Below are 68,893 nucleotides of genomic sequence, written 5' to 3' on the forward strand. Positions count from 1 at the left end.
GGCTAGAGGCCAGAAGAGAGAGAAGTGGGAGAAGGAACGGGAAAAGCAGATGGTCGCTTCTCATGTGCGTCCTGATCCGGATCAAACCGGGATCTCTGCAGGCTGGGCCGATGCTCTATCCACTCAGCGAACCAGTTACTTGTTTTTGTTTTTAACTATACAGTAATTTATATTTATAGAGAAAATGTAGTGGGCACAAAAGGATTGGGCTCCATTTGGAATCCGTCCTGCTTTTTAACACATCATAATCGAAACTTTTGAGTGGCAATTCTTAGAGCAAAGGGTCTGACCTTTGGACCCCCCCCCCTTTTTTTTTGCCTCATTTCACCCCAATCTCCTCCTTGTTCTCTATTTGTGTTCTTTGGATTTCAACAACAGAACCTTAGCAAATGTGCTTCCTGTTGCCTGGACTAGATTCATGTTATAGTTTAAGCCAAGGTCACTTTTTCAGAGACTGGCCCAACTCCCCGGTCCACCCTGGAACCCTCCTTCAGACATTCACACCAGGGTTTCACTTTGTAGTTAAACTCAACTGTGCGGTTATTTTGCACCCCCCCCCCCATCGGTTCTGCACCCCCCCCCCCCCCCCCCACGGTTCTGCTCCTGCACTCTGAGAGGAGAACCAATGACTGACTCGCTTCTCGGGTGTATCCCCAGGGCCCAGAACGGTTCCTGACACGTGGTAGGTACTCAGTAGGTGTCCGTTGAATGAGTGAAGAAGTATAAAAGGTTTCCAGAGCTCGTGGAGGAATCTGAGGACACAGAAGTGAGGCGGCCGGGTCCCCGCCCCTCCTCAGGTTGGGGGGTGGTGGTGGTATGGGGGACACAGACTAATAAGGAGATGAGAAACCTGCTCCCAGAGAAGCCAAGTCCCGCGTTTTCCTCCAGCCGGTGGGCGATTGCATGAACTAACCCTTCCCCAGGGGCAGAGGCTTCGGAGGAAGGGGTGGGTTTAAAGGCGGATGCTGAAGCCGAGCGCACGGTGATCGATCAGCTGAACAATAGTCAGATCGCGGGGGAGATCCCAGGGCCTTCGCTAGGTTACAGGAGCCCACGCTGCGGGGCTCCGGCGGGCAGCCAGCTGATCCTTCTCCGCGTCCCCTGTGCCCAAAGCCGAGCGCTGTCGCTCACACCCGGGCGTGCCAACCAAAGCGCCCGGGGCGCGCCAGCTGCTCCGGAGCCCGGCGCGCGTGCTTGCCAGCCCCCAGCCTCGGTCCCCGCGCGCCCTCCCACCCAAGACAAAGTCCAGCCCCGCCCGCGTCGGCGCAGCCACCTCCTCTTCCCTCCGCCCCGCGGGTACCGCGCACGGGGCCCTGGTTCGGCCGCACACTTCCCGCAGGCGCTGCAGGGCAGCGAGGTTCCAGGTGGCCGCAGTCTGCGCTGTCCTCGCGGGAGCCGGGCCATGAAGGTCGAGTTTGCGCCGCTTAACATCCCGCTGGCGCGGCGGCTGCAGACGGCGGCGGTGCTTCAGTGGGTCCTGTCCTTCCTCCTGCTGGGTAAGAACCCCGCGCGCTCCAGGCGCGCAGATCCAGGCACAACTCCGCGGTGCACCGGACCCCGCGGCACCCCTCCCTGACAGTCCTTGTCCAAGGACGTGCTTGGACCCTCAAACCCTCCTTCCCCTGTAAGCCAGAGCGAACAGGTCAAAGAGGGCGTTTGGAGCTAACTTGGGACTCCGCGCTTCGGTTTCGCTCCCCCACGTGAGCCTCCTAGCGAACGACTGTTTGCCAACTTTATTTTTCCCCTGTGCTATTTTTTTTAAACTGAGGTGTACCTTACCTACAATAAAAGACACAGATCACAAGTGTATGGCCCAATGAATCTTGGCAAACACTGTATATGCACTCATGTAACCACGACCCAGTGGAGCTATACAGAACGTGGCACTTTAACCCTTCAACACTGGTAAGCTAGCTTCTCGAACTGTCAATTCATAAATGGAAAAACAATGCCCTAGTCTTTAACACCTGATTCTTTGCTCTCCCCGCCCTCATGACAAATAGCCTTTCCGTGTTAACCTTCCGGACGCAGAGAAGACTGCTCCAAACGTTGGGTTGGGGCGGGCGGCCTCTACCTGTAAACAATTCCAGGCAGCTGTGTGTTCTGACCGGTTCCCAAGTTAAGCCCGCGTCGAAACGCCCAGAAGCCAGTCACCGCGGAGCAGGAGGTGGGAGTGGGATGGGTTGGGGCTTAGATGAAGGCTTTTTGTCTGGATGTTTGCTCTGTTCTTGGAGAGATGGGGGATGGTATGAGAGGAGAAAGAGATCAGTGGGAATTTCAACTCTTCTGAAGGCTATCATTTGAGTGCTGGAAGATCAGATCACGGGCTGTACACTGTTCAGGCCGCAATAATAATAACAGTAACAGTAAACTCATCACACTGAAGAGGTTCACACTTCTGAAACGGCTTTACCTTGTGATCACCTAGATCAGTGGTTCCCAACCTGCACATTAGAATTGTGAAGGAGCTTCTCAAACATATGGACACACCCAGGCTCTATTCCTAGAGTATCTAATTCTTTTGTTTCAGAGTGAAGCTCATGCGTTCTGTACCGGGGTGGGCAAAGTAGGTGGACAGCTGTAATACAAATACACAAAACAGCCATTAATAAAAAATAATGCAAGAATAAACTCTGTTTCACGAATTCACACTGAAGCTATTATGCATTATGTGTGCATGTATATAATTTATACTTAAATATTAAAAGAGCCAAATAGTTGTAACAAACTCTTTGAGTGACTCTTGTGTGCAGCAAGGGTTTACTGAAAAAGGAAATTCAGAACATTAACTCATTAGGTCCTGACAGGCCAAACAAACAGGTTGATAACATTACAGTCCGTTTTGCTCTGGGCCTGAGGACCACAGAGATAATACCAGACACGCTTACTAAGATCTGGCTTCGTGTGAGCCAGATCCTGTATTACCTATGTCATCTTCACAAGGACTGTCCATACCCACCGTCGCGTGACATCTGCTGCACAGATGAGGGAACTAGGAGGTGGAAAGAAATTGTCCAAGGTCACACAGCTAGGCAGAGGTGGAGGAACTGGGTGCAAACCCAAGCGTCCTACCCCGAGTCCTTGCTTTACCCCTGTGCTGCCACTGTCGTGGCTTGAACTTGGGAATGGACTTGCCTGCTGATCAATCAGTCCATCTCTGATACCACACTTCCTTCATGGCACTTGTCTCTGCTTGCGTTTGTGTATGTCTCTGGTTACTTGAGAAAGGTCTGTATGACCATCCTTGCGGACAAGCCCAGTGAGGGAGCATCTAACAGGTGCCTCGCCTATGGAATGGATGAGACAAATGCTTGTTGAATGACTGTCTCCACTCTGTCACCCAGAAGGGAGGCTATTCAACCCACATGTCCCTGTTCTTCACCCTGGTTCTCCTCTCGGCATCCCTGTGAGGTAGGGGCTACCCTGAGAGAGTTTGGAAGTAAAACTGCTCAAGGTCACATGGTTAAAATTGAGTGGAGAGCCCCAAAGGTCAAATGTGAACACTGGTGACTTGAACATCACCTACAATTCCTAATTAGAATCAGACTGCAGTGGCTCAACAGACAATTCATTTAAATGCTTTTTTTTTGCATGCATGCATGCATGCATATATGTTACTAGGAGCATATTATTTTGTATTATATATTTTGGAAATTTTATTAGGAAAGATTTCAAAAATACAGAAAAGTAGGGAGAAGGGTGTAAACTCCCATATACCCATTACCTGGGATTATAGTTATTTTAAGAACTTGCCTTATTATCTATTATTTTGCAAAATATATTTTTATACAAATCACATTTCCTAAATTATTCCAGATACACATTTTTATTGGTGATTTATTTGAACAAGATCCAAACAATACCTTTGGGTTGCATGTAGTTTTTATGTGTCTCTTAATTCAGAGCACTTTCTCTCATTTGTTTTCCTTTCTTTTTATTTCTTGGTTTTAGAGAGATAGGAAGGGGGGGAAGGAGGGAGGGAGAGAGGGAGAGAAAGAGACAGAGAGGTAGGGGAATGGGGAGAGAAACAGTAAGCAATTGCTCCACCCCTCCATGGCATCCATTGCTGACCCCTTGGATGTGCCCTGACCGAAGATCGAACCCACAATCTTTGCGAATCGGGATGATACCCCAACCTACTGAGCTACCCGGTCAGGGCTTCATTTGTTTTCTTGTCTGTGGGATGTTAAAGAAGCCAGGCAAAATGTTTCACCTGCAGGATTTGTTTGATTGCTTCTTTGTAGTCTTAGCTTGTCCCCCAATACCCTGTATTTTTTTTCCCTTAAAATATAAGTTAGAGCCTGACCTGTGGTGGCACAGTAGATAAAGCGTCGACCTGGAAATGCTGAGGTTGCCGGTTCGAAACCCTGGGCTTGCCTGGTCAAGGCACATATGGGAGTTGATGCTTCCAGCTCCTCCCTCCTGTCTCTCTCTCTCTCTGACTCCCTCTCTCTCCTCTCTAAAATGAATAAATAATAAAAAAAAAATTAAAAAAAAATATAAGTTAGATCTAAGGCTTGATTAGACTTAGGTGAAACATTTTTTTTTTCTTTTTTTTACAGAGACAGAGAGAGACAGAGAGAGGGATAGACAGACAGGAAGGGAGAGAGATGAGAAGCATCAATTCTTCATTGCAGCACCTTAGTTGTTCATTGACTGCTTTCTCATATGTGCCTTGACCGGGGGCCTTCAGCAGACCGAGTAACCCCTTACTCGAGCCAGCGATCTTGGGTCCAAGCTGGTGAGCTTTTTTTGCTCAAGGCAGATGAGCACGCGCTCAAGCTGGCGACCTCGAGGTCTCGAACCTGGGTCCTCCGCATCCCTGTCTGACACTCTATCCACTGCGCCACCGCCTGGTCAGGCAGGTGAAACATTTTTGGCATGACCCCTTCGTAGGTGCTGCCGTGTGCTTCACGTTGATTATGTCAGGATATACAGAACGCCTAGCTGCTCCAGGATTAGTGTTCTAGACTAATCAGGCAGGAAGTAATCTGAGGGGAGGTATTTGGCATGCTGCAAACAAAAGTTCTCTCTCCACCTAGTGCTTTGGGTCTGTAGTAATGATTCTTGCCCGAATTAATTTTATTTGGACTGCAAACATTGGTAGTTTTCTTATTCTTTATTTCATTCTTTACATATTAACTAGAATTTATGCAAGGAATCACCCCCCCCCCCCCCACCCCATCATTTAAGGCCAATTGACTACCCAACAATTCAAGTCTTACTGGAAAGGTAGGATAAAAGCTTACCTATTTCTTTCTACTTAATTATCAATTTTAAATAAGACATTGATGTAGTAGCTACTTCTAATGGTGAAAAGAGAGGTTTTGTAAACTATATATACTCACAAAAATTAGGGGATATTTCAAAATGAATATGAAGCTATAAAATATCCCCTAATTTTTGTGAGCAGTATACATTAAGATATCTAAATCAAAATCTTGGAATACATTTTTCTCCCCGCCATCAGGAAATGAGTTTGTTATTGGCCCTTGAGGTATATTTAAAAATAGCAAAATGTTTCATTTTGTCATAAAATCAAACATTGTTTCCTTGAGATAAATGTTAAGTATGTGCCATTTAATTTGATAACATTGTATTCATTTTAGGTGTTCAACATAATGATTTGACATGTGTATATTTTGAAAAATGATTACTACACTAAGTGTAGTTAACATCTGTCAGCACACATAGTTACAATTATTTTCCTTGTGATAAAAACTTTTAAGATTCACTTTTTGCAACTTTCAAATATATAACGCCATATTGTTAACTGTAACCTTGCTGTGCATTATAAGGTATCTGCAGGAATTATCTATCTCATAATTGGAAGTGTGTACCTTTTTGTCCCTTCTCCCCTGCTGCCACCTCGTACCCAAGCCCTGCCTCTGGCAAGCACCTTTCAATTCTTTAGATCTATATGATTTTCTTTTTAAAAGATTTTACATATAAGTGAGATCATACAGTATCTGTGTTTCTCTGTTTGGCTTATTCCCCCAGCCTAATGCCCCAGGGTCTATTCATGTTGTCACAAATGGCGGGCTTTCCTTTTTTACGGCGGAATAATATTCCAGTATGTGTCTGTGTATCACAGTTTCTTTATTCACTCATACATCAGTGGACATTTAGGTTGTTCCCATGTCTTGGCTATTGTAAGAAATTCAGTGAACACAGGGGCTGAAGATATCTTTTCAAGATACTGATTTCCTTTCCTTCAGATAAATACCCAGAAATAGGATTGCTCGATCACCTGTGATCCAATCTTAATCAAGAAATGGCAACATCACTCACTAACTTGTATGCACCAACCTGCTGACTAAAAAGGAAAACCCTGAAAAAGAGAGCCAGCAGTTGTTGACCATCTTTTACCTACAACCCCCCATGTCACAGATGACTAGGTTTATTATTTTAGATAAGGAAACTGAACCTCAAGACAGTAAGAATCTGGCCTAAGACCATATGAGTGGGACCGTGATGATTTACTGAATGGGCCTGTTTATTTACATATTTATGTAAGCAGCCTTGCTGAGGTACTGCCATACAGTAAACTGCACATATTTAAAGTGTACAATTTGGCAAGTTGTGATATATGCATCCGAGACACCATCACCACCATTGAGTTAGTGAATATAGCCGTCATCTGCACAGGATTCTCACATCCCCTTTGTAATCGCTCCAAGCATCCACTGCTATGCTCTCCGTCATACAGATTAGTTCGCATTTGCCAGTGTTTTATCTCAATGGAGTCACATCATATGTACTCATTTAAAAACAAACAAAAAAACCATTATATGTACTCTTTTTTTTTTTTGGTCTGGCTTCTTTCCCTTAATGCAATTATTCTGAGATCATTTTGATTGTTGTATATATAAATTGTTCATTGCCTTTTTATTTTGAAGTGCATTCTAGTAAATGGGTATATTGCAGTTTGTCCATCCATCTGTTCCTGAATATTTGGGTTGTAGCTATTGGGAAGAATACTGCTGTGAACTCACCTACAAAGTCCTTGTGTGGGCTGTCTTTATACTCCGGTAACTCTAAGAATGGAATGCCTGGTTGTGGTATGGTAGGTGCAGGCTTAACTTTTTTTTAAATTGAATTTATTGGGATGACATTAGTTAATAAAGTTATATAGGTTTGAGGTATACAATGTTATATAGTACACCATCTGTATATTGTAGTGTGCTCACCACCCCAAGTCCAGTCTCCTTCCGTCACCATTTATCCCCCTTCACCCTCTTCTACCTCCTCTACCTCCCTTGCCTTCTGGTACTCACCATACTGTTTTCTGCTTTTTTTTTCTTAATTCCTTCACCTTTTTTCACCAAGCCCCCAACATGTTTAACTCTTAAAGAAACTTTGTGCATTCCCACCAGCAATGCATGAGAATTTCAGTCACTCCATATCCTTGCCATCACTTGATATAGTCAATCCTCTTTTTTTTTTTTCCTTAAGTGAAAGCAGAGAGGCAGAGAGAGACTCCCACATGTTTTCTGACTAGGATCCACCTGGCAAACCCACTATGGGGTGATGCTCTGTCCATCCGGGGTTCATTGCTCTGTTGCTCAGCAACCGAGCCATTTTAGTGCCTGAGGTAGGCCATGGAGCCATCCTCAGTGCTCAGGGCCAACTTGCTCCAATAGAGCCTTGGCTGCGGGAGAGAAAGAGAGCAATAGAGAGAGAAGGAAGAGTGGGGAAGTGTGGAGAAGCAGATGGTATTTTTTTCCTGTGTGCCCTGACCAGGAATCAAACCTGGGAGACATCCACACATCCAGCTGACACTCTACCATTGAGCCAACTGGCCAAGGCCTCCTTTATAAAATATATATATATTTTAAGATTTTACTTAACTGATTTTACAGAGAGAGGAGAGAGAGGGTGGGAAGCGAGAAGTATAGTTGCTTCACTTTAGTTGTTCATTGCTTATTTGTTGCTTGTTGTATGTGCGTTAACTGGACAAGCCCAGGGTTTCAAACCAGGGGCCTTAGCATTCCAGGTTGATGCTCTATCCACTGCACCACCACAGGTCAGGCATCAATCCTTTTAATCTTTGCAACTTTAGTAAGTGTGTAGTGGTGTCTTACCGTAGCTTTAGTTTGCATTTCCCTAATGGTTAATGATATTGAGCATCTTTTCATGTGCTTATTTGCCACCTGTATGTTGTCTTTGTTCAAGTACCTGTTTAAATCCTTGCCAGTTTATAGTTGGGTTGCTTGTTTTCCTATTAGTGAGTTTTGAGAATTCTGTGTGTTCTTATATAGGTTTTTCTTCCAACCTGTGGATTATCTTTTCATCCTTGAAACAGTGTATTTTAAAGAACAGAAGTTTTAAATTTTCATGAAGTCCAGTTTATTCATATTTTTTAATGTGGATATTAGAAATATGGATATAGGTGTTATGGCTAAAAAATTTTTTGCTTAGTCCAAGGCCACAAAGTTTTTTTTTATGTTTTCTTCTACAAGTTTTATAGTTTTAGGTTTTACATAGAGGTTGATGATTGGGGTTGGGTTGATTTTTGTCTATAGTTTAAGTTCTAAATTAATTTTTTGGTAGAAGTATAATATAATTTCTCAGCTCCATTTGTTAAAAATAAAAAGCTATATATTTTTCTCTATTGCATTTCCCTTGTGCCCTTGTCGAAAGTCAGTTGTCCATCTATGTGTAGTTTAGCTCTGGGCTGATCTGTTTGTCTATCTTGACCAGTCCATACTGTTTTGATTACTGTAGCTTTATAATAATATTTATTTATTTATTTATTTATTTATTTATTTATTTATTTATTTATGAGACAGAGCGAGAGTCAGAGAGAGGGACAGACAGGGACAGACAGACAGGAACGGAAAGAGATGAGAAGCATCAGTCATCAGTTTTTCGTTGCAACACCTTAGTTGTTCATTGATTGCTCTCTCATATGTGCCTTGACCGTGGGCCTTCAACAGACTGAGTAACCCCTTGCTCAAGTCAGCAACCTTGGGTCCAAGCTGGTGAGCTTTGCTCAAACCAGATGAGCCCGTGCTCAAACCAGATGAGCCCGTGCTCAAGCCAGCGACCTCAGGGTCCCGAACCTGGGTCCTTCCGCATCCCAGTCCGACGCTCTATCCACTGTGCCACCGCCTGGTCAGGCTAATAATTTTTTTAAATGTTAAGCCCTCAGACTTTGCTCTTTTTTTTTTCAGGGTTGTTTTGATTCTTAGAGGTCCTTTTTATTTCCATATGCATTTTAGAACCAGCTGTTCAATTTCCACCAAAAGAAAAGCCTGCTGAGATTTTCATTGGAATTGCTTTTTGATTGAGATGAGTCTACAGATTAATTCAGAGATATTGAATCTTCTGTTATATAATTTTATTTATATCAGAAGTTTGGAAACTTCTGACGTTTGAGCATATTAAAGAATGAATGACCTGGGGATTTTTGTTGAAATGCAAATTCTCCAGATATTTTGATTCTGTAAATATTAAAACAGTTTTTGAAATAATTTCATAAATAATAATTATAGAAAATAAAAATTATGGAAAATTACCAAAAATTTTTGTATTTCTTCATCAAATTCCTCAAATGCAAACTTTTTACAATATTTTTCTTTATCTTTTTCTATTTCTACACGCGCACACACACACACACACACACACACACACTTGTTATTTTTTTAACTCTTTAAAAGTAAGTTGCAGCCATGGTTGGTTGGTTGGTTCAGTGGATAGAGTGTCTTCCCAGTGTGTGGACATCCCGGGTTTGATCCCTGGTCAGGGCACACATGAGAAGCAACCATCTGCTTCTCTCCTCCTTCCTCTCTCCCTTTGCTCTGTCTTTCTCTCTCACAGCCAGTGGCTCAGTGGGTCTGAACATGAGCTCAGGCACTGAGGATAGCTCACTTGAGCGTTGGAGCATTGGCCCCAGTGGGGATTTCCAGGTAGATCCTGGTCAGGTGTGTGGGACTCAGTCTCTCTATCTCCCCTCTTCTCACTTAAAAATGTAAGTTGCAAACATGGTTTCCCTTTACCCTTAAGGACTTCACTCTATATTTCCTAGAATCAAGGATGTTCTCTATGGAAACACAGAACAATTATCCAGATCAGGAAAATAGTGGAGGTACAGAACTCTGAGACCCCATTCATATCTCAGCAGTCGCACCGCCATGTCTTTCATAGCAAAGGAGTTCACGCGTTGTAGTTAGTTATGTCTCTTTAGTCTCCTTTAACCCAGAGAATTTTGAAGGAGCCCGTTTTCCTTGAGGGATTTATATGAGATTCTCAGACTTGCATAAATACCATTGTGCCTGTTTGTTATGGACTCTCCATGGTTTTCAGTTTGTAGCATTACAAAATATTTGTGCTTATTTTGTCTTTAGACTTGTAAACCCTTCTGATATATTAAGAATATGGGACTGGTTTTAACTGAGTCCTTGTTATAATGTACTTGCCTTCATTTGTCAAAGATGTCGGTTTTACAGTGAATTTGCTTTTCAACACAAAAAATGTGATTCTCTGTAGGCAATATTTTTAAAAAGTTGGGTGGAGCAGACCCACTTATGAAGAATACAGGGCTGAAGATTGCTGCAAAGGGGTCTTAGATTTGTCTTTTAGCATCATCCTAAGGAACCCTGGGAGGCAGTTTCTTTTAAAACAGGAATTCTAAAAATCGGAAGAATGTTACACTTATCTTATGTTCAGCAGATGGCTCTGATTGGTGATTTGAAAAAAACGCCTCAAGAATAAGAAGAGAAAATGCAATGGGCTGCAGGATTTTGTTTGCCTTTGAATTGCTTTTTCTTTCGCTATACATATATCATTTTATTTTATGATAAGTATAGAAACAATTTTCATAGGGGGAAAAATAAAAACTTCTTGGATACAAGTGGGAAGGATAGATATACAAGTTAATACATATTTTAAATTATTTCTTACTATTAATCGCTAAAGCAAGTAAACAAACGTTAAGTGGTTTTCACAATGTTTTCCTGATGCAGTTTGCTCAGGGAAATGTAACAGAATCATGTTAAAGACAAGAATATTCTTTTCTTTTTTTTTTGTATTTTTCTGAAGTGACAAGCAGGGAGGCAGAGAGACAGACTCCTGCATGTACCTGACCAGGATCCACTGGGCATACCCACCAAGGGGTGATGCTCTGCCCCTCTGGGGTGTTGCTCCGTTGCAACCAGAGCCATTCTAGCACCTGAGGCAGAGGCCATAGAGCCATCCTCAGCATCCAGGCCAACTTTGCTCCAATGGAGCCTTGGCTGCAGGAGGGGAAGAGAGAGATAAAGAGAAAGGAGAGGCAGATGAGTGGAGAAGAAGATGGGCATTTCTCCTGTGTGCCCTGGCCAGGATTCAAACCCAGGACATTCGTACGCTGGGCCAATGCTCTACCACTGAGCCAACTGACCAATACCAAAGGCAAGAGTATTTTTACATAAGTAGATTTTGTTTTGCAAAGTCTTGTTTAGCTTCCCCCCCCCTTTAGTAGAGCTATTTTATTTCCTTTTTTTTTTTTTTTTTTTAACAAACTATGGTTATAATTTGTGCTAGTTATTTGAAAAGTCGAAAAATGTAGAAAAGCATTTAGAAGAGATGAGGAAAAAAAATTATTTTCTATCCAGAGTTAACTATTGTTAATACTTTGACATATTCCTTTCCTCATCTTTACCTATTTAAAAATTTTTATTTTTATCAAAATAATATATGCACTGGAGGACAAATCAAATAACATTGGGTCGAACCACATAGAATTGTGTGGGTTTTTTTGAGGGTATCAAGCGGTTGGTGGTGGCTGATAACTACCATTGATCGAGAGTTTCCTACGTGCCATCATTGTTTTAAAGGCTTTCTGTGCATTATTTTATTAGTTTCACTAAACAATTATTTTTCCAAAAAATTATTTTCCACATTTTTCTTATATGAAAATGTACTGTCTTAAATTTTGAAAAACCAATAAAGAAAGACCTAGGACTGAAAGGAATTGATCGATTTATGCACATCAGCGCTTTGACCGGAGAAGTGCCCTGTAGGCAAAGTGTGTTACTAGGATTCATTTCCTTTTCGAATTCTGCCAGCATCGCTGGAGCGTGTGCCATGGGTCAGACTCCGTGCAGAGCGGTTCCTTCTTACTTCTTGTTCAGCGCAATTTCACTGGTGGTAAGGATCCAGGTGAGTGCATTGGAGCCAGAAAGGGTGGACCCCACAGAGGAAGATTGTTATTCCAGCGGTGCGGAGTGCAGGGATGGGAAGTGTCCACATAAGCACTGAAGGATCCCCCTCCCCACCGCCTCCCAAATGCCGTAGACCTGGCCACCGCTCCTTGCAAAGTCTTCAGCTCATGGGGTGGGGGGAAGAAATATATATCCCTGATTTTGCTAGAATACCTCTTTTATATAGAGCTGGGAATACCTAAAGGCCACTGTGAAGCTGAAAGTGGGTCATTGGATCAGTCAAGTCATCACCTCTTCTCGTGTGGGATTAGAAGTTGAGACTTTCCTGCAAATAGAGGTCTCTCTGTGAGGCCCCGACTTGTTCCCGGCCAGGCAGCCGTATTCAACATGCTATGCATTATTGTCAGTCAGCTGTCTGATTCATAATCTGCCCCAACTTTAATTTTAGAAATGTCCAAACCAAACCTCTAGGAGTATTGAAAGACTAGTTCAGTAATGATCGTCCTAGCCTTTTGCCACATTCGCGTGCTCTCCCGCTGTACACGCACACATACACACAGACAGGCACACTTTGTTGTTAACTCTTGCTGTTGAACCGTTTGAAAAGAAGAAATGAAGCTGTAGGCATCATTGCACTTCATCCCTAAAGACCGTGGAGTGTGTCTCCTGAAAAGAAGGATTTTTGTACGAATCACAGTGCCGTTCTCATGTTCAGGAAATTTATCAGGGATGCCATAATCTTATTTAACATGTGGCTCATATTCAGATCCCCTAATTGTCTTTAAATCTTCCTTTAAAGTGAACAGTTCATGTATCTTTTATTTGTTCTTTAATCTTTTATAAAGATTAAAAAGAGAAAACCAGTCCCAGCTAATTATCTCGTAGAATGTCCCACAGAAGAATAGGTGTAACTACTTAATGAGTACAGGGGTTTATTCTGGAATGATCTGAGCATTTCAGAACTAGGTAGAGGTGGTGCTTGTACAACATTATGAATATACTAAATGGCGCTTAGTTGTTTTATTTTTTGAAGTGGTTAATTATGCAAATTTCACCTCAATAAAAAACAGTGGGAGGCAGGTGCTTCAACAGTATAGAGAAAGTCTAGTCTATGGGAGTATAAGTGAGAGGGAGTCAACCTGCGGCTTTTCATCCAGGATGTACCAAAGTCAAGGCAGCTGAAATGCAGGCCTTAAATGTAACTTGGTTTGTGAATCTAGACAGTTTTAGCAGGTGTCAGTGCCATGTATTGGAATAGGCTTTGTATCTTCCTTGTCTCTTTGACCTCCAATTTAGGAGAATCATGTTACCTTGGATTGCTTAATGGGCTAAAAATAGAAAACAGAGGCGACCTCTTCACCTAGTTCTTATAGGGATTTTTTTTTTTTTTTTTTTTTGCTTTTGATCCAATCAATTTAGAATCAAAAGGCCAAGAAACTATTTTGGTGCTGTTTATGATGTGGAATATGAAAGAGTATAAGCAGAACAAATCCTCTAGATAGTAAGGTATTAAAGTGTATCAGGTGACAGCAATGTTTCTGCATAGTGATCCAATATTTGACTTACTGTTCGGTGGATCAAATAGTGGGGAAACTTTATGCAAATGTGCGTCTGTAGAGAAAATCTGTTGGAAGCCCCAATGCTCAAAAAGGAAAAAATAGTTGATTTAGCATTGATAAATGCTATTAAAAAATAACATTTATGAAAGTTATATTACCACATTTATAATACAAAATGACATAATGTGAGATCATTGTAAGTAACAAAATACAGAATAGAAACTATGTGTGATCAATCCTGTTAAAGAAACATAACGTATTCCTGGAATTAAAAGGACCACAAGAAAAGTTGTTGTTTCTTTTTCTCACAAGGAGAGTTATTTATTTTTATTTTACTTATTGCGGTGACATTGTTTAATAAGATTATAAAAGTTCCAAGTGTACAATTCTATAATACATCACATGTATATCACACTGTGTGCTCACCACACAAAGTCTCTTTCCATCACATGTGTTTGATCCCCTTTACCCTCTTCAACGCCCCCCCATGTCTTCCCACTGGTAACCACCATCCTGTTGTTTCTGTGTCTGAGTTTTCTTGTTTTGTTTGTTCGACTATTGCTTTCAGTTTTATAGCCCTCATATGAGTGAAATCATATAGTTTTTAGCTTTTTCTGACTGACTTATTTCACTTAGCGCAATATTCTCAACGTCCACCTACGTGGTTGGAAATGACAGTATCTCATCCTCTCTTCCGGCTGAGTAGTACTCCACTGTATATATGTCCCACATCTTGTTTATCCAGTCATCTGCTGAAGGACACTTCAGTTGTTTCCATGTCTTGGCCACTGGGAGTAATGCTGCAATGAACATAGGGGTGCATACAAGGAAAATTTTAACAGTAATTTTTGTTAGGTGACATTTTGTCTGTTTCCACCTTTTGAATTCTTTCACTGTATAATAGTAAAGAAAAAAAGTTTATAACAATGACTTTCATTTGTGAAGAGCTTGCTCTATGCTGGGCACTGTAGTGTCTCTATGTTTAGTCCAGCCACAGTCCTTGGAGAGAGGTTCTGTTATTCCTGTATTTCACAGGTAAAGAAAATGAGACTCAAGAAGTAAAAGGACTTGTCTCAGGTCAGGCATCTAGTCTAGGGTAGATTCCAACATAAGGAGTCCAATTCCAGATCCACGTCTTAACTATTATACATGCAGAACAGATGATGCATATTAAAGAGATATGAAATGCATATTCAAATTGAGGACATATGTCCAGTACTTGGGTAATTGGAACACTGAATTAGTAGCTGGGGTCTTTATTTCGGGATCTGCTCTCAACTCAGTCTGTGGTTGAAATAAAATAAATTTGCTTTTGGTCTCAGTTTCTTCACCATTATGGTGAAAAATGCCTGAGTCATTATGCTTCTGAACCTTCTTATCCACATGTAAGTAATACTTGTAAGTTTATGGGGTTATTACCACTAACTAGGAATGGTTTGGTTTTTATAAAAATAGTGCCTGGGCCTGACCTATGGTGATGCAGTGGCTAAAGCTTTGACCTGGGATGCTGAGGTCGCCGATTCAAAACCCTGGGCTTGTCTGGTCAAGGCACGTATGAGCATTGATGCTTCCTGCTCCTCCTCCTTCTCTCTCTCTCCCTCTCTCTTCTTTCTAAAATGAATAAATAAATAAAATCTTAAAAAAAATAAAGTATATAAAAAAAATAGTGCCTGGATTTAGGGATTAGGCAGATCAGGTACAAGTCCTCTGGACACTTAAAAGTGTCTGAGCCTCAGTTTCCACAACTGCACAATGAGGACCGTTGCCTGAACCCAGAGGGCTGCAGGAAGGAGTAAACGAGGTTGCCTGGCGGGGAGGGTCACTCCTCAATCACTCTTCTCTCCCTTCCCTGCTCTTGGCTCACCTGATCTAACTCAAGAGTACATAATAACCAGACCCGCCCATGTGTCTTGTAAACTTTTTGCACGTTTTTGTGCAATAAAGTTAACCGACCGTGGTAAATGGTCAGCGCTCAGATCCGGGGAGAGGGAAGTAGGTGACGTACGACAGAGCGATCCCAGTAGGAATGAGGGCAGAGGACACTCCTCTGGCCTTGTTCCTGGACTCATGGAAACTTCGTTGGCAGTTCAAGAATGCAACAAGGCCCTGGCCGGGTAGCTCAAGTCAGTTAAAATGTCATCCCGAAACACCAAGGTTGTGGGTTTGATCCCTTGTCAAGCCATATAGGAGAAGCGACCAATGAATGCACAGCTAAGTGGAACAACAAAATGAATTCTCTCTCTCCTCCCCATCCCATCCCCCCTCCATCTTTCTAAATCAGGGGCAGTCAACCTTTTTATACCTACCGCCCACTTTTGTATCTCTGTTAGTAGTAAAATTTTCTAACTGCCCACCGGTTCCACAGTAATGGTGATTTATAAAGTAAGGAAGTAACTTTGCTTTATAAAATTTATAAAGCAAAGTTACAGCAAGTTAAAGCATATAATAATAATTACTTACCAAGTACTTTATGTCGTATTTTCACTAAGTTAGGCAGAATAAATCTTTATAAAACAACTTACTATAGTTAAATCTTTTTATTTATACTTTGGTTGCTCCGCTACCACCCACCATGAAAGCTGGAATGCCCAGTAGTGGACGGTAGGGACCAGGTTGACTACCACTGCAAATCAGTCAAAAAATTAAAATAAAAAAATGCAACAAAAGAGCCCACAGAGGGGTGCAGGGCACACTGTTTCCTCAATGGATACTTTTTTTGTGTGTGTGTATTTTTCTGAAGCTGGAAACAGGGAGAGACAGTCAGACAGACTCCCGCATGCGCCCGACCAGGATCCACCCGGCACGCCCACTAGGGGGCGACGCTCTGCCCACCAGGGGGCGATGCTCTGCCCCTCCGGGGCGTCGCTCTGCCATGACCAGAGCCACTCCAGCGCCTGGGGCAGAGGCCAAGGAGCCATCCCCAGCGCCCGGGCCATCTTTGCTCCAATGGAGCCTTGGCTGCAGGAGGGGAAGAGAGAGACAGAGAGGAAGGAGGGGGGGGTGGAGAAGCAAATGGGTGCTTCTCCTATGTGCCCTGGCCGGGAATCGAACCCGGGTCCCCCACACGCCAGACCAACGCTCTACCGCTGAGCCAACCAGCCAGGGCCTCAATGGATACTTTTAACCTTTAACCCACCCTGGAGAGAACAACTCAGTCCTCTAATGGGATTCAATTTTTTTTTTTTAACTCAGTGAGAGGAGGGGAGGCAGAGACACACTACCGTGTGTGCCCTGACCAGGATCCACCCAGCAAGCCCACTAGGGGGCAATGCTCTGTCCATCTGAAGTGTTGCTCCCTTGCTCAACCGAGCTCTTCTTAGTACCTGAGGCGGAGGCCATGGAGCCATCCTCAGTGCTTAGGACCAACTCACTCCAATCGTGCATGGCTGCAGGAGGAGAAGAGAGAGAGAGAGAGATGGAGAGAGAAGTGAGAGGAGGAGGGGTGAAGAAGCAGATGGTTGCTTCTCCTGTGTGCCCTGACCGGGCAGGAATTGAAACCAAGACATCCACACGCTGGGCTGATGCTTTACCACTGAACCAACTGGCCAGGGCCAGGATTCAAGTCTATGTTTGGCTTAAATCTATACTGGGAAAGTTATTGATTTATATATCTTCAGAAAAATATGTATACACACATATGTGTTCTGGTTTTGGCAAAAATAAGCTATAAAAATCTAAACCTATAAAACAGGAATAGATCGAGGTGCTATTGTACAGATGCTGTGATAAATCATGTGGGAACAAAGCTCTTTAGTAAAGTTGACAAGGAGTTGATAGGAGCTTGGGAGGCTAAAGTCAGCAGTTGGTTAGCTATGCAGGAGGTCATCGTAGCGGAGGAGGAGGCAAGTGGCCCTCCTTAAAGTAACAGTCACAGCTGGCAAATGCCAGCTTGAGCACTGCCTGTGTGCCCAGCTTCATGTCTTCATGCTCCCTCCCCTCTCGTTTGTGAATGTCTTTCTTATAAATATTTTTTAGTGTAATATGTAGCACAGATGTAAAAAGGAAATCTGTAGCTTAGCTTAATGCATTACATTAAGACATACATTTGTGTTATTACTACCCAGGTCAAGTTTTGTCAGTTTCTGCTGTTCCGGGTGCATGAACAGTTTGGATTTTGCTCCGTCCTTGTGAAATGTTACAGGTAGTGACAGATGAGCTAAGACAGAAAGAGTCCGTTTTCCTATGCTGCTTTTATCTCTGGCAGTCGAGTTCCTGAAAATGAAGTTGCTCCCTAGAATGTGCCCCTGTGTGGGCAGGTGAATAACGGCTGCTCGGTCAAGGTGACACCTGTCGTAGGAACTCCTCTGCCTCCCACCTGTCAGCAACGACCCCCTCAGCCCTGCCCCCTTATCTCACGTCTGGGGGGCAGTGGAACTTGGAATTTAGACAGATCAACCACTTCTATTCTTTGTGGCTTGTGTAATTCATTCAACCTCTCTACGCCTCCATTGTCTCTTCTATAAAAAAAGGACATTAAGAATACTGCGTGGCTGCTTCACTGATACGATGGGTATATGAGGGTTAAATGGAAATATTTAGGCAGAATACACAATTACAGACCTTCATGTATAGTAAACGTCCAATAAATGTCAAATAGTACCATGTCATTGCTGTCTTGTTTCATTTGAAAGGAGGCTCAGTTCAACACCCTTTGTGTGTGTGAAGCCCCCCTCTGTGGGTCAGGGACGGGGCAGTAGTGAGCCGGTGCTGATGGACCCTGGTTCCTGAGGTCTCTCCTTTCTTACAGCGGAGGTGTGCATTGGAATCCTGCTGCTGCTGATCATCTACAACTACTGGTTCCTCTACCTGCCTTATTTGACATGGCTTTACTTTGACTGGCGTACCCCAGAGCAAGGGGGCAGGAGGTCCAGCTGGGTCAGAAGCTGGACCGTGTGGAAGTACTTTAACGACTACTTTCCAATTCACGTGAGTAGACTTGTTTTATATATATAGTATGATTTTGAGCTGCGAGAAGAATGAAACATTTTTATTACATATAGTTCAAGCGTTTCCCCTTTCAGAGGTTGAAAGCCGACAAGTCAGCCCAAGTTACCAAATGGACTCCAAGCTAAGACAAAATTAAGGAGGTGTGGTGAGGGGCTCTGGGCTCAGGAAGTAGTTAAAATGGGGGGGGGGGGAACAGCTCTTCTTACCCAGGGAACGAACTCAGTCGCGGTCTCCATTTCCTCTTGACATAAGAGCTAATCATCCTGAGTCGTATTGTTTCTTCCTGGAAACTAATCAGGGAACATTAAAAAAAAAAAATCTCTATAAATGTGTTGTAGCTCATCAAAACTGCAGATTTGGATCTCAGTCACAACTATATATTTGGGTTTCACCCCCATGGAGTGCTCGTGGCTGGAGCCTTTGGAAACTTCTGTACCAATTATTCGGACTTCAACGAGCTGTTTCCTGGCTTTACTGCGTATCTTCACGTGCTTCCGATTTGGTTCCGGTGTCCTCTCTTCCGAGAGTACCTGATGAGCAGTGGTAAGTGACGGCAGGTTGCTGCTCCTGCAATGTTCTGGGGAGACAGGACCACACAGAACGCACCCCCCAGACCCAGTCGAGGTGAAAAGTTCTTAGCGTCTTCATCCCCGTGTGGCACTTCGTGTGCTATTTGGATGTTTCTCACCTCCCCCACTGCACTGTAAGTGCCACCGGGAAGACACAGACTGTCTTTTCTTCTGTTGTACTCAAGTATCTAGCATAGTGGCTGGAATACAGGGACATTCAATAGATGTGAATTTAATGAAAGAATAAATTGGTGAGTGTATTTTATGTGTCCAGATGTGGTAGAGAATCAAATAAGTGACAAATTGCACCTTTGGAAAAGTGCCCTGTATGCTCTTATGGAAACTGGAGATAAAAAATACCCTCTTGTGTGTCTTGAAGCAATGGCAGTGTCTAAACAGTCTGCTATCTGTTCCTTCCCAGATGAAGGTAACTGGGGTTAGAAATACAAGTCTATTCTACTTTGCTACTCGGAACTAGGGGAAGACTCTTTGATTAGTGAAATTGTACTTCTACCAATTATGAGACTAAATTCAGCTGAAATGCCATCAAGATACTTTAGGATTGGGCACAGAAGACTTCGCTTGTGTCGGTAGCTCTCATTTCCACTTAAGAGGCTCGATTAATTTGGTTTTCCAATTTGACCCAATTATTGACTAACCATAAACTGCAGCAACTTAGAAAGTGCTTTATGTTTAGGATTATTGTATAGGTTAATTATTATTGCCTTTGCATTTCTTAGATATAAAGAAAAGTGGACAGGCTTTTTTTTGAAAAAAAAAATCTGATTTCAGGATCAATAAATTCATATTCAGAGAGAGGATTTTCCATGGCCTTCCAGGTTTCCATTGCTTCCTATTAATTGATCAAGTCTACGTTGTCAGTAATACCTGGTAGGAAATCACTGAGCACTAAAGGGCCAGGATCTGTGGCTGGATTTTTAGGTTCTGTTTGTGGACCTTTTCCCGTTTGGCCCTGGGCTCTCTGTCCAGCCTATGCTGCCACTGGGTGTGTCCTCTGGGGGGGGGGGCATACTAAAACCCCCAAACTGCTAGAGAGGAAAAATATGGCTTCTTTTCCTTGTTTTGCAGATATTGGGTTAGAGTTTTATAAAAGAAAATTAAAGGGAAGCTTTAAAAATTTCCAAAAAAATTTTAAAAGCCACAGAAATATATTGACCATATATAATTTGCTGTTTCGAAGGATAGCCATAGGTGAGTTTGAATAGTGTAACTGAGGGCAGGTGTGACAAATTTGTGGCACAAAAGATGCAGGTACACCCTCTCCGTTGCATGTCCGGTACAACCAGTCAACTGTAGAGTCCTTCTCCATGGAGTGTCCCCACGGCCATTGCCACTTCCTAGAGGTGGCATACGAGATTAGACCTGGATTGTGACACCACGAGATCTTTTCTTTTGTTAAGAGGTTCTAAAACCCAAATAAATGGTGCATTTACACAGCGGAATACTACTCGGCTATAAAGAAGGAAATCTCACCATTTTTGACAGCGTGGATGGACCTGGAGAGTATTATGCTAGGTGTAATGAGCCAGTCAGAGAAAGACAAGCACCATATGGTTTCATTTACAAATGGAGTCTAAGGGACAAAAGAAACTAACAAAACAAAATAGAAACAGATTCATAGATGGAGAACAGACTGTCAGAGGAGAGGGGTGTTCCGGGGGCTGGGTGAAAAAGGTGAAGGGATTAAGCAAAAATAAATAAATAAATAAAATGAAATAAAACATAGAGGACAGTATGAGTACCAGAGAGAAAGGAAGGTGGGGGAGGTAGAAGAGGGTGAAAGGGGGTAAGGGGTGATGGAAGGAGACCTGACTTGGGGTGCTGAGCACACAGTACAGCATACAGATGGTGAATATTAGAATTATACACTTAAAACCTAGATAATTTTATTACCCAATGTCACCCCAGTCAATTCATTAAAACTTTAAAATATGTCTCCCCTGCCCCATGCAGAGTCTCTTCCCAGCCCCTTCCTCCCCCTTTGTAGCCAGTGGAGGCTCAGACTCTTCGCGTCTCTAAGTTTCGAGAGTTCTCAGTCCCTCCCAGAACCTGTTTCCCAGGCCAGGGCAGGACCGTGAGAGACAGACCGACATGTGCACCAGACCTCCTCTAGTAAAGAACCAGCCGGGCTGTGGGGGTCCTCTGCTGTCTGGTGTCTGTTTCGCTCTTACTCGGGACATTTCTGTGGCTCTGAGACCTTGGAAGTCCTGCTCCTGAGCCCCTCCGCTGGGCTCGCTTTGGTGATTATTTACCGAGCAGGCATCAGCCAGAGCACACTCTGCTTCAAGGCGCACTGTCCGCTCCACCTCTCCATTCAGGCGGGGCAGGCAGTGGAGATCAGCTCACAGCAGCCTGGTATACCATGTGGAGGACGCTAGCTTTTATTCTGGAGGGAAGCCGTGGGAGCCAGTGAAGGATTTTGAGCAAATGTGGGACCTGGCTGGTTTTTGCATATTGGAAAGAGCATTCAGACAGAAGATGTGCTGGAGGGGGCTGAGCCCGGAGACTGTGGTGAGAGGAGGGACCGATCGCAGGGATCAAGGAGAGGTGATCAGGGTGCAACCATCATAGTGACTGGGCAGTGGAAATGCAGAACAGGGGATTACTCTGAAAAATAGTTGGTAGATTCAACAGGACTTGGTGATTGATTCAGCCTCCTGAAGGCAGCAGATGGTGATATTGTCTCCATATCATCAGCATCTAGCAGGATATCTTCTTGCCTGTTACAGGTGCTCAGTAAATGCTTTTGAATGAATGAATGAATTAATGAATTAATGAATTAATTAATGAATGATGAGTCAACATGGTGGCTGAGAAAAGGAGAATATATACAGGACTGGGTTTCTGGCTTGAGTGACTGGAAAGATGATAGGTCCATTCTCCTTGATACGTCATGTGGGACAAGGAATGACTTTGATGAAGAATTTAATTCATTGGGTTTAGAATCATGGAGTTTGCAATGTCTTTGAGCTGTTGAGGTAGACAGAGTGCTCCAAATCAAAGCAGGGTAGGAAATCTTGTTCATTGGTGCTATAAAATATTGTGAGTACAGTGTTTTAATTTTTTAAAAAAGGATAAATTAGTTATACCTTTTGTTTTCTTCACTAAGGGCCAGTCTCTGTTTCCAAGAAAAGTTTGTCTTACGTGCTGAACAAAGACAAAGGTGGGAACATTTCAATCATCGTCCTTGGGGGTGCAGAGGAATCGTTAGATGCCCATCCTGGGAAATTCACTCTGTTCATCCGCCAGCGGAAAGGATTTGTGAAAATTGCTTTGACCCATGGGTAAGTGGCTCTTCATTTCAGATGACTGGGTTAGGGAAGTTAAGACATTATTAAATGAGCACAAAGAAGGAAAGTAATTTTTGTAGCCCTTACAGACAGTCCTCCTAATCGACCTTACCATAGAAGCAGGTGTGGATGTTCCTGGGGAGTGGAATATGACCTTCCCACAAAAACAGCTCGATGCCACGACATCCAGCCACTAAGCTTGTCTTTAAAAGCAAAGCAAACAAAAAGTGTACAAGATTTGCAGCCAAATGAACAAAAAAACCATGGCCAAAACAACAGATGAACAATCTTCCTGGAACCTTGATTTTCTATAGAATAAAATTCCCCAATCTCTAGAAGGCACTGCTGATGAACCTCCGGCTCCGGAAGGCTTTCGAGACTAAGTCAGCTTCAATGTATGGAACATGAAGTCAGTAGGATAGGAAGGCTTGGGGACATTAAAGAGTGGTTAGAAATCTATTGCAAAGTCAGCGGGACAGAATAACATCTTTAAATCCTTTTCATTGAAAATGCTTATTGTTTATTTTGTTTGTTTGTTTGTTCTGTTATTTGTAGTGCCTATTTGGTCCCCGTGTTTTCTTTTGGTGAAAATGAACTATTTAAACAAGTTAGCAACCCTAAAGGCTCATTGCTTCGAACGGTGCAGGATAAACTACAGAAGATCATGGGGTTCGCTTTGCCGCTGTTCCACGCCAGAGGGGTTTTTCAGTACAACTTCGGCCTCGTGCCCTATAGGAAAGCTATTCACACTGTGGGTATGTACATCAAATCCTCAACACTTGTTAAAACAAGTAGAAGTATGATCTTTCTTTTGAACAGTGTTCATTGTTCCTGACTGAGGTGCTAATCCAAGAGAAGTGGCTTTGAATAAGAACTTCCTAAAATAACAGTGCTACGGATGTTATTCGAGCTTCATTTCCAGTATGCCTGTTATTTATAAAATGACTATATTTTCCATTTGAATAGGCATTGATGACTCCCGAGATTACAGCTCTTGAACTGCAGGTAGAAGCCAATTTTAGAAATAAAGTTTCTAATCCTCTGGGATGAATCTGTTTCTCTGTAGCAGCAGATTATAACATAGCAATTCTTTGGTGAAGAAGTTACATCAGAGCCTATTAATATATGCAGATTTCTCTATAAAAGCCTTCATCATGTTCAATTCATAGAGGCATCAGTTTCTATATCAAAAGTATTGTTTTGTTTTGTTTTGTTGCAGTTTAGCTACGTTTATGTGTTCCTTCTATACACTGATTCTATTTTTTAAAGTTGCATGCTCAGGGAAATGGAAGTGGGGAAGGAGGGTGACAGACTGCATTGGTAAAATGACTCAGGAGGAAAGTAATTAGTTCCTTAGGTTGAAAAGGAACCAGAGAGTTGAAAATGAGAAAGCCAAGTCAGGTGTGCTAATAGCGGAATTAACCAAAATCACATAGTTCAGAGGAAACCGGAAGTAATAGCTTCACTATGGATAGCCCATGAAATGAAATTCAAATGCTTTCTTTTCAGGTCTGTTGTATCAGAATAGCATTTTACTACGGTTCGTTTATAAAGCTTTGCATTTCACAAGCAGTCATGTGACATTTTACAATGCTATATTTAACTCAAATGGAATGTTAGGAGACCTTGATTAGTTAGTGTAATAGAAATACTGATATGCCTTTAAGTTTGAAATGGTGTTTTTCAGGATAAGTTGGTTACATTCTTTGGCATATTATTAATTATTGGTGTTTTCTGTGCAAAATATGGTACAGTAGTTGGTATTTTGGGGGATACAAGGAAAATGGTAAAACATACTTTTAGGAACTAAAAGTTTAATTAAATGTAACTCATGTGCACAGTGAAGTAAGTTGTGAATGTGCAAAGCAAGTATATTTTTTCAGGTTAAATGATTATAGTTATCACCCGGTTGGGTTAAATGTTTATATTTTTTTCTTTTTTATTGAATTTATTGAAGTGACATTGGTTAATAAAAGTGTACAGGTTTCAGGTGTACAGTTCTATAATACATCATCTGTATATATTACTGTGTGTTCACCACACCAAGTCAAGTCCCCTGTCCCCTGCCACCGCATTCGTCCCCCCATGAACTATTATTTTTTAGGTTAAGTTGTTTGTTTTTGGTACAGTCTGATTGCACCTCTACTCACAAGTAATTAACTGGTCAAAGGTTGGATGAAATTGACCAAATTGAAATTCTCTGTAAAGACTAGAAAACTACAGCCCTGGTTTTCACTCACACCTCTGCCCATCATGCTTCTCTTCAAGAGTCAGAAAAAGGAAGAATGCCTTCAGTGCATCTCCTATTTCCCCCCTCCCCCTTTCATTACCTCAGGAAGGCCCTTCCTAGTCTCTGGCATCTCAGGACCAGCTAGGATGTGAAGTCTTCTGAAACCCAACGTAAGAATATGAATGTTTCTGTCACTCAGCTGCCGTGACCTTGGGGTGGTCTAGTGGGGGTCAGGTGATTGAGGCCAGCCCGGTTTGGTGAACCAGACCCTCGGATGATGTGTATTTAAAGACTTGTTGCCTGACCTGCGGTGGCGCAGTGGATCAAGCGTCAACCTGGAATGCTGAGGTCGCCGGTTCAAAACCCTGGGCTTGCCCAGTCAAGGCACATATGGGAGTTGATGCTTCCTGCTCCTCCCCCCTTTTCTATCTATCTATCTATCTATCTATCTATCTATCTATCTATCTATCTATCTATCTTCTCTAAAATGAATAAAAAAAATAAAAATAAAGACTGTTGTTGATTGACCTGAAAAAACACAAGTCCAGGATAAGATAGTTACAGTTCCATAAAACAAAGCAAAGCTCTGTGTCAATCAGATGCAACAGCGGATAAAACAACGGTGAGATAGAAACAGGCTTCGAAGTTAACTACGTTCATTTCTGTTCTACCTCAGTGCATTGCGGAGAGCTGCTTCTTTGCCGACCTCGTGGCACACCCCGGGCAGAGCTCAGGCAGTGGCCACGGCGGCGTTAATTGTGCAGCCCCTCTGCTTCCCTTTCCACTGAATTAAGAGGTTTCAGTTGTTTGTTTGTTCGTGTTTCCTTTTTATTGAGTCTATTGGGATGGCACAGGTTAATAAAAGTATACAGGTTTCAGGCGCCCGGTTCTACAACTCGTCTTCTGTACACTGGGTTGCATGTTTACCACGTTTGCTTTTGAAACATTTTAAAAAGTCTTTTTTCAATTACAGCTGACATTTACTATTATATTAGTTTCAGGCATACAGCATAGTGGTTAGACAGTTATATAACTTACAGAGTGACTCCCCCGTAAGCCTAGTGCCCACCTGGCACCACACATAGTTATTATCGTACTGTAGACTGCATTCCCTCTGCTGTACTGTACAGCCCCGTGACTGTTTCCTAACTGCCAATCTGTGTGTCTCAACCCTTTCCCTTTTCGACCCAGCTCCCTCCGCCCCCTCTCCTCTGGCAACTGTCAGTTTATTCTCTGCATCTATGAGTTTGTTTCTGATTTGATTGTTTAGTTTGTTTTTTACATTTCACATATAAGTGCAATCATATAGTATTTGTCTTTCTCTGTCTGATTTATTTCACTTAGCATAATACCCTCTAGGACCACCCATGTTGTTGCTAATGGTAAAATTTCATTCTTTATTATGACTAATATTCCATTTTATATATGCCCTGCATTTTTGTTTGTTTGTTTTGTTTTATTTTGTTTGTTTTGTGGGGCGGGGGACAGGCAGGGACAGACAGACAGGAAGGGAGAGAGATGAAAAGCATCAACTCATAGTTGTGAGACCTTAGTTGTTCATTGATTGCTTTCTCATATGTGCCTTGACTGGGGTTCTGCAGCCAAGCCACTGACCCCTTGCTCAAGCCAGCGACTCTGGGCTTCAAGCCAGTGATCATGGGGTTATGCCTATGATCCTACGCTCAAGCCAGTGACCCCGCACTCAAACTGGTGAGCCCATGCTCAAGATGGATGACTCCGCACTCAAGCCGGTGACCTCAGGGTTTCGAACCTGGGTCCTCAGCATCTCAGGCTGACGCTCTATCCACTGCGCCACTGCCTGGTCAGGCTCAAATTTTCTTTCTCTTTATGACAAACATGAGCAGTTTTGAAGAGTACAGGCCATTTGTTTTGTAGAATGTTCCTCATCTTGGGTTGGTATGTTTCATCATGAGTGTATTCCAGTTGTGTATATTTGGCAAGAATTCCATAGAAATGCTATTGTGTCCTCCTCGGTACATCACATCAGGTGGCACTTGATGTCACTTTGTCTCATTGTTGATGATGTTAACTCTGATCAATTGGGTAAGGTGTTGGCCAGGTTTCTTTACTATAAATTTATAGATTTAATCTATATCAGTCTTTATTTATAGATATGTCTTATATTTATAAATTTAAAGATTTTCCCCCCTCTTCACTGAGAAGTAACCCGGGGGTAGTGTTACTTAGAGACTGTGTACGGGTCCTGTTCTTTGTCAGACTTTTCTTGCTCGTTTTAATATCCATTGATAAATCATTGCCTGAGTCAGTTACCGCAGTCATGGCTGCAAACTGGTGATTTTCTGACTGTGACATTCCTGCTACATTAATTAGCTGTCACTTCCCATAGGGTCCCAGTGTTAGGAGGTTTGCACTATGGGTTCCCAGACAGGCTTACCAGCTGTGTTTGCGTGTAGCACAGAATGGGCTCCAGTCCCATCTTTGCTGCTCCAAGACTTCCACTGACTTCCAATCATAGGTATGACAGAAGTGTTTGTTTCATTTTGCTTCTTACGGCATCATTAAAAATATACAGATGATGGATGCCTTTAAGGCATTGGTTCTGCAGGCCCAGCGATGGCTGTGGCCCACACTCCGGCCCCAGGCACACGCACGATGGTACTGACAGCGATGTGTGCAGAGGAAGTGGTGTGGGTTGCCGTCTGACTCCGAGGGACTTAGACTGTCTCGATTGTCTTTTCTGAGCCTCGGGGTTTACAGCTCTGAAGAGGGGACAGTTATAATCATCCTGTCCTCTCTGACAGTTCCCGAGGAGCAGATGACATGATGGGGAGCAGCACCCCGTACCCTTTAGGTGCTAGGTGAGCGCAGGTTGGTTTACAGAGCAGAAGCCTTCGCGACCAGATTGTTCAGAGCTATCAGATGGGTTTCAATTTCCCTGCTGAAGTATTCTTGCCAAAATGTTTACCAAAAGGATATATGTAATCAGACAAATCCAGATTGTGGAACATTGTACAAAACTGGTCTGGACTTCTCAAGAAAATATCAGTGTTGTGGAAAACCAAAAGGAGGGGGTGAGTACTCAGAGAGTCACAGCAGCTGCTGTGGAGCCTGATCAGGCAGTGGCATAATAAATAGAGCGTTGGCCTGGGACGCTGAGGACCCAGGTTCAAAACCCCGAGGTCACCGACGTGAGCACAGGCTCACCAGCTTGAGCACGAGGTCACCAGCTTGAGCGTGGGATCACAGACATGACCCTGTGGTCGCTGACTTGAGCCCAAAGGTCTCTGGCTTGAGCCCAAGGTTGCTGGCTTGGCCAAGGGATGGCTGGCTGAGCTGGAGCCCCCTCAAGGCACATAGGAGACAGCAGTCAATGAACAACTAGAGTGATGCAGCTATGAGTTGAGGCCTCTCATCTCTCTCCCTTCCTGTCTGGCCCTGTCTCTTTCTCTCTCTCACTAAAATAAAAAAAAAGAAAAGGAAAAGCACAGCTGCTGTGGTTTGGGAGGAAATGACTATAAAGGGTGGAATTGAAACAGTTGATCAGTTTGAGTGCTGATTAAGTACAAAATGATATGGTGTAGAGCAGGGGTAGTCAACCTTTTTATACCTACCGCCCACTGTTGTATCTCTGTTAGTAGTAAAATTTTCTAACCGCCCACTGGTTCCACAGTAATGGTGATTTATAAAGTAGGGAAGTAACTTTACTTTATAAAATTTATAAAGCAGAGTTACAGCCAGTTAAAAGCATATAATAATAATTACGTACCAAGTACTTTATGTCGGATTTTCTTTAAGTTTGGCAGAATACATCTTTATAAAACAACTTACTATAGTTAAATCTATCTTTTTATTTATACTTTGGTTGCTCCACTGCCGCTCACCATGAAAGCTGGAACGCTCACTAGTGGGCAGTAGGGACCAGGTTGACTACCACTGGTGTAGAGGTTAAATTCCTTGGGAATGGCAACGGTGTTGTTATGTGGGACAGTGTTTTTGTTCCTACATGCTAAAATATATAGGGATGTTAACATGATTGGCTCTTTATTGTCTACAACTTTCAAATGGTTCTACAAAACTAAAAATAATAGTGCATATGTATATACATATATAAGATTCACATACATATGTTTGCAAAAGGTTCAAAATTGGTGCAGTTAGAGGAAGGGTATGCAAGTGATTATTGCATAATTTCTTTGTAGGTTTAAAATACTTTTTTAAATAAAAGAGATTTAAAACCACGTGAGGACAAAAGTAGTCTATTATGTTTCAAGTCATTATGATGTCCTGATGGGGAAAAAAAGCATGCTAGGGGATTCACTGAAATAGAAAGAAAGGAAGGGAACGTTTAATCAAAATTTTAATTGTAGAGATTAAAAAAGATAATGTTAAGGGGGCCCTGGCCGGTTGGCTCAGTGGTAGAGCATTGGCCTGGCGTGCAGGAGTCCCGGGTTCGATTCCCGGCCAGGGCACACAGGAGAAGCGCCCATCTACTTCTCCACCCCTCCCCCTCTCCTTCCTCTCTGTCTCTCTCTTCCCCTCTCTCAGCCGAGGCTCCATTGGAGCAAAGTTTGCCCAGGCGCTGAGGATGGCTCTGTGGTCTCTGCCTCAGGCGCTAGAATGGCTCTGGTTGTGGCAGAGCGACGCCCCCTGGTGGGCATGCCGGGTGCATCCCGGTCGGGCGCATGCAGGAGTCTGTCTGACTGCCTCCTCCTTTCCAACCTCAGAAAAATACAAAAAAATAAAATAAATAAAAAAGATAATGTTAAGGGGATTAGTACGGTACCTAATATGACATAAAAAGTGTTCAATAAATGTTTATGGGTCTGTGGTGTGTGATGTGTGAATGTATACACAGATACACACACACACTTACATTGGGCACCTTTTGATCCTTCACCACAGCCAGAGGTTGGACTTGAACCCAGGTTTCACCTGGCGCCCACGTTGGGACTCTCACAACCCCACTCTGCCACACAGCTCTGTGCCCATTGCTTCTCCGGTGTGCAGCTGTGGGGCTTCTGGAGAAAGCATCATTCCTGTGTGAGACCCTTAGAGAGACAAACTGCAGAACTTCCATAATTATAGAAAAGAAGAACAAAGGTTTCTTATGATGAGAGATCCACTCCTTGCCTCAGTGAGAAGACGATGCCCGTAATTTTTCTCCAGCTGTGTGTCCAATGGCTCACGAGGCAGCTTGTCCTTCGTGTTTGGTAAACACAGCACGCAGCACAGAAATGAGCGAGGCACTGTGGACTGCAGTCACTGCCGACGCACCCTCGCCTTACTGGGTGGGCTCGGGAAATGGAGCAGGCAAGCATGCCAGCTGTAGACCCCCCCCCCCCCCCATACAGAGACAAAAGCTCTGACTCCTGACTCCGCCACCGGGAGACGCAGGGTGGCTTTGCCAGGGCGAGGAGTTCTCTGTCCGAGAGCAGCCTGATGCAGCTGTTGGCCCTGTGTGTTGTAGAAAGAGAGTCACGCGGCATTTTGCCACTCACTCAGCTTTATGTTGAATATGCTATTTTCTTCTTCTTAGTGGTAAATGTCTCCTTTTTTGTGGAGAGAGAGAGAGAGAGAGAGAGAGAGAGAGAGAGAGAATTCTGGTCTTTTAGGGGTCAGGGGGCCTGTCTCAATTCTGCAAATGTTGGTTTTTCACCTCTGTCTTTATTCCTGAAAAGTAATTGAGAAAGGTTTCTTACTGTCTAGTCCAATTTTGGGTTAGTTTTGTAATGAGGGGCAGGAATATTGGGCTTAAGTCATCATTTCCTCTGGTGTGTGTGTGTGGGGGGGTTGGAAACTGTCAGCATTTCAGTTTCTCTACATGTAAACAAGAGAAGAAGGTGAATGTGACTGTGTCTGCCTCCCACCTTTTAGGGAAAGGTCTTTCAGTGATAAAGTTAATACAGCGGTCATGTTTGAGGTCTCTGGAAGAATGATCTGAACGGTAATAAAACCATCGAGAAAAGACCAGAATTGAAGTTAACTGTAAGATAGCTCATAAAAAATAAGCCTCAGTTTCCGAATCTGCAAGTCCTGATTAAAGTAAGCTGGGAACGCCCTGGCCGGTTGGCTCAGCGGTAGAGCGTCGGCCTAGCGTGCGGAGGACCCGGGTTCGATTCCCGGCCAGGGCACACAGGAGAAGCGCCCATTTGCTTCTCCACCCCTCCGCCGCGCTTTCTTCTCTGTCTCTCTCTTCCCCTCCCGCAGCCAAGGCTCCATTGGAGCAAAGATGGCCCGGGCGCTGGGGATGGCTCTGTGGCCTCTGCCCCAGGCGCTAGAGTGGCTCTGGTCGCAACATGGCGACGCCCAGGATGGGCAGAGCATCGCCCCCTGGTGGGCAGAGCGTCGCCCCATGGTGGGCGTGCCGGGTGGATCCCGGTCGGGCGCATGCGGGAGTCTGTCTGACTGTCTCTCCCTGTTTCCAGCTTCAGAAAAAATGAAAAAAAAAAAAAAAAAAAAAAAGTAAGCTGGGAACAATACACCTCATCTTCCTTGATGTCCCCTCTTCATCTGTCCCCATTGCCACCCGACTAATTAGTTGCACTTAGTTGCACAAGACCTCTGCCCTTGGGGTCATTTCACTAAGAAAACTGAAGCTGCTTCTATAAAAATCAGGAATTTGCTAGTAGTAGATTGACGTGTAAATTTCTCATTTTTTCCCCCACACAGAACAAAGATCTGAGCAGACAGGAAGCTTCAGAATCCTCCGAATTGCACTTATATCCCATACGTGGAGAAGCCAGGCCGGGGAGGAGGTTCCATCTCAGCTCAGCGTGCGCGCTGGCGAGCGAGCACCGAGCTGCCTGGTCCGCTGCCGCTCCCCTTCCCTCCCAGCACGTTAGCCTCAGAGCGTGTTTCCAACCACCGCTGACAGCTGGACGGTTGTTTCTCGTTCTTTTTTTTTTTTTTATAACTTTATTTTTTTAAAGATTTTATTTATTCATTATAGAGAGGAGAGAGAGAGAGAGAGAGAGAGAGAGAGAGAGAGAGAGAAGGGGGAGGAGCAGGAAGCATCAACTCCCATATGTGCCTTGACCAGGCAAGCCCAGAGTTTTGAACTGGCAACCTCAGTGTTTCCAGGTTGACGCTTTATCCACTGCGCCACCACAGGTCAGGCCTGTTTCTCATTCTTTATGTTAAATTACAAAGGACTGGTGTCTATGATATAGAAATTTGACATCCGAATTATCGACGAAAATTGTATATGAGCTTCCTGAGGCTATATTTGGTTAAGAATTGAGGAATTTGAGAGTATTAATGTTGCACTAAGGAAATATATATATATATTTATATATACTCTCCTTGCTTTTCCCTTAACTAACCACCTTCTGTTACTGAGATGGAATTGGGCCTTGGATGTAGCACAGGGTGACTCAGGATAGGTCAGTGGAAACATCCTTCCCTATGAGTTCTATTTTATTACCTACAGCCCCACTTGACCTCATGCCCAAGCTAATCAAAGGTAATAAGCAGTTAAGTGCCCGGCTGGTCATTGAGCATCCTATTTTAAACTCTTGGCATCAGTAGCAGCCTCAGGCCAGCAGAGGGCGCAGTGAGCAACAGAAGGACCCAGGAGAGGAAAAGCCACGTACCTATCTGTATTCTCTAATCTGAGACAAGTGAGATAAGTTATTGATTATATAAACGCCTGTTAAAATACATCTAGAAGTTCCCATGTTTTTGAGAATTAGTTAGTTCATCTTAACTATATAGGTAAAACAAATGTTTTCTCATTGTAGAAAATTTACACAGTACAGATAAAGTCAAAGTTCCTTCGTCTCTCCTTCCTTGCTTGAGGTAAATGGTTATTATTCTCTCTTTCCAGATGTTTTAAATACACAAAAAGCTTGTAATGCACATAGAAAATTAATTTTTTCATGGATGGGATCATATGATATTTTTTACAACTTTTCCCTCAATGCATTTTAGACATGTACATATATATATTATGTCATTTAAAAATTGAAGTATAATTGACATTCTATTAGTTTCAGGTATACAGTGATTTGATATTTGTATATATTGCAAAACAATCACCCCAATAAATCTAGTTAATATTCATCACCATGCATAGTTTCAGAAATATTATTTCATTAAAAAATTTGCTACCTGACCAGGCGGTGGCACAGTGGATACAGTGTCAGACTGGGATGCAGAGGACCCAGCTTCAAAACCCAGAGGTTGCCAGCTTGAGTGCAGGCTCATCTGGTTTGAGCAAGGCTGACCAGCTTGAGCCCAAGGTCGCTGGCTGAGCAAGGGGTCACTCGGTCTGCTGTAGCCCCCCCCCCTCAAGGCACATATGAGAAAGCAATCACTGAACAACTAAGGTGCTGCAACAAAGAACTGATGCTTCTGATCTCTCTCCCTTCCTGTCTGTCTGTCCCTATCTGTCCCTCTCTCTGATTCTGTCTCTGTCACAGAAAAAATAAAAAAAGAAAGAAAGAAAGAAATTTGCTGCCTAGGATTCCACTGAATGAATGCGCTATGGTTTATTTAATCATTTTCTGTTGAGACTTTTGTTTGGTTTTGTTTGCTACTATTCCAGTGGAGTCCTTGTGATTGTGTACGTTTTCTAGGACAGATATGTAGCCATGGAGATGTACATTCTCTGAATTTTTTAGGATGACATTAAGAAGAGGGAGAGGAGAAGGTCCAGGCCTCGTGATTCAGTTCTCACAGTCCGTCATAACAGGGGACTGTGGTCTGGCTGTCAGCTGCCCCAGAGGAGGAATGCTGGTGACGTGCGCAGGCAGCTGTGGCCTCTTCCCTCACAGCAGCAGTCTGCACAAGGGTTCACTTGGCTCGGAGTCTAAACCACCAGGGGCCTGGCTATCCAGTGTCTGCGGACGAGAGTTCTGTGTTTGTTGCCAAATGGGATGGGGTGACCGCTGTCAGCAGCCAGTGAAATGACAGAGGGCTTGGGGCTAGCAGCCTGACGGCTTCTGATTGGAAGGCCTTGCCAGGGCTGTTCATTGAGGAAGTGGTCTGTGGTGGAGTGCATTGCGTTCCTGGCGTCTGACGTATTCTCTGTTTTCGCAGTTGGCAATCCAATTCCTGTTGAGCGGACTCTGCACCCAACCCCAGAGCAGATCGAGGCGCTGCATCAGACCTACATGGAGGAGCTCAGGAAGTTATTTGAGGAGCACAAAGGGAAGTATGGGATTCCAGAGCACGAGACTCTCGTTTTCAGATAACTGCTCTTAGAAGGCATACAGGAGGAGGAGAGAGCCTCCCACTGAGAGAACGAATATTTCAAATAAGTTTATTTTTCCCCCTTGACTACAGAATCAAATTTGCCACTGAAAGTATTATTTATAGTGACAGATGTTGATGTGTATCTGTGGTAAATAAAAATACAGTGTGTGACTATAGGGTAAGGTTAGAGATGACCAAGTCTTTTCATCGTCTTCATTTGGGAAGGTGAAGTCATTTCACAGGTTCAGAAATGGTTTAGAACTATTCATGTACTCAAAAAAAAAAAAAAAAAAAAAAAAAAATGACACCTAGAAAAACCGATTAGACCTTTTTGCTAAATATCACAATAATTTAAGGTGGCGTTTCCATTAAGCATGTTGTTAGCTATTATTCAGCACATTCAGGAGACAGTATGTAAAATAATTTGCCACATAGAGCCAGAAGAAGTTATTTATTTTTGTTTGAACAGATCATTTGTTAGTGAATAATGTTACTTTTAAGGTTTAGATTATTTGATCGGTTAGGTCATACCTACACATTTTTTTTATACAATTGGGCAGAATCTTTATGCAGTTTTCAGGGTGGGATGAATCTACCCTGAGCAAACTCATGCAGAATAGAGCATGTCTCCTTATTTCTATTTGTGCTTGGAAATATTCACCCTGCTCATCTGCTTAGGGACCTGTTCATTGGTGATAGGCCAGAAGGAAGACGTGCTTTTGCACATGCTTTAGGACACTAACATGGCAAAAGTTTCCATGGGAACAGACATGGTTTTTGTTTTTTGTTTTTCTTTTTGACGGAGAGAGAGAGTTAGAGAGAGGGACAGATAGGGACAGACAGGAAGGGAGAGAGATGAGAAGCATCAATTCTTTGTTGTGGCACCTTAGTTGTTTATTGATTGCTTTCTCATATGTGCCTTCACCGAGTGACCCTTTGGTCAAGCCAGTGACCTTGGGCTTAACCCAGCGACCATGGGGTCATGTCTGTGATCCCACACTTAAGCCAGCGACCCCACGCTCAAGCCAGATAAGTCCACGCTCAAGCCGGTGACCTTGGGGGTTTTGAACCTGAGTCCTCTGTGTCCCAGTCCAGCTCTACCCACTGTGCCACCGCCTGGTCAGGCCAGACATGTTTTCAATTTTCTTCCCAAATGGCCTCTTTGACATAGATGAACTGTAAGAGAAAGCACCCTCTCTGGTGAGACGCATCCGGTTCTCGGTTGGCTTGGACCAGGTCTGCGAGAGCAGGAAGCTGTCCCTTCATGCAGCGATGTGTCCCTGTGCTTGGATCAGCTCCTGACACTATGTAGGCACAAAATAAGTATGTGTTTTATGAATGAATGTATTTATAGCTGAACACCTGGACAAACTTTGCCATGAAGTGAAGAATTTGTAAAGCTCGGCTGTAGGATGAAGACTATAATAAGACAAGCCTCACTTGCTGAAGATCATTGCCCATGTCTGATTGGCCCAGGCCGGTGATTGACAAGACTCCAGTCTTGGCTTGTAAGGAGCAAGTCAGAAAGAGGTTTCTGATAATTAATCACTAAGTGTTAAGTAATCATTCAGTAAGTAAGTAAGTAAGAAGAATGCCTAGTTTCCAGCCAATCTCTGGCTAGAGTTACTTGTGTACTTCCCCCATTCTAGGTATTTGAGGGTAACTTCACTGAGCTGTACTAACTTATTGGTAATATGTCTTCAGGCCTCTAATTTTTAAAACATCAAGCCCCGGGTTAGAGCCTGGATTGGAGTCAGCAACAGCAGAATTAAATCGTGCTGGGTAACGCCCTAAGTAGGAAAGAATTTCACACGTGGGAAGACGAACTCGTTCTATTGTTCTTCTTAAGGTTTTGTGGCCAACGGCCTATTGTCCTCGGACTGTGAGCAATCCAGGAGTCCAGCAGCCATGGCCTTGAAATGAGATTTTAAATTTTTTTTTTTTTTTTTTTTTTTTTGTCAAAGCAGGGAATAAGTCTTACTAGCTTTATTAGGTGCAGAAAATTGGACCATAAATCCTTTTTGGTATCACTCAATATGGGAGGAAAAATGTAAATGGAACACTATTTATATAAAACGACACTCCGGCTGGTCAGGGCTCAGTCTTTCAGAATATAGCTCTGAGGCCCACGTCACCGCCACCAAAGGCCTTTCAGCTGTTATAAAACACACGAATTTTCTTCCTTTGGAGTTTATTAAAAGCTCATGAGACAGAGTCATTTGCAATTTCACAAAGGTATGAATTTTAATCTCACACTTGGGCATGAGAGGGCCAAGCTGACCGCCCAACATCAGCTGGCCTGTCGAGGAAGCAGTTACAGCCGCGAGCCGTAAACCAGGGGCACGGAAAAGTGAGAAAAGTTTGGCTCTGATGAGTTTATCTAGAATTTTGCCAATTAAAAAAAAAAAATCTAGACAGCAGCAGCATTAATTTCGGCATACCCAAAGCTCTATTGCTAGGTACATATGAGGGAGTTTATCTCTTCCTTTCTTAGGGTCTCCAGAGGTCTATATAATCCTGCTGGGCCAGAAGTCCTCCCATGACTGAAAGCACAGTTGTACGTTCCATGTCGTCCTAAAGTTGCAAGTGAATTTTTTCGACACGAATCTTTGCTGCAACACACATGTGGGTCGCATTTGGTATTCGCTGGTGCGGTGTGATGGGGGGGCTCTGTTTTAAAGATGCTCCTCTACTCCACTCTTGTACCTGCCATTTAAGCAGCAAAGCAAAAACAGCAGCAGCAACCACAGTAACCCCAGGACGCGCAGGAGGAAATGGACTAACTGCCTCGAGAAAGTGCGCATCTCCGCTGTTTGCTTTGGACAGTTCTTTTGCCCGGTTCCCTCGAGAAAGTGCGCATGTACGCTGTTTGCTTTGGACAGTTCTTTTGCCCGGTTCCCTCGAGAAAGTGCGCATGTACGCTGTTTGCTTTGGACAGTTCTTTTGCCCGGTTCCCTCGAGAAAGTGCGCATGTACGCTGTTTGCTTTGGACAGTTCTTTTGCCCGGTTCCCTCGCACTCTGGCTTGCGGACTGTCACTTCCTTTGTGTGGTAGCTGCAAGTATGGAGGTGGTCTGGGTCGGGCTACGTCTGTTACACTCACCTGGAAGGCTGCAGCCTCGCGCTCATGAGGGCCGGCCAGCTTTGCTCCGTCCTAGGGTAAGGGACGCTGTGTGGTTTTCGTAGACTCTTCCCCACGGCTGTGAAAACGTTCAAAGGGCATATGCTTCGGGGGTGGTGGGTGAGCCTTTATCGGATGCAGAAGGTTAGATGTAAAATGCCCATTGTTGGGAGAGGGCCCATGTTTGCCGTGGTCAGCATCACCTGGATGTGATGGCCATACCTCTGCCGCTTGTCCTGCAGACTACCTCACTGATACCAATTACCAAAGTCTATGATCAACCTGTAAACATATGTGGGGCACATTTAGTTTTCTTCTTCCGATAAGAGACAGTGTTGATGGGATTTGCTGATTGGAATTCCCCCCACCCCCCACCCCCAGAAGCCTCGGATTGCTAGTTCTCCTCTATCTAGTGTAGTTTTTATACAAACTATAAAAATGTCCATTTGTAGTGCTGGGAGAGTTCCTTCAAATCAAATTTGTATATCTTTTTAAAGAAGCAGGAAAACAAGGCAGCTTGGAAATAACCAGCCAGGTGCTCCATTTTCTCCAAGAGTCTGTCCTTCCTATTAACAACAAACGGGTTTCTCTGAAACCTTGTATTTTGACTTTTTGAAATTAATCCTTCCCAAACACTTCAGCTTAGTGCCTTAATATTTTAAATGAGGGGGAGAAGGTTTACTCCGATCCGTAGTTAACCTGTAGGACAGTGAGTTCCTCAATAGCAGAGTCTGTCTTGTGTGCATTTTGTAAAATATTTTACTTTTTATTTATTGATTTCAGAGAGAGGAAGGGAGAGAAAGAGAGAGAAAACATTGATTTGTTGTCCACTTATTTATGTATTCATTGGTTGATTCTTGTACATGCCCTGACCGGGATTCAAACCTGCAACCTTGGTGTACTGGGATGACACTCTCACCACCTGAGCTACCCCGCCAGGGCCTTGTGTGCATTTTGATCTGGACTCTCCAGCAGTCTCTCAGTGGATGCTCGTGGCACTAACCTGGCAGTTTGGTGGATCATGTCACAGAAGCCGAGTTTTAGAGCCGAACGGGACCTCCTAGCCTGTCTAGTTGTTCCTTCTGCAGATGAGTCAGTCGAACCCCAGTGAAGATGAACGCGGATCGGACCTGGGTCCGTATTTGTATCACTCTGCTCTAGCTTGAGCTGGAGGTGCTGCTGTCCCATGGCTGTTGGTTAATGAACCCAGAAATCCCCTGTGAAACAGAAGTGTCCAAAAAAGTAGAATGTACATATTTTAAGAATCCATCCCTAAAACAAGGAATTTAACAACTCTTAAGCAAGCTCTATCTTACTGGGACTGAGAGGTGTTTTTCTTAGACCAGTATACCACATTGTTGATTTTTCCCTTTTGCAAGAGCTATTTTGGTGATGTGGTCCTGGGCCAAGTCCAAGTGTTCAACAGGCGTAGGCACTAGAGCCTTTTGAATGGGAGCGGCAGGGTAGGACGGGGTGTCCGTGCTCAGGATGGAGACAGACCTGCAGAATATCTTCCCTCCCGGCCCTGTTGCAGTCGTTAGCACAGGCAGGACGAGACAAGCCCGTCATTCAGACAGAGGCCCCCTCCCTCTCCCCCCTCGGCAAGCCCTGAGCCTATTCTGGCCCCCCGTCTCATCCAGCTGGGTTGTCACAGTGGTTTTTGTTTGTTTCTTTATTTATTTACTTACCTACTTATCTTTCTAGCTCCCAGAATCTGGTTAAGAATTCTTGTAGGCTCTCTGGAGAATAAGGAGAAATCTGACCTTCTTTGTATTTCCCAGGACTGCATAATCCTTCCCCAACTCTCCTTCCAGACCAGCTTGGAGCCTGGGGCTTTTTGGTTGGGTTCTAAACCCTCCCGTCTGGGGTACAGTCATGTCAAGGCAACCAGAGAGTCTAACTGCCCCTCCCTTCTACTCTCCAGGTTTCTATTTCGAATAATCCTTCAGCCTCTGGTCCTCCACTGGATGGCCAGGCTCAGTTTCTTCCTATGTAAATTAAGTCAGGAGTGAATGGTCAAGGTCCCTTCTGGTTCTGTCGTTATGGTCTCTGCTGATTTCTTTTCTATCACTGTAATGATGTCTAGATTAGAGATGTAGATATATCTTGATTTTTCTTGCAAGACACGCAGTGCATCCAAATGAATGCCTCACTCTCTTCATGTATATAAGATAAAAGTTGCCACTGAAATTTCCCCAGCATCACAGTTGACCTCTCGCCCTGGTGTTTCTAAGAAATAATTTAATTCTCTAAACAGAAGGGTGAGAAATGGAACTACAAGGATTCCTCCTTTATATCGTTCAAAACTATAAAATAATAGATTGTTATTTGTTGACATCTTCCTAGGAGATGGTGTACTTTTATATTTTCTATATTGTTCTGTGTTGCTGTGTACTTTTTAAAAGCCCTCAGTTTCTAAAGATTTGACCGATAAATGTGCTTTCTGCCCGAGTGATAAATAAAGGTGAGGGTGTTGTGTCTCCCCTGGATAGAATGGTTTTCCTTCTACACCCCTCGGCAAGGCTGAATTAACTTAGACTTGGGGATGAATGTAATCAGGAGAATGACATTGAAACTTGTGAGCGTTGCACATTCTCGTCCTGAAGAGTTGGCCTTTCAGTTCTTTTGCTCAGTTAATGTACAGTACAGAAAGCAGGGGCAGCAGTGACTACAAACTGCAGGAGTGTAGGGGACGCTGGGACAGGGGACAGCGAAAGAAAACACTCCAGGAAGCTGCCGTGGTCTCACGTGGTCGGAGCAAGAGTGAAACCTCTCGGAATCCGAACTCTTCAAAAACTGGTAGAAACAGATTACGAATCTGGTGAATCACATTGTTAATGGTGTCTTTCTGGGTAATAAAAATGTTCTAAAATTAGATTGTGGTGATGCTTACATAACTCTGTGAAAATACTAAAAACCTCTAAACTCTGCACTTCAAATGGATGAATTCTGTGACCTGTGAATTGCATCTCAATAAAGCTGTTTTATAAAATCGAGTCGGTCCTACCCTTGCCAAAATGATGGAAGCAGCTAAAAACTGAATTTCTTTTTAAAACGTGTCACAGTGAAACTGCTGCCCTTCCATGCCAGCCCTCTTACAATAAAGATTAGCCCTTGGTTTTTGAGAACTGTTGGTGTTTCTGGTATTCTTTATCAACATAGGTGTTTTAAATATTTATACTATTTTTGAGTGTTTCATTGGATAAAGAACATGCTGCTTTATAATTGTGTAAAATACTGTTTGACTTTAACTTTTCCCAATATTTTATTACTACTGTAGCATATGCTAAGTAACGGTTATCATATAAAAACAACACTCAGTGTTTATTGACCACCTACAATGTGCCAGGCACATGGCTAAATCTTTTATGTACATTAGGACATTTAGCTCTTAAAATAGCCTGAGGAGGTTGGTACTATTTTTATCCCATAGGAAACTGGGCCTCAGAGGAGCTAAGAACTTGGCCCAGGGAATTCTGATAGTGCGTGGTGGGTGCCCGGGTCCTCTGGCCAGAGCCCACGTCCTAAGTATAGGACTTGGGAGCCCCGGGGTGTCTGCCATCTCTGTCAGTTACTTGCTTTGTGACTTTTGTATTCTTTTTTTCTTACTTTTTAAAAATTATTATTATTGAGAGAGAGATTGAGACAGACAGACATGAAGGGAGAGAGATGAGAAGCATCAACTTGTAGTTGCAGCACTTTAGTTGTTCATTGATTACTTCTCAAACGTTGCCTTGACCGGTTGGGGTGGGGGAGGGCTCCAGCCAAGCCAGTGACTCTGGGCTCAAGCCAGAGACCTTCGGCTTCAAGCCAGTGACCTTTGGACTCGAGCCAACAACCATGGGGTCATGTCTATGTTCCCACGCTCAAGCCAGTGACCTCATGTTCAAGCAGGTGACCTCAGTTCTTCAAACGTGGGACCTTAGTGTCCCAGGTTGATGCTCTATCCATTGCACTACCACCTGTCAGGCGTGACCTTGTATTCTTCACCTGTTAAATTAGAGGGTGGGACAAGATCTCTATGGTTCTTTATGGGTCCACCTCCTGGTGATTCTATATCTCCAGTTCTGAACGTCCTCCTTTTTACCCACCCCAAACCCAATGGGCGTGGGCACCATCCTCAGCACTGAGAACCCTGGGGACCCATTATGAGTTAATGGGGACCTATTATGGTGGGCACAATGTTGTATCCACCATTAGAAGGACTGAGTCAAAAAGTTTCATAACTGGACAGATATTTGTTGTCAAAGTTGAATGTTTGAAACGTTACATTAAGAAGACCTGTTTAACTAAATATCTTGGTTTTTTGGTAGCTGTTACTACATGGAGCATTAGCTGGGAAAAGGTCATTTCTCCAAACTGGTTTTTAAATCCAGTTTATTTCTCACATGCGTATCTGGACACGTATGTTTCCAAGTACTTAAGAAATATTTTTTTCACAATTGCTGCATGTTCCAAATTGAAGAAAAAACTTCTCCTGTTTGAACCCACCTTTCCTGCCTTCCCTAGTCCCCCAATCTTTAAAAATTTTAGATGGATAGGAAATGTGATCTTCAATTTGACCCAGCATTGACACTTTATGTGTGGTGCTGAAACCAAGGAATGCCGTCATCTAGCTTAGGTTGGCTGACTATGTAAGAGCAGGATCATAAAATCTTAAATTCACTTGGCCCTGGCCGGTTGGCTCAGCGGTAGAGCGTCGGCCTAGCGTGCGGAGGACCCGGGTTCGATTCCCGGCCAGGGCACATAGGAGAAGCGCCCATTTGCTTCTCCACCCCTCAGCTGCGCTTTCCTCTCTGTCTCTCTCTTCCCCTCCCGCAGCCAAGGCTCCATTGGAGCAAAGATGGCCCGGGCGCTGGGGATGGCTCTGTGGCCTCTGCCTCAGGCGCTAGAGTGGCTCTGGTCGCAACATGGCGACGCCCAGGATGGGCAGAGCATCGCTCCCTGGTGGGCAGAGCGTCGCCCCTGGTGGGCGTGCCGGGTGGATCCCGGTCGGGCGCATGCGGGAGTCTGACTGACTGTCTCTCCCTGTTTCCAGCTTCAGAAAAATGAAAGAATAATAAAAAAAAAAATCTTAAATTCACTTAACGTTAAAATAATATTGAATCCATGAATATACATTGCTCACAAAAATTAGGGGATATTTTATCATTTCATATTAATTTTGAAATATCCTCTAATTTTTGTGAGTAGTATAGAATGTCCAGTCACATTAAGAATTTTAGTAGGATTTGCAGAAGGGTTCATATAACATATGTGGATCTTGCTATGTAGTTATAGATTCATTGCCGTTATTAACATAATATCCAAATAAAGGACATTTTAAAATCACGGGGAATAAAAGCAAATGGAATTTCTTTAGGAACTAGGTATACTTTTAAAGATGAATTTGACTTATATTTTGAGTAATACACAGTCAATTGAACTCAGTGCCATTATTATTACAAGGAAGCAGGAGATGGGACAGTTACACTGGAGGATGTTTCTTCAGGAAGCAGCACACTTTGCTGCTTCAAAGCAGGACGGGAAGGAGCCGCCCCAGAGGGAGGGTGACCTTCCCAACCCGGAAGCCCTGCTCAGACACCGCCCACACGCCTCCCCTTTCTACCTTCTTCCGTTACTTCATCGTTTCTCTCCATTTGGGCTTCGGTTTCGTCCAGAATCCAGGGAAGGGCGGGGATCAAAGTAAGAGAAGGGGAAAGTTGAATGGCAAGAAGCAATTGAGAAAGTCTTAATTTTCTGTCCAAGGTAAAGTCAAGGACGACGAAAGCAGGGAAGAGCTGAAAGGGGAGGAGAGAGGCGGCGATACTGAGGAGAAAGGGGAACAGTATGTGTTACGTGAAAGGACTTGTCACATTCCATCCCATGGCGTGTCCTTGTGCCGAGGACCTTCATTTCAGCGACATGACGGGAGTGCACCTGATCATTGAAAAAGTGATTCCTGCATTAGAAGTTCAACCCTGCTGAGTCTCACCAGACCACTATTGATAACACCGATTACTGTTGCCAACCTCTGTCTAGGTAGTTAGACAGTTCAAAATCTTATGGGAGACCCTAAAAGCCCATCCCTCCCCCCACTATGCCAAGTTGACAGATGATATTATAGCAACTACTCCAGAGATCAAATAGTCAAGTGAGAACAAAACAGTGAAGCTGTGTTCAAATCAGCCTAGGCAATGTGACCTTTAGAACTATGCATTTCCACTGTGACTGTTGAGGGTTCTATGAAACAAACTATCAGGGTGCTTTGGCTACAGTTGCTGAGTTTAAATATTTAGATGGCAGAGCTTATACAAGCAGTGTGCCCTAATGGTCATCTGTGGCCAGAGATAATGCTTTTTATAAGGCACTGTTGCTATTGAACTCTTGAATCACTCTGAAGCGCTTACCACATCCTTTTGGCCTGACTTTATTGCAGGCCTTATTTCTCTTTCCACACCTTGATAAGCTCAGAAGCTGCCCCGGGCCCTTATTCCAAAGGAGAAATTCCTCCTCCATTCTGCCTGCATATCTCTTTGCTCTGGGCACTAGTTTTTGTGATGCAGGCATGTGGTGACTTCAGTCCAAGCCTCTTCCTGGGTTATGTAATGTGTTCTTTGCTAATTCACTGAGTTCCATCGGGGATATTTCTCTGCCGGAGTTACTTGGCAGGAATCCACTGAAGAATCACTTTCAGCTTTGTTTTTGGTTTCTGGACTCCATTGGAATTTCCTGCATCTCCCAGCGATGCAAAGATTTTCGTGGAGGGGCAGAGGCCCGGGCTGCAAGGTGTGTCTCTGCCCCTGAATGCACAAAGTCAGGATGCAGCGTGGAGGAGGGTGCTTGGGACCCAGCACTCCTGAATGCCTTTCAGGCAGCGGGATGATTTTGACCAAGCACTGGGTAGAAAGAACCAAAGTGTGGGACCCGTGTGCTGCTCTCCCAGGGCTCATAATTGGAAAAGGGTCTCACTGGAGACAGAGGGAGGCAAGTGTCACCAGAGCAGCGCCCGCCCAGAGCTTTGGCTGTGTGGAAGAGGCACCCTTGCCTGGGGACCGGGCAGGAGGCGTGGAGGGAATGGGATCTCTGAGCTGGTGATGAGGAGGAGACGAGGAAGGCTTGGGTGAGCACGGAGGCAGAGCTCAGGCAGAGGAGCCAGGAGGGGTGACCCACTGGTCCTGTTTTCCTGGGAACCCCTCACCCCAGGCAGAGTGCGTCAGCTGGCCACCCGAGGTGAGAAGGCAGAGCTAGCTAGTCACTCTCTCCACCTTTGGGGAGGATGGCAGGGAAGCTTTCTTTAAAAATTGTCCCACAGAACAGCTTTTAAACTGATTTTTGGAAAATAGATAATTTTCCTGTGATACTATGAAATTATGCAGTTATAGATACCCTCTGTTGTGTAACCGTAGCTACATATCCTACGATACTCTGAAATTTCCCAGTTACTGGGAGTTCAAGGTGAATGACAGGCTAAAGGCTCTGGTAGGTCCCCATATGTTTGAGCGAGACTGTCCTGAGCTCCTCGTGCCAGCATTTTGTCCAAATGGCCTCAAAACGAATGGCAGTGAATATTCTGAGAGTCAAGGTCCTGTGGAGAACATCATTCGGTGACTGTGGCCCTCTTTTCTGGGCTTTAGCGTTCCTCTCTCCAAGGAGAAATTATTTTCTCCTACAACAGATTTCAAAAATATTTTTAATACAGAGTTGCCTCGACCTTGGGACTTCTGAAACCAAAGAAATACTACAAGGTCTGAAATGTTAAGAAATGTCCCTCATCATTTCATAGCACTTCCTAGAAGTTTTTATTTTGTTTTGTTCTGCCTTTTACCTGTTAACAACTACGGATATATAGAGGTTAGTTATTTACACTTTGTTCCCCAAAGGACCATAGGTGGAAGAACTGTGTTAGAGCTTCCATGATCTAAATCGTCACTTACAAAATGTAGGAAAAACGAGAATTTAATATAAGAATATCAAATTTCAGCTGAGCATTTACTTAAAAGAATAAACTCTCTCCTGTACGGAAGAAGTGCTGCCTAGTAGGGACGCGTAGTCCCCGATGCCTCTGTCCCTTTGCCACAGTTGAATGAGCACGTTTGACCTTGGATCTCGGCTTCTTAAACGTGCATTTATGTCCTTCCACTCTGAGTGGAAGGTTTCGCTGGCGCTGAAGTTCGACTCCCCTCAGTTGGAGTCTGGGATGACATGAGCACAATCACATTCCCAGAGAAACAGAAAGAACGCTTCCCTTGGGAAGTGTCCGTCCGAATTATTCTTTCCCTAGCGACTGTTGCTGAGACTGGTTTAGGAAAACCGTGGACTGCTTCAAATCAATTTCAACCCCAGAGACTCAGGAAAGCATTCGATCTCTGACCAACAAAGTCATATATCAGATGGACATGCTGGTGACCGTATGCTTGTTTCATCATGATGGCAAAACATGTCCCCAGGGCTCCGCATGTCACATATGTATTTAAGGCAGGGAGGAGAAAGGAGTCCATTTTTTCTCTCTCTCTTTAAAAAAAAAATTCTTTTTTTACTTAATTAAGAACTGTACTATCTTTCCCAGAATTCCTCTTGCAAACTTTCCTGGACATCTCATTGGTTGGTACTGGGTCACATGGTGTCCTAGCTACATATATAATGGGAAAGTGATTGACTTTCTGTTCTCCAGAGCAGTAAAGACCTAGACGATAAATATCTTGTGTTTTGCAGGCTGTTTGGTCACCGTTACAAGTATTCAACTCTGCGATGTGGCGCAGAAACAGCCAGAGATAATGTGCAAATGAATGCATGTGACTGTTTCCCAATACAACTTAATTTTGGACACTGAATTTTGAATTGCATGTACTATTCACGAAGTGTTATTTTTCGTTTGCTCTCCCTTCAACCATTTAAAAATGTGGTCACAGACTATTCTCGTGTGAGAGGAGGGGGAGAATGGGGTGGGGAGCCCACCACAGAGCTCCTGGAATGGGCTCTGTACCTTAAACACAGAATATCCGAAAGTGATGACAAGCGCTGTCTCTGAAGCCAGCTTTAATTTTCCCGAGATCAACAAAGAGAAGTCAGTTTCCAAATCATATTCTTTGTCATGAACAAGTTGAAGTTTACCAGATATCTTTAACTTGGAAAACCTGTTCTGCTGATCTTCTGGGCCAAGAGACTTTATATATGAGACATATTGTGTTTTATGTTGCTGTATAATGACTATAACAGTGGAACTAACTGTTTGAAAAAACTTTAGAATAAAGTCCAGGACTGTAACCAGAAAATTACTGGCACTGTAATACAGACATTTGCATAATTGCTCAAAGACCTAACTGCCTTAGCTTCATGAAAATTCAGAGATAATGCTCTCCTAGATTCTAGTTAAAATAGTTGAGTGACATATTAAATATGTTGATCAAATGATTATTATTTTAGAAGATATCTCTAAAATGTACCTGTTTGTTCCCTTGAAACTTATTTGTTCTTTTTGGAACTTTACTGTTAATTTCATAATTATATTGTGCATATGTGTATTTGCATATAAATATAAAATATATATTATAAACATGTAGGCATGCATTTGTACATATGTGCACCTATAAACATAGAACAATCATGACATAAGATATGTACACATAAACATGTACATATTATATTTATATATTACGTATATATAAGAGGACCTTCTCCTTAAAAAAATAAATTGGTTGAGTTATGTAGATGAAAGGCCAGGGATTGAGGAATGGGTCCAGATGCCCATCAGAACCCAGCCTTGCTTCTTCTCTCTCCTCTTCTCCAACTGTGTAACTCCATTCTTGGACTCCCCTCGTGGTAGTAAGATGCTCACCAGCCGCTGAGGCACACGTCCTAGCAGGTAGCTTCCCAGAGAAAAGAGATCTGCTCTTTCTCCTGGGACTGGGTCTCACTGAACTAGCTGGGATCTTTTGTCCACCCCTGAACACATCACTGTGGTCAAGAAATTGGAAAATGCCGACTGGCCTGGCTCAGATTGTGTGGTTGAATGTCCTGTTTTAGAGCTGGGCATATTGTGGGGTTGGCTGGTTTGTTTGAACCACATGGACAGAAAATAAAAGGAACATCAGGGTGAGTGGGTTCTGGAAAGACACAAATGATTGTTTATCACAATAGTATTAACGTTTGACCTTTACCAAAGGAATCAGAATATGGAGACTTATAGAAAATAAATGAGGAATGGAAAACCATAGAATGTAAAGAATATGTTTTCTAGTTAATTGGGCAACGTCAGTGGTTCATAATCTTGGCAATGCATCAGAAAAATCTAAGTAGTTAGAAAACAAGATCAGACTTTTGCACCCAATGCCAGATTGACTGAATTGGATGCTAAGAGTGGGGTTTGGGAGTCTATATATGTTTAAATCACCCCCAGCAACAGATATGCAGTTTCTCCATAGACTGGCTTTGGAAACCAGGAGGTCAGGTTGCATTCAGGTGCTTTCAACTAAGCTGCCATAGCAAAGATCTGAAACTAGAGGTGTAAGGAAGAAGTTAATTTTTCTTCTCACATGAGAGTCTGGAGGCAAATGGTCCAAGATGATGGCTGTGTTCATTCAAAGACCTGTGTTTTTTCTATCTTGTTGGTCCACCATCCACTAGGGGGAGGCAGACTTGGAGCTGGCTGCTGCCGCATCCACATGCCAGCCCATGGGAGAGCCAGCGGGCTGAGGAGCACTGTGCTGTACATTAAGGCTAAGGCTCCGAAGTGCACACATCACTCCCACTTTCAGTACATTGGCCTGAACATAGTCACATGGGACGGCAGGCTGCGAGGGACTGTTTCTCTCACCATACATTATATATGTGTGTGTGTGTGTGTGTGTGTGTGTGTGTGTGTGTGAGTGTGTGTGTGTATATGCATATATACACATTTAATTTTACTTTTAAGTTAATATCCAAACTAATTACTCATTTTCATTTAAAACTGAGTATGTCCATTTCATTGAGAAATGCAAAATACTAGAATTACATAAAAGAAAAACTAAAAATAAAAGAGTAAAAATGAAAAGTTTACTAACTTCTCTGGCTTAAGTTAAAACTATTAAAAATAAGTAACAGGTATTTCTGAAAGCTAGACTTTAATCCTAGTTTTAGTTCTGTGATCATACTGACGTCATACACTCTTTAAGACAGAAACTCACTTTTTAAAGTATATAATATGAATAATATGAATACAGTACTCTAAATGGACACCAGTGTTTGCGGTGCGTAATGAGAACTGGAATACTGTGATAATGAAACTTCTGAAAAAGAGAACTACAAACATTTAAGAGACAGGCTTTTTATAAACACAACAAAGATTTAGGAGAAGTCAAGGAAATGTTTGTTTAATAAGTGCAAAAGACAGTAACAGCTTAGTTGATTCAGACAAAGTGTACAGGCCTAAATTTTAAAAATAGCAGAGGTATTTGAAAACAGAAAAAGAGAAAAGAAAATGCATGAAAGGGCTTTTTAATGAATGAATGACTACACAGCATTGGCATGTTTTATGCTATGTTGACGAAGGATTCCATCTCTATGATAGCTTTTATTAACAACGATAGTACTAGATCTATGTACATCACCATGTTAAGAAATAAGAATGTTATAAAAAATGATAACCCAGTCTTTCTCTAAAATTGCTTTAAAATTGTAGAGGAGATAAGATACACATGCGTGGAAAATTATATTTTATTGTGAGCTAATTGAAAATCTTATTGATGTATATACTAGGTATAAGTAAGTTAACTGAAATGAAATTACAAAGCATATATTTATAATCTATGATGGCACCATAGTTCAGGGGCACAAATATCATACCATGTGGCTTAATGATTCAACAGAACTAAAGCTGCTTATAACGGTGATAGAACACGTTATTTTTTCATATACAAAGTTTTTTTTTGTCTATAATTAGGTTTTATTTGTTTCTTTGATTTCATTAAAAAGTGCATAAGTCAAAAATTTTCATCTTAAAGACTCCCAATGAGGGTTAACAAACACAAACTGGGTAATTTCTAGTCTATGGGAGAGATATCTTAGTTTGCAAATTACTGTAAACCTTCCACCCCTACAGGAGAGTGGGTTAATTTAGCTGTTGCTATGGGGGTTTTCTTCCCAATAACACAGTTGGTTGAGAGCTGTATAAAAATATCTGAATCTGACATATTGTATTAGAAGGATTACATTTTGAAGAGCAAGCATGAGAAATGGGTATTCCAATCCATGTGGGAGAGAATATTTTTCTTTTTTAACAAATAGAAAACATATTTTTAAAATTAGAAAGAAAACCAATAGAAAAATAAGGTATGAAGCAGCGGTCAGCTTTTATGACACTACAATAATTAACTGCAATCACACTAATTTAAGAATGTCCTTTGTGAACCTGCCGTTTAGAATATTTGCTTGCTTAATTTATTAAAGAAACACAATATAACCCTAACCAGGGTACAAGGCTATTCTTGGCCTTGATCTTAACTCATTTAATCCTTATTTAATTTTAAAGAAAAACTTGTGAGGTGAATTCTATTTTTACCATACACTTTTAATGGATAAAGAAATTGAGGGTTCAAGAAATTTGCCTAACTGTGAAGTAACAATTAAGTAGTGCAGCTGGATTTGACCCTGAGACCCTCTGATTAAAGGATTTTAGTCAATGTGGCACCAGTGACATTTCTGTCGATATCACCGGGATCAAATTCCTCTTGGAGCACTGAACTGAGAAATACTGTATCTGTGTTTGGGCTGATGGTTTCACAGGCTCCTTGACAATCAGATTAATTGAAGTATTTTGACTATTGCTTGGTTGCTCTGAGTTCAGAATCAAGCTTTGTGTTCAATTTTGGCTTTTTCGTAACCAGAATTTCTTGATGCTTTTTCTTTTCCCTTTGCTTCTTAGCGTCTTTTGTTATGTATCAGTTTTTATCTTATTGTTCTCTGAATTTACTGGGAGTGCCAATTTTTTAAAAAAGTATTGGAGAACCAATCAATAACCAACTTGTAACAGTAACCACAAATCAGTTTTGAAGAAACACCAGCCTGTTTTCTAATTTATAAATAAAAGAACTACAAGAGACCAGACACAGCTGCTATCAGTCATTTAAGATAAGGCATAGCTAAACTCAACTTCAAGATCACTGGAAACCAGTGGTCTTAACTTCTTTTAATATTTAACAATAAAAACATACACAGATGTAATTAAATTTAGCCTTTTCAAATCATTCATTCTTACCTTCAGTGGTACTAAAAGAACCATTGCTCACTAGGCCCACTCGACATAGTGACTATAAGGATAATAGTGACCACTTAACTTGATCATCCAGGTTAAAATGATGCTATGTCCTTTTATCTTTCATCAAAGGCAGAGCTAAATGGTAGAGAATGAAAGACTGCGATTCTAGACGACTTGTTGCGATCTAGTCTGACTTCTACCACTAACTAGCTGGTTTAAATTGAAAAATTATTTAAATTCTGTGGGTTGAATATTATATGATCAAAACACATCTTCACTACACCATTCCACCTCTCTTTCTAGCTGGATCATTGATCACTCACTGACACTATCTTTTTATTTGGTATATGAAGAAATAAAGACCAAAGAAATGAATTGAATCAGAGTAAAATGGTACCACAGTTTCCTGACTTCTAGAATTTGATTATTAAGAAATCAAACATTGCAAGTACATCCCAGCCTTCTCCCTCTCAACCCAGTGGTTACAGCTGTTCCATAAGTAGTATCTTTCTTTTCCATTTTATTATACTTTTACTATGTATGTATATAAGTAAATAATACATAACATTGTTTTCAGTGATTTTAACAATTAATGTAAGAATCCTTTTACAATTGGCTTATTTCACCCAACATGAATATTTCAGATTTTATCCATGTTGATATATAGAGCAATATATCACCTTTGTATAATATTTCACATAAAGTGAAATAATATTTCTTTTTTTTTTTTTTTTTTTAAATAAATTTTTATTAATGGTAATGGGATGACATTAATAAATCAGGGTACATATATTCAAAGAAAACATGTCTAGGTTATTTTGTCATTAAATTATGTTGCATACCCCTCGCCCAAAGTCAGATTGTCCTTCGCCACCCTCTATCTAGTTCTCTGTGCCCCTCCCCCTCCCCCTAACTCTCCCCCTGTCCTCCCTCCCCCCACCCCTGGTAACCACCACACTCTTGTCCATGTCTCTTAGTCTCATTTTTATGTTCCACCAATGTATGGAATCATGTAGTTCTTGTTTTTTTCTGATTTACTTATTTCACTCCTTATAATGTTATCAAGATCCCACCATTTTGCTGTAAATGATCTGATGTCATCGTTTCTTATGGCTGAGTAGTATTCCATAGTGTATATGTGCCACATCTTCTTTATCCAGTCTTCTATTGAAGGGCTTTTTGGTTGTTTCCATGTCTTGGCCACTGTGAACAGTGCTGCAATGAACATGGGGCTACATGTGTCTTCACGTATCAATGTTTCTGAGTTTTGGGGGTATATACCCAGTAGAGGGATTGCTGGGTCATAAGGTAGTTCTATTTTCAGTTTTTTGAGGAACCACCATACTTTCCTCCATAATGGTTTTACTACCTTACAGTCCCACCAACAGTGAATGAGGGTTCCTTTTTCTCCACAGCCTCTCCAACATTTGCTATTACCCGTCTTGTTGATCATAGCTAATCTAACAGGTGTGAGGTGGTATCTCATTGTAGTTTTGATTTGCATTTCCCTAATAACTAATGAAGCTGAGCATTTTTTCATATATCTGTTGGCCATTTGTATCTCTTCCTGGGAGAAGTGTCTATTCATGTCTTCTTCCCATTTTTTTATTGGATTGTTTGTTTGTTTGTTGTTGAGTTTTATGAGTTCTTTGTAAATTTTGGAAATTAGGCCCTTATCTGAGCTGTTGTTTGAAAATATCATTTCCCATTTAGTTGGCTGTCTGTTTATTTTGATATCAGTTTCTCTTGCTGAGCAAAAACTTTTTATTCTGATGTAGTCCCATTCATTTATCTTTGCCTTCACTTCTCTTGCCATTGGAGTCAAGTTCATAAAATGTTCTTTAAAACCTAGGTCCATGAGTTTAGTACCTATGTCTTCTTCTATGTACTTTATTGTTTCAGGTCTTATATTTAGGTCTTTGATCCATTTTGAATTAATTTTAGTACACGGGGACAGGCTGTAGTCGAGTTTCATTCTTTTGCATGTGGCTTTCCAGTTTTCCCAACACCATTTGTTGAAGAGGCTTTCTTTTCTCCATTGTGTGTTGTTGGCCCCTTTATCAAAGATTATTTGACCATATATATGTGGTTTTATTTCTGGGCTTTCTATTCTGTTCCATTGGTCTGAGTGTCTATTTTTCTGCCAATACCATGCTGTTTTGATTATTGTGGCCCTATAATATAGTTTAAAGTCAGGTATTGTAATGCCCCCAGCTTCATTCTTTTTCCTTAGGATTGTTTTGGCTATTCGGGGTTTTTTATAGTTCCATATAAATCTGATGATTTTTTGTTCCATTTCTTTAAAAAATCTCATAGGAATTTTGATGGGAATTGCATTAAATTTGTATATTGCTTTGGGTAATATGGCCATTTTGATTATATTTATTCTTCCTATCCAAGAGCAAGGAATATTTTTCCATCTCATTGTATCTTTTTCGATTTCCCTTAATAATGCTTTGTAATTTTCATTATATAGGTCCTTTACATTCTTTGTTATGTTTATTCCTAGGTATTTTATTTTTTTTGTTGCAATCGTGAAGGGGATTATTTTTTTGAGTTCGTTTTCTAATATTTCATTGTTGGCATAGAGAAAGGCTATGGACTTCTGTATGTTAATTTTGTATCCTGCGACCTTACTGTATTGGTTTATTGTTTCTAATAATCTTTTTGTGGAGTCCTTCGGGTTTTCGATGTATAGGATCATATCATCAGCAAAAAGTGATACCTTTACTTCTTCTTTTCCAATATGGATGCCTTTTATTTCTTTGTCTTGTCTGATTGCTCTGGCCAGAACTTCTAGCACCACGTTAAATAAGAGTGGAGAGAGTGGACAACCCTGTCTTGTTCCTGATTTAAGGTAGAAAGTCCTCAGTTTTTTGCCGTTTAAAATGATGTTGGCTGATGGTTTATCATATATGGCCTTTATCATGTTGAGATATTTTCCTTCTATACCCATTTTGTTGAGAGTCTTAAACATAAAATTGTGTTGTATTTTATCAAAAGCCTTTTCTGCATCTATTGATAAGATCATGTGGTTTTTGTTCTTTGTTTTGTTGATATGGTGTATTACGTTAACCGTTTTGCGTATGTTGAACCATCCTTGAGATTCTGGGATGAATCCCACTTGATCATGATGTATTATTTTTTTAATATGTTGTTGTATTCGGTTTGCCAGTATTTTGTTTAGAATTTTAGCATCTGTATTCATTAGAGATATTGGTCTGTAGTTTTCTTTCTTTGTGCCATCCTTGCCAGGTTTTGGTATGAGGGTTATGTTGGCCTCATAAAATGTGTTTGGAAGTATTGCTTCTTCTTCAATTTTTTGGAAGACTTTAAGTAGAATAGGAACCAAGTCTTCTTTGAATGTTTGATAGAATTCACTAGTATAACCGTCTGGGCCTGGACTTTTATTTTTGGGGAGGTTTTTAATATTTTTTTCTATTTCCTCCCTGCTGATTGGTCTCTTTAGGCTTTCTGCTTCTTCATGACTCAGTCTAGGAAGGTTATATTGTTCTAGGAATTTATCCATTTCTTCTAGATTGTTGTATTTGGTGGCATATAATTTTTCATAGTATTCTACAATAATTCTTTGTATATCTATGATGTCTGTGGTGATCTCTCCTCTTTCATTTTGGATTTTATTTATTTGAGTCCTGTGCCTTTTTTCCTTGGTGAGTCTTGCCAAGGGTTTGTCAATTTTGTTGATCTTTTCAAAGAACCAGCTCCTTGTTTTATTGATTTTTTCTATAGTTTTTCTGTTCTCTATTTCATTTATTTCTGCTCTGATTTTTATTATCTCCTTTCTTCGGCTGGTTTTGGGTTGTCTTTGTTCTTCTTTTTCTAGCTCCTTAAGGTGTGAAGTTAAGTGGTTTACTTCGGCTCTCTCTTGTTTGTTCATATAGGCCTGAAGTGATATGAACTTTCCTCTTATTACTGCTTTTGCTGCATCCCAGAGATTCTGATATGTCGTATTTTCATTTTCGTTTGTCTGTATGTATCTTTTGATCTCTGCGCTTATTTCTTCTTTGACCCATTCATTTTTTAGAAGTATGTTGTTTAGTTTCCACATTTTTGTGGGTTTTTCCCCCTCTTTTTTGCCGTTGAATTCTAGTTTCAAGGCTTTATGATCAGAAAATATGCTTGGTACAATTTCAATTTTTCTAAATTTGCTGATATTGTCTTTGTGGCCCAACATATGGTCAATTCTTGAGAATGTTCCATGTACACTAGAGAAATATGTATACTCTGTCGCTTTGGGATGAAGTGTCCTGTAGATGTCTATCATATCCAGGTGTTCTAGTATTTCGTTCAAGGCCACTATATCTTTATTGATTCTCTGTTTGGATGACCGATCTAGAGCCGTCAGCGGAGTATTGAGGTCTCCAAGTATGATTGTATTTTTGTTAGTTTTTGTTTTAAGGTCAATAAGTAGCTGTCTTATATATTTTGGTGCTCCTTGGTTTGGTGCATATATATTAAGGATTGTTATGTCTTCTTGATTCAGTGTCCCCTTAATCATTATGAAGTGACCATTTTTGTCTCTGAGTACTTTTTCTGTCTTGTAGTCAGCATTATCAGATATGAGTATTGCTACACCTGCTTTTTTTTGGGTGTTGTTTGCTTGGAGTATTGTTTTCCAGCCTTTCACTTTGAATTTGTTTTTATCCTTGTTGCTTAGATGTGTTTCTTGTAGGCAGCATATAGTTGGATTTTCTTTTTTAATCCATTCTGCTACTCTGTGTCTTTTTATTGGTAAGTTTAATCCATTTACATTTAGTGTAATTATTGACACTTGTGGGTTCCCTACTACCATTTTATAAATTGCTTTCTGTTAGTTTTGTATCTAGTTTGATTCTTCTCTTTTGTTTTTCTATCATTTGTTTCTGTTTGTTTGTGTTCCATACTTCTTTCCTCTGTTGCTACCTTTTTTAAGTCATGTGTTTTTGTGGTGGTTTTTTCAAGGGTGGTTACCATTAAGTAATGAAAAGGGTACCTACCATATTCATTGTAGTACCCTATCTTATAAGTATTTCTGCACTTCATCGTCCTTTGCTACTGTTAATCTCCATTCTCTCCCCCCCTTTTTTTTTCCTTTGTTGTCACAGTTTAAGTTTGGTTTTATTGTGTTCTTGGTGGAGCTGTTACTTGTGGTGTTGTTTTCTTTTGTTCTTTGAATCTGGTTGGAAAACCCCCTTTAGTATTTTAAAATAATATTTCAATAAAGTGATTCGCTTCAATTTGTTTATCTATTTTCTTTCTTAAACAGTGGCTCTCAACCTTTTATTTTTTGACTATGCAATCCAGAGGGAATAAAAATACATTTTCTGTGATGACCCAGTATATATGTGTATCTATGAAACCAAAGTTTGCCTTTTTATTTATTCCTTCTATATGTGATGTACTTTAATTTCATTTTTAAAAATATACTGGCCGTGGCCAGTTGTCTCAGTGGTAGAGCATCTGCCTGGTGTATGTTGGTCCCAGGTTCAATTTTTAATCAAGGCACACAGGAGAAGCGACCATCTGCTTCTCCACTCCTCCCTCTCTCCCTTCTCTCTCTTTCCCCCTCCTGCAGCCATAGCTTGATTGGTTTGAACGCATCAGCACCAGGTGCTGAGGATGGCTCCATGGAGCCTCTACCTCAGGCACTAAAAATAGCTTGGTTGCAAGCATGGCCCTAAATTGGCAGAGCATCAGCCCCAGATGGGGGTTGCTAGGTGGATCCTGGTGAGAGTGTATGCAGGAGTCTGTCTCTCTATCTCCCCTTTTTTTCTTCTTGGAAAAGAAGAAAAAAAATACTGGTTATGACAAACTAAACATATAGCCCACTAATGCATTACAACCTGACATTTGAAAAGCATTATTCTAGGAAATAATTTTCAAGCTGTACAACACTTCCAATATTCTTATATTCCTCTAGAAGGGAGTGGGAATCTAGGGGTAGGGGAATCAGCCTGCTTAGAATATTTTTTAGTCAATAAATATGTAACTAAATAGGAATGTATTAAAAATGTGGATAACTTAGGTACAGAAAACAAATTTGTGAACCATGGGGCTTAGGCAGGGAGGATGATTTATCATGAAGTAGTTCTGAAAAATTGTATATAGATTTTTAAATAAATGATTCATGTATTTAATTGATGCTGCAAGCTTACTATTTCAGGATTCCTGTGAACAGTCTGTTTGTAAATAAGATTGCAGGGCGGTGGGGGTGTGTATAGAGGAAGGTAAAGGGGGTGGAGGTAAATGGTGATGGATGAAGACTTGACTTGGAGGAGGTGAACACATACAGAGTACAGAGATGTAGAATTGGGCACCAGAAACTTGTATAACAGGGGTCGGAAACCTATGGCTTGCGGCCAGATGTGGGTCTTTTGATGGCTGCATCTGGCTCACAAATATTTAATAAAAATAATAATAAGGTTAAAAATATAAAACAGTCTCATGTATTACAATCCATTCATTTCCTACCGCTCATGTTCATGGTTGTGGGTGGCTGAAGCCAGTCACAGCTGTCCTCTGGACAACACCAAATTTTATTGGATAATGCTTAACGTACACGGGTTGTTGTGAGGTCAGGAAGTAAACTTCCCTCCCTATAATCAAGAAGTCAGTTAGCTAATTGCAGAAACTTTGATGAAGAAGATGGCTAAAAGAAAAAAAGATGAGGAGTATCGTACTTTTCAGCAGGAAAGGACAGAGGAATTCGCCTTTGTGGAGAGAGCAGGTTCTGCAGAGTGTCTAATATGCAATGGTAAAATTGCATTGATGAAATGGTCAAATATAAAGTGGCACTTTGACACATGCCATACTACATTTGCATCGAAATATCCAGCAGGGGACAGCATGAAGAAAGCATATCAAGAGCTACTGTGCAGAGTGCAAGCTAGTCAGCAGCAACTCCATGTTTGGACCCAACAAGGTGACTGGAATTCGGCTAACTTTGCTGGTGCTTTAGCAATTGTGAGAAATGAAAAGCCATTCACAGATGGGGAGTATGCCAAAACATTCATGCTTGATGTTGCCAATGAACTTTTTGACAACTTGGATAAATACAAGATAATCAAACGAACAAAAGACATGCCTCTGTTGGCAAGAACTGTTCACGATCGTACCATCATGATGGCAAATCAAATTGAGGCAACACAGTGAAGGACATAAATGCAGCACCATTCTTTTCTCTTGCTTTGGATGAGTCAACAGACATAAGCCATTTATTCCAGTTCAGCGTGATTGCAAGGTATGCTGTCAGTGACACACTATGTAAGGAAAGTCTTGCTGTTTTGCCTATGAAAGAGACAATGAGAGGGGAGGATTTATTCAAGTCTTTCACTGAGTTTGCTAAAGAAAAAATTTACCAATGGATAAACTTATTTCGGTGTATATTGATGGTACTCCATGCATGGTGGCGAAAAACAGAGGATTCGTAGTGCTTCTTTGTGAACATGAAAAGAGACCCGTCCTAAGTTTTCACTGCATCCTACATCAGGAGGCGCTTTGTGCTCAGATGTGTGGCAAGCAGCTTGGTGAAGTGATGTCGCTGGTCATTTGGGTGGTCAACTTTATTGTTGCCCAAGCTTTAAATGATTGCCAGTTTAAAACACTGCTGGATGAAGTTGGGAATAATTATCCTGGTCTGCTTCTGCACAGCAATGTGCGTTGCTTGTCAAGAGGGAAGGTGCTCAGCCGTTTTGCAGCTTATCTGAGCGAAAGCTGGACTTTTCTTGAAATGAAAAACGTCGAGCATCCTGAGTTAGCTAACACTGAGTGGCTCCTGAAGTTCTACTATCTTGTGGACATGACTGAACATCTGAACCAGCTCAATGTGAAAATGCAAGGCGTTGGAAATACATTCTTATCCCTTCAACAAGCAGTGTTTGCATTTGAAAACAAACTGAAACTCTTCATCGCGGACATTGAAACAGGTCGTTTACTACACTTTGAAAACTGGGAGAGTTTAAAGATGCATGCACAGCAAGTGACCCTGCTCAACATCTTGATCTCCAGCAGCTAGTGGGCTTCACATCTAATCTCCTGCAGTCATTCAAAGTGCGCTTTGGAGAATTTCATGAACACACTCATCTTTTTAAGTTCATCACCCATCCACACGAGTGTGCAGTGGACAGCGCTGACCTGAGTTACCTCCCCGGTGTCTCCGTCAGAGATTTTGAGCTACAAGCTGCTGACCTGAAGGCCTCAGACATGTGGGTGAATAAGTTCAAGTCACTGAATGAAGATTTGGAAAGACTTGCACGACAGCAAGCAGAGTTGGCGATCAAACACAAGTGGGGAGAAATGAAAAAACTTCAACCCGCGGTCCAGCTGATTGTCAAAACTTGGAATGCACTTCCTGTCACATACCACACACTGCAGCGTGTGAATATTGCTGTACTGACAATGTTTGGCTCTATGTATGCATGTGAGCAGTCTTTCTCACATCTAAAGAATGTTAAGACCAACCTACGATAATGTTTAACAGATGGAAGTCTCAATGCCTGCATGAAGCTTAACCTCACCATGTATCAACCAGACTACAAAGCCATCAGCAAAACCATGCAGCACCAGAAGTCTCATTAATGGTAAGAAGTACTTTATTCATCATTGGTTAGCAATAGCATAACAACGTTATTAAAAAGAATTCAGAGACTTATTGTACTTTAAAAGTGTTGGTCTTACATAAAATGCACACATTTACTTGTATTTAGTGTTAAACATATTGTATGGCTCTCACAGAATTACATTTTAAAATATGTGGTGTTCATTGCTCTCTCAGCCAAAAAGGTTCTTGACCCATGCTGTATAATTATGTTATCCAGAGTCACATCTATAAGTTCAATTAAAAAAGGAGCCCTGGCCGGTTGGCTCAGTGGTAGAGCGTCGGCCTAGCGTGCGGAGGACCCGGGTTCGATTCCCGGCCAGGGCACACAGGAGAAGCGTCTATTTGCTTCTCCACCCCTCCGCCGTGCTTTCCCTCTCTGTCTCTCTCTTCCCCTCCCGCAGCCAAGGCTCCATTGGAGCAAAGACGGCCCGGGCGCTGGGGATGGCTCTGTGGCCTCTGCCCCAGGCGCTAGAGTGGCTCTGGTCGCAACATGGCGACGCCCAGGATGGGCAGAGCATCGCCCCCTGGTGGGCAGAGCGTCGCCCCTGGTGGGCGTGCCAGGTGGATCCCGGTCGGGCGCATGCGGGAGTCTGTCTGACTGTCTCTCCCTGTTTCCAATTTCAGAAAAATGAAAAAAAAAAAAAAAAAAAAAAAGAAAGAAATATTTTTAGAACATGAATGAAAACAATTCATTTTAACATATATTTCTCATCCAATTGATGAATGTCCATAATTCAGAAAAATGGCTTTATCTGTATTTCCATATACTACATCAATAAACTTTATGCCTCAGTTTTATTGCTGTATATATTTATTATATATATGCAGACATAAATACAAATGCTTTATTAACATAAATGCCTCTATGGAGATGCTGTAATGGGAATTTCTGTGGTGAGTGGAAGTGGGACTATTTTCTTTTCAAAAAATGAATCTTCTTGAAGGTGCACTTTAGCCTATGGGTGTGACCGGAGACAAGACTATCTTGCGTTTAGAAGGTTGTTAATTTCCATTTGCTTTTTTGCCGTTGCCATCATCTAGCTTACCTATTCCTTTCATCATGAGCTCTCACTGTACAATGCTTGGCAATATCTAGAGACTTCGATGAACAAACCAGTCCTCACAGGATCGAGAGGCTTTCGGCTGCCTTGTCTTCCTTCCCTGACTTGGAAGGAAGTAGTAGAGTTGAGTTGGCAGAGACAAAGCCGGATCTGCCAAAGCTCAGAAGAAAGAGCACTCCAACTACGAGTGCAAGGGGGGGCAGGTGTTACGAGGCTATCATCCCAATTAGGAGCTGTTTAACGGCAATGGATCTGCAGGAGCTGGACTCTGTGAAACATTTATGAAGGTCTCCTCCTTGAATCTTTCACCTTGTGATAGAGCACCTGCTGCGCTCTCTGGTCACAATGTAAAGACGTAAATAATAATAGGCATATCTGACCCCTGAAGGTGTGACTGTCTATCTGATTCCAGATAAAGGAGGCAGCAGGCTGATAAGAAGATGGAATTGGTGGACAGGAGCTCCAGGCGAAGTCAACTCATCTCGTCCACACTCTGAATTCAAACGTGACTTGCTGTCTCTACTCCTCTGATTCAGCATGCGCTGCTCCATCCTCTCCTACTTTCCTTTTCTTTTCGTTTCTTTCTTTTTTTTTTTCTTTTTGCATTTTTCCGAAGCTGGAAACAGGGAGGCAGTCAGACAGACTCCCGCATGCGCCCGACTGGGATCCACCCGGCATGCCCACCAGGGGGCGATGCTCTGCCCCTCTGGGGCATCACTCTGTCGCATCCAGAGCCATTCTAGCGCCTGAGGCAGAGGCCACAGAGCCATCCTCAGCGCCCGGGTCATCTCTGCTCCAATGGAGCCTTGGCTGCGGGAGGGGAAGAGAGAGACAGAGAGGAAGGAGAGGGGGAGGGGTGGAGAAGCAGATGGGCGCTTCTCCTGTGTGCCCTGGCTGGGAATCGAACCCGGGACTCCTGCACACCAGGCCGACACTCTACCACTGAGCCAACGGCCAGGGCCCTCTCCTACTTTTCTTGCTATAGTCCTTGAAACTCTTCCCTCAAGCAAAACAAATGAGCAAGCAAATTCATCCTATATCCTCTTGCTTACTTAGAAAAAAAAATGTATTTCCTAAATGAAAGAGCTCTTCCTTGAGGCCACTACTCCCTTCTAAAGTGAGATGAACATGTAACTTAAAGAAACCAGGACACTTTTAAGAATAAAAGGGGGCACTAGTAATAATGTCAGGATTGTTATTAACAAACTAGATTATATGGTCACCCTCACTGATAGTCCTATCAAGTGAAGGCCACTCATGTTCCTATGATTCACCTAGCTCAGTGTTAGAAAATCGGGGCAGCATCCCCCATACAATTCCAAACCAGTTTTCACAAAATTTACACCTGTATGAAACTCCAGTTCCTCTGGTGCTCCCTGTTTTCTGCTACTTGTTACTACTCTTCCTCCTTGCTGAATTTATCAGTTCATTAGGGACTCATTCTTCAAAGACTTCAGCACCTAGTTCAGAATCTTTCTTGATTCTCCAAGACCCAAGACAATCCCCTGATTAATTTATCACTTTTCTGATAATACAACTCCTAGAAGACATGATTTCTCACCCTGTTCTGGATCCTGGCATTATTTACTCCATAGAAAATGTTTATTCATAGTCCTCTATGTTTTCATCTCTCATTCAGTATATTTTCTTAGACAAGTTTTTTTGTTTGTTTTGTTTTGTTTTGTTTTGTGGGGTGGGGGACAGGCAGGGACAGACAGACAGGAAGGGAGAGAGATGAGAAGCATCAACTCACAGTTGTGACATTTTAGTTGTTCATTGATTGCTTTCTCATATGTACCTTGACTGGGGGCTGCAGCTTAGGCAGTGACCCCTTGCTCAAGCCAGCGATCTTGGGCTCAAGCCAGAATCCATAGGGTCATGTCTATGACCCCACACTCAAGCCAGCAATCCCATGCTCAAGCTGGTGAGCCCACGCTCAAGCCGGCGACCTCAGGGCTTTGAATCTGGGTCCACCACATCCCAGGACAACGCTTTATCCACTGAGCTAATGCCTGGTCAGGCCTTAGACAAGTTCTTCAATCTCACTGGAATCCAACCAAGGTCTTTTTCCCTTTAGTTTTCTCCATTCATTGGCACCCTACCTGTTAGTATCCTTCTTTATGGTTCATTATTGCAATTTATTTCTTTGAATTAAGCCAAACTTTTTTTATCCTATGTTTTCCAGCTCCCCACCTGGTGAAATTTTTATACTGGATTGATCCTTTCATATTTTCCAAGCCTACAGCTAGACTGGAAGTTCAGTTATAGCAGCGAGAATATCGGTGATTGATTTGTGCTCACCAGTCTCAAATGGTACCTCTATTCTGCCCATCAATTTTTCCATATATATATATATTTTGGTTTCTTGCAAATTTTTTCTAGCAACTATTTGAAGCCTATTTATTCTTCTTAAATGTTCAATCCAGTCATTTCCCCTTTAGTCTCAGTAAATATCATTAACACCATCTTCAAACCTCAACTTCCCATCATATCAACTGACTTATCCGTGTTCTTCCCTGCTTCTCTCTACACTGTTATTCTCTCCTCTATCTGAAGCTAGTTATTTCACTTCTGCTCTAGATCCCTTTTCACCTTGTCCCCTCAGCGACCTTATTTTACCAATATCCTTCTGTCCTCAGTATCTAAATGGCAATTGACCCCTTCTCAGTGGCATGGAGACCTGCTGAAGTTTTACTTAAGAACAAAAATTTACTCGATCCCATATCCTCCTCCAGCTGCTAGCTTCCTCCCTTCTTCTTATAGCTAAATAACATTGAAATAGGGTCTGTACCTACAGCCTTCACTCCCTCACTTCTCATTGCCTCCTCGTCAACTCTGATCTGTTTTCTGCTGTTAGCACTAGGGGCAGTGTTTGTCGCTGTTAGTCTCTTCCTTTCCCCTTCTTAGACTACCTGGTTTTCCTCTCAGACCTCCGAACGGTCCCATTTACACAGCCTATCCAAATAACGCTGCTGTGCCTCGTGAATCTTCTGAAGCAGGCTGGCTTGATCGAGGGTCAATGGTTCACTGACGTTTGAAAGCAGGCAGAAGAGTAAGTCATGATATTCTCAAGGGTCATGAGAGAAGTGTGGCCAGATGACAAGGGTCATGCACGCTATAGCAGGACCTTAGTGAGCTTCACTCTCTAGGGCCTGGCTTTTATCCCTGGGGTTCAAGAAACTCAAGTTCATAGGTCCACTATTCTCCTTAAAAAAGACAACAAATAAAAGTCTAAACTCATAAGAAATGGCTATATAAAAATTCCCAAATATCTTTTATTTATAAAGAAAAGCATAATTGTCAAGTACATTGTCTCCACATAGGAAAATGACATGGGATGTGAAAATATCGTATAGTTGCTACTGTTGGAGTTGTAATTGATCAAGGATCAATTTGGATATGATATGCTGCGTATGGTACCAGACCGTACAGACTGCAGTGCCCACCTCCGTATCAGGAAGGCAACAGTTCTCAAGATGTGGGGTAGGGGTACCCTCTCTCACCTGTGATAGGGTAAGAACAAAGGTGACTACTGTTTAAATAGTTTACTAGTCTTCTGTTAAGCATTCATTCTCTAACAAAATATGGAGAAACGTTCAATTATTTTTAAGACTATATTATAAGCATAGTAGAAACAATATTCATTCTGTCGACTATTTCCTAATCTTTGAGGAAGCTCCTCTCTGTTAGGAAAGAATATTCAAAATGACCTACAGTAAAGCCAAGTCCCCCCAAAGACATCGATCAACTTCTTTCATAAATAGCACTTCTGGTATCAAATATAGTATCGATTATATTTGCTTTTAGAAAAAAAAATCCTCTACATGAAAACAAATATGTAACTTCCATATCTATGCAAACTGGGACAGAAAAACACAAATTAAAACAGTACAGTTTAGCCTGACCAGGCGGTGGCGCAGTGAATAGAGCATTGGACTGGGAGGCAGAGAACACAGTTTTGAAACCCAGGATTGAAACTGCAAGGTCATCGGCTTGAGCGTGGACTCACCTGGTTTGAGCAAGGCTCACCAGCTTGAACCCAAGGTTGTTGTCTTGAGCAAGGGGTCACTCAGTCTGCTGCAGCCTCCCGGTTGAGGCACATATGAGAAAGCAATCAATGAACAACTAAGGTGCCACAACAAAGAATTGGTGCTTCTCCTCTCTCTCCCTTCCTGTCTATCTATCCTTATTTGTACCTCTCTCTGTCTCTGCTACACACACACACACACACACACACACACACACACACACACACCAGTACAGTTAATTTCTCTATTCCAGTATTCATTGTATTTGTAAATTAAAACTGAGAGAAACGTCCTAATTTCACAGGCTTCACTTAATGGATCCCAGGAAAATGGACAAATTGACCTTTACCACCAACTGAGAACTGCTCTCTACTAGAAAGTCTGTTTCTTGAAGTCCAAAATTTCATTTAAGAATACCATAACCATTTAACTTGCAATGTTTACCACAGAAAGTCAGTAATTTATTCATTGCACATGTAGATCAAGTGTTTACAAAAGGGAGAAATAGGATGCATATGTTTCTGAGAGCAATGAATCAGAAATGGTCCCCTTGAACAAAATGTGCAGATATGTTTGGGTATCCAGAAAAATTTTTTTTATTCAGTGAAAGGAGGGGAGGCAGAGAGGTAGGCTCTTGTGCATGTGCCCTGACTGGGATTCACCCAGCAAGCCCACTATGGGTGATGCCCATCTGGGTCATTGCTCCATTGTTCATCAACATCAACCGAGCTCTTCTCAAAGCCTGAGGTGGAGGCCATGGAGCCATCTTCAGTGCCCAGGGCTAACTCTCTCCAATAAAGCCATGGCTGCAGGAGGACGATAGAGAGGAAATGAGAGGTGGAGGGGTGGAGAAGCAGATGGGCACTTCTTCTGTGTGCCCTGACCCAAAATTGAACCCAGGACCTCTACATGCTGAGGTGATGCTCTCACTAAGCCAACCAGCCAGGGCCCAGAATTTTAATTTAAGTTCTTGTCCATATCTTTTTGTCACCATTAACTATTACTCAATTCTTTATAGGTTGGTTATCATTTAATTCTCTCAGTATTGCTCTCAAGTCATTCATTCACTTGATGGAAGAGGTCAAGGTAAGAACAGAAAATATCTGATGTTAAAATATTAGATGTCGCCCTGGCCGGTTGGCTCAGCGGTAGAGCGTCGGCCTGGCGTGTGGGGGACCCAGGTTCAATTCCCGGCCAGGGCACATAGGAGAAGCGCCCATCTGCTTCTCTACCCCCAACCCCTCCTTCCTCTCTGTCTCTCTCTCTTCCCCTCCCACAACCAAGGCTCCATTGGAGCAAAGATGGCCCGGGCGCTGGGGATGGCTCCTTGGCCTCTGCCCCAGGTGCTAGAGTGGCTCTGGTCGCAGCAGAGCGACACCCCGGAGGGGCAGAGCATCGCCCCCTGGTGGGCAGAGCGTCACCCCTGGTGGGCGTGCTGGGTGGATCCTGGTCGGGCGCATGCGGGAGTCTGTCTGACTGTCTCTCCCCATTTCCAGCTTCAGAAAAACACACACACACAGACACACACACACACACACACACAAAAAAAATATTAGATGTCAAATAGGTCATGTTCCATACACAGGCAAGCACTGAATTTGGTAGAGTTCTGTGTTGATAACACATTCCAATTTTCCTTCTAAGAAGAGTGTGGACATTCAGTTTTTTTTTCAATTAATTCCTTCTTGGTATGCTACCCAACAGTTTGCTGCCCAAAGAGCTGGATTTAACAACAGCAACAGGTGTGTAGGATTAACAAATCTATTTGGCTGTTTTGGAGACAGTGTACCATGGTAGGTATTACATGAGCTTTCTAGAACTTAAAACATGCCTTTGAGTCCAGCTCTGACATTACGACATCCTGGACAAGATAAAAATATTTCCAAGCTTCAATTTCTTCATGTGAAAATGGAACCAATATTACTGCTTTTAAAAATGACTGCAAGGGCTAAACGAGAATGTATGTAATGTGCGAACCATGATGATGATATATACGCTTTCCCAGTCGCACTGATGCTCCTACTTCCCTGAAATCAGTTATATCATCAATCTAAAGCAGGGGTTGGGAACCTATGGCTAGTGAGCCACATGTGGCTCTTTTGATGGCTGCATCTGGCTTGCAGACAAATCTTTAATAAAAAGAATAATAACGTTAAAAATATAAAACATTCTTATGTATTACAATCCATTCATTTCCTACCGCTCATGTTCATGGTTGCAGGTGGCTGGAGCCAATCACAGCTGTGCTCCGGGACAACACCAAATTTTTATTGGATAATGCTTAACGTACACGGGTCATTGTATGTCTCTCACAGAATTACAATTTAAAATATGTGGCGTTCATGGCTCTCTCAGCCAAAAAGGTTCCCGACCCCTGATATAGGCATTTGGTAAGTGCCTACTGAGTAACAACTCATGTCAAACATTTTGCTAGTTCTAAGAAAATCATTGATAGTGGGACAAACATAATCCCTACTCTTAAAAACATGAATTCTAGTGGAAAAGAAAGTTTATCTTTAAAAAACTTAACAAATGAATAAAATATTTACAAATTGTACAGTGAAGGAAATGTACAATGTGCTAAGACAGGGGTTGGTGCCTGGAAGGCATAGTTTCAGTGGGATGGGACAGAAAGGATAAGAAGGAACCAGATACGTGGAAAACGAGAGGGGCCAGGTATGTTCTCTCCCACCTCCTTACCTCCCACCCCAAAGTGAAGATTTAACTCCCAACTCAATACAGTGGGCATAGAGGATGGTGCTGTCTATCCCTGGTAGTACATTTTTATGGGTAGACTAAATATATATATATATATATATATATATATATATATATATATATATATACTTTTAAAATGTGTGCAGTGTAATTATGGTAAAAGTTGGAAGTATATTCTTTAACCACTATAAAATACAGTTGGGAAAAAAGGTGAACTACTACAGTTTATACAAAGGTTCCTTCCCACAGTGGAACTGTGAGTTTCAGAGCCAGACCTATCTGACAGCAGAGGATAAAACAGATTCCCTAGTTTTAGTATATAAATATAATGACTTCTTTCCGGTAAGTTGGATGTACCATAAGCTGCAAATAAGCAACAAATATAGGATGTTAAAAAGAGGAACAAGTTTCCCCATTTGGTCTAATTCTTAAAGGTGGTCATTTGCTATTCTAAAATCTGGGAGCCACTGCCTCCTGCCCAAATCCCCCAGTTTTGGGGACTTGGACACCAAATGCAAAGTGTCTAAACACAGCCACTAGAGGGAGAGAGTGTGCCTCTGGTGATTAGGAAGCCAATGAAATAAACTCAAGGATAGTCTTTCAAGGAGCTAAATTAAGCTCTATCAGCTAGTGGCGAGGACTTTATCAACTGTGGTAGCTTTGAGAAACTTTAGGATGACTCCTCTTAAGACTGCACAATGAGCCTACCAGGTGGTGGCACAGTGGATAGAGTGTCGGACTGGGATATGGAGGACCCAGGTTCGAGACCTCAAGGTCGCCAGCTTGAGCGCAGGCTCATCTGGTTTAAGCAAGGTTCACCAGCTTGAGCACAAGGTCGCTGGCTTGAGCAAGGGATCACTCGGTCCGCTGTAGCCCCCCGGTTAAGGCACATATGAAAAATCAATCAATGAAGAACTAAGGAGCCGCAATGAAGAATTGATGTTTCTCATCTCACTCCCTTCCTGTCTGTCCCTCTCTCTGACTCTGTCACAAAAACAAAACAGAAAAACCTGTTTCTTGTGCTTTTTTAAAAAAAGACTGCACAATGATTCCTTTTCTATTAAAGAATTAATCCAGACATTTTATGCTAATTTTCAATGTTTTAACTCACCTTTTCAGAGAATCTCCATAACTTTGTAGATACTTAAACACTTAGGCTTAGTATATAGGAGGGATTTATGGCAATTTAGAGAAGTTATATTTCCCTTTATATACTAGGAATCAATGTTGCACTTTCTTCTAAGGTAATTTAAGATTAATATATTAGCTATATATTGGGATAATTAAAATGATTTGTGGAATTCTATGTTGTCTTTCCCAAATATGATTTTAAGAAAATTACTTGTACTTAGATAATTGACAGGTTAAAAAAAAAACACCCGATTCGACCAACACATAACTCACAGGAACTGCAATTTTTAAAAAAACTGTCATGAAGTCATTGCTAGCCTGAGCCCAAATGATTTGCTCTCCAATGAATATTGGTTAATCTTGTTTGCAGTATGGCACCATCATTTTGTAATTTAATAACCAGCCTACTGGTTACGTGTGGTAGACTGCAAGTGGCAAAAAGCCTTTGTAAATTCGAGGCTTAGCAAAAGGCTAAGTTCTCTCCCCTTCACCTCCATCCATATTGGCTATGATGCTGAGTATCTGCACTCACTTCACTTGCTTGCTTAAGTTGCTGGAAGCAATTTACATGCCCTTCCTCTCACCGTTTGTTTGTTCAGATGTTGGTAGATTTCGCTTATGCATGGTGGGGGGATTCCTGTTTATGCCTTAAGAGAGTTCCTGTTTTTGCCTCAGATGTGTGACTTTGCATAAGCCTATACAATAAAGCAAACTGGGGGCTATGGCGCTCTCTTGGATATTGTCATCAGCATTGAAGAGGCCTCTCGATCCCATCCTCTTTTCTCGATGAGTCTATTTAATTCTGCACTGTTCTCTCTCAGGACCCAGAATTTCTAGCTGCGCCGCAGTTACCATTATCTAATAAATATGTATGAATAAACTTTAAAAAAGTAATTCTGTATAAATGCTAGTATACTATTGTACCAGTTATACAAAATGCATTACTTAGTGTGTGTCAATGTGAATGAATTCCTTCTCCATTGCAAAATCTAAAGAAAAGACTTTGGACGAGGCCCACTGGGGGTGAGGACAATGGAGACGCAGAGACCCAACTCCTATATACATGGGTTCAGCCAATAGG

The 68,893-nt window shown here is 42.2% G+C and overlaps 1 protein-coding gene across 1 annotated transcript; it reads left to right on the plus strand.

The window, feature by feature from the left end:
• Nucleotides 1–757: 757 nt before the first annotated feature.
• On the plus strand, nucleotides 758–40,055 carry MOGAT1 (monoacylglycerol O-acyltransferase 1). Its single transcript, XM_066345030.1, has 6 exons — nucleotides 758–1,496; nucleotides 18,453–18,631; nucleotides 18,991–19,195; nucleotides 22,352–22,526; nucleotides 23,088–23,287; nucleotides 33,784–40,055. The coding sequence occupies exons 1-6, from the start codon at nucleotides 1,403–1,405 to the stop codon at nucleotides 33,936–33,938; spliced, it is 1,008 nt and encodes a 335-aa protein (XP_066201127.1). The 5' UTR covers nucleotides 758–1,402; the 3' UTR covers nucleotides 33,939–40,055.
• The last annotated feature ends 28,838 nt before the right edge of the window (nucleotides 40,056–68,893 follow it).

This window comes from Saccopteryx leptura, chromosome 7, assembly GCF_036850995.1.
Source record: "Saccopteryx leptura isolate mSacLep1 chromosome 7, mSacLep1_pri_phased_curated, whole genome shotgun sequence".
NCBI classification, from domain to species: Eukaryota; Metazoa; Chordata; class Mammalia; order Chiroptera; family Emballonuridae; genus Saccopteryx; species Saccopteryx leptura.

Coding starts and splice junctions, on each gene's coding strand:
- MOGAT1 (XM_066345030.1), top strand. CDS start 1,403: ATGAAGGTCGAGTTTGCGCCGCTTAACATCCCGCTGGCGCGGCGGCTG. Junction 18,632..18,990: donor ACGACTACTTTCCAATTCAC/GTGAGTAGACTT, acceptor AATGTGTTGTAG/CTCATCAAAACTGCAGATTT. Junction 19,196..22,351: donor AGAGTACCTGATGAGCAGTG/GTAAGTGACGGC, acceptor TTCTTCACTAAG/GGCCAGTCTCTGTTTCCAAG.